The sequence below is a fragment of the Impatiens glandulifera genome, chromosome 2, assembly GCF_907164915.1.
Source record: "Impatiens glandulifera chromosome 2, dImpGla2.1, whole genome shotgun sequence".
Taxonomy (NCBI): domain Eukaryota; kingdom Viridiplantae; phylum Streptophyta; class Magnoliopsida; order Ericales; family Balsaminaceae; genus Impatiens; species Impatiens glandulifera.
Window position 1 is genome coordinate 3807239 of NC_061863.1, and position 72089 is coordinate 3879327.

The window sequence follows — 72089 nt, forward strand, 5'->3', positions numbered from 1 at the left end:
TAAAAATTATTTAAATAAGAAATAAGTTATTAGAATTTTAAATTGATAATGTTTTTTATATTTCAAAAAAGTAATAATAAATTAATTAGTTAATGAATTCCTTAGTTTAATTGTTGAAAAACTTTGATACTGTAAAAACAAATCCAACATCAAACCAGCTATAATTGTTATCCTCATCTAAGAAACATAAAAAATGATTTTAAAATATTTTATTGAATTTTTAAAATAAATATTGTTTGATTATTATATTATATTTTATATTTAAAGCTTTAATTTTATAAAAATATTTTAGTATTTTAATAAATGAATGAAGTGATTATTTAGTTAAAAAAATATGTGATAAATGACCCCAAAAAACTCAAATCAATCTAGCTGAATTTAACTATAAATAGTTAATAAATTTTATAAATACATATTATATTCTAAAATATTATCTCGAATATATTATTGAGAAAAAAAAATATTGATATGTATAGCTCGAACTATAGAAAATGTTATAAATATTATGTGATAATTGCTATTAACTATTAGTTTCATACAAATTTAACAGATATAAAATGACAATAATATTGATCAGAATCCCAATCAAACAAGACCTGCCAAGCCAATATTCTTATTTATTTTTATATTTTTTGCTATGACAATGTTTTTACTTAAATAAAGATAAAAGCTTGTTAATTTAAAAAGCTTGATAAATTTAGCTCAATTTTTGTATGTAATTAATAGAAGATAATTAAATTTTGATTTTCAAGAAAATAGAAGAGAATTAATTTTGTTACCAGCTTCTTTACCATTTTAAGTAAGGTCTTATTTGAAATCATTTCAGTTTGTATTTTTATGAAACTAATTTATTATTATAAAATATAACTCAATAACCTAGCTAGTTAAAGTAACATATTTGACATTTCTAATCTATATAATAATAATAATTCCTTAATTTATTTCAAAATCTATATAACTATTATCAAAGGTTTAAAACTTAAAACAAAAGTTTTAAAACATTCGAAGAAGAAATCATTGTATATAAAATTTTGACATAATAAAATTAATATATTATAATCAGATATAAATTAATTTTTTAAATCTTAACCAATCAAATTTTCACTTAAATAAATATAAATGAATAAAAAAAGTATCTTTTATGATTTTTATATAGTATCGGTTGTTATATTTGTTAGGCAAAATGTCATATTGAATAATTTTTTAAATCTCGCAATTTGGCTTCATTTGGCTCTTTATTATTAAAATTATAACAAAAACGAATTTTTATTTTAATGTTTTCAAATGCCGTTAACTTATTATTTACGTTATATTTATAAAAAAAAAATTAATATAACTAATTTAACAACTAAATTATAGCGAATTCTGGTTTTTGACTATCAAATTTCAAAGAATCCATAATCAGAACTCTTAATTTACTAAAATTCGATAATTAAATTAGTGATGCGATTTTTTTATTAAGAGAGTTGTTGATCAAAACACTCTATTCACTCAAATTTAATAGTTAAATTAATATCATTATTTTTTTTATTAATAAATATTGCGTATACAATAAGGTAACAACGTTTGAAAAGTTTGTTTCGTATAATTTTAAAAATAAGAAGTCCAAATGGTAAAGTTTGATAAAATATTTCGGAATTTCAAATGATTATAAATAAAGAGTCCCAATTTGACAATTCAGACATTTTCTTAGGGGTGTTTTAGGATTCCAATATAATGCGTACAAGATCCGAACTAGTTTACCAACTTGTTATAACATATCAAATAATCAAATTAAAACGATTATAATAAATTTAATGTTATCAAACATATATTTTTATATATAAATTAACAAATAAATAGAGAATAAATTGAATCAAACTAATTCCTACATCTATATTTATCTTTATAGTCAAAGTGAAGATATGGACGGATTCGATTTGATCCTTAAATTCACAACTGGATTTGTTTTTTTATTAATTTTGTTTTCTATAACAATCACAATTCGAATTGGCATTCTCACAAAACCCTTCCACATTTGAAACGATTATCACATGAAAAAGAAAAAAAAAATCTCCAAAAATCCTTATCAAAAGATCACCATATCAACATCATGATCCAAGATAAGAAGAAAATATTTTACAAAAGAATATATATAAATCAAGCTTGAGGATAAGAGATGATTTTTTTCTTTATTAAATTTTCTTTATTGAGTTTATTAGGATCGTAAAATCCTCTATAGGTTTTGTTTAAAAACAAATAAGAATTCGAGTTGGGTCCTTATGAAAAAAATACTATTAAATTTATTAATATATATAATATTGAAAAATTATTAAATTGTATATTTAAAAAGAATAATAGAACAATTTATTAAACTAGAATTCTTAGTTTGTTATTTTTTCATATTTAAATTAACAATAATATTGATAAATGATTTTGACTAAAATTAATATATTCAGATTGAAAATAATTAAGGAATAACGTAACATTAGACACAACTCAAATTATCGACATCGTACATTAAATCAACACAATTTCAAGTAAAATAATCTTATAACGGTATAAAAGAAGATCAAAAGAACATTTACACATTCATTCTCTTAAGCCTTAACCTAAACTCATAGTTTTCATGCAAGTACCCGATCATTTAAGTTATATATTAAAGTATATTAGAATAACTAAACATGAAATTCATCACCTAATTTTGATTAATTTATATTTGACAATTTGATATATTAATTAGAGACTAGTGTCTAGACATATATTAAAATGGGTATTTAGGGAGTAGTAGATTATGCATGCATGTTGGAGACATAATCTTAATCAGCCACGTGAGGAGTCCTGATTAAGTGGTAAAATAATTAATTAAGATCAATTATCATTTCCATTGCCAGCTACAAATATTAAATACTCCTATCTATTTACATAGCCTTTGTTTTTTTTGGCCCACATTTCATATTTAGAAGAATCTAGCCCTTTTCTTAGAGTGAAACTATATATGTATTATTATTATTATTTTCTTAATTTAAGAAGGAATAAGAATTCACCTTAATTTAAAAACTTTAATTGGTTATGATTAGGTCAACTTAAAATTGTTTTTTTTTGGACAAATATTGTTTTATGACAATCATATTATAGGATCTTGTGTTTATTTTTTTATGTGATCTTAATTGATAATATATATGTAAATTCTATATTTTTTTATCAATATTTTGTTGTTTTGTGTTTGTCTTTAATTTTTTATTACTCTTTTGATGGTTTTATGCACAACAACTCCTCCACCAATGAACTTTGATAAGCTTAATTCCAACCAGTATGTAATTCCATTTATTGATGAAACTTTAATTCATTTTTTTTTTTATTTTTTACATTTTTTATTTGAGTAAATGTATTGTTGATTATGTGATTATCGTACAAATCTCAAGTTAATTCACACAATTAGGTCTTGATTTAGTTCAAACTTGATTTTGTAGTATTTCGAATAAATATTTTTTATAATAAATTTAAATTATTTTGGATATTTATGTTAATATTATTTGTATTTATAAAAACATTAATTATAGTTTAATAATTATGATCTCAAATGGCAAGATAGACCACAAAAAGGAAGTGGTTATTAGTTTTCGACTTTCTAGTTTACGGTGTTACATGGTTTTAAATGTTCGATTGATTATCTGGTGAACAATCTGAACAAAAAAAATGAATTTTCAATGATTGTAATAATATAATGTGTATCATTAATATTAATATTATTATTATGTTTATGAGATTCGTTCGTAAAAATCGTTGAAATCTGAGATAAATTAATATTTTTTCTCAAATATCTACAAGTGTTCGATAACGGTTGAGTATCGTGGTGGTTGTATTTTATTCTTTTTGTTTAAACTTTTTTTTATCATTTTTTAATTTATACATAGATTATTTTCAAAAACAAAAAGATAATAAGAATAAAAAACAAAAACAAATGGAGTATATAAATATAACAATACACTTGTTAAGCATTAATGCCCCCTAATAAATTCTCAGCATCAATTCTTCCACTTATGTGTCGAATTCTAAGGATGTGGATAAAATATTGACATTTGTCTAAAAGTGTTATTCAATGTAAAAGTATTTTAATTATAAAAACTCATTAGAAATTAAAAAAATATTATTTACAAATAATTAAATAAATATATAGCTTTTAATGATATTTTTAGGGGCCCGAGGAGTCTGTCTGACTCATAGAATTGAACCTCGTTTCTTTTGTTTTGGATCAGCCGAAATTAATCCCTTCCAAATCTGAGCAAATCCCAATCCATTTATTTATTTATTTATTTTATTAAAATATGTAAATTTATAAATGTTTTTTTTAGAAAGTTAACCATATTCTAGTTCCACTTTAATTTAGTAAAAGTAATTTAATATTTTTAATCTCTTATAAAATCGTCTTAATAATTGAAATATCATAATTTCAATAGAATTTGAAACCTAAAAAATTTGCAAATCTATAAATGTTCTATTTTCTATTTATCATTTGAAATAAATCAAATTACATTTTTAATTTATGAATATTATTTATTATATATATTTTTAACAATCATTTCATACAGATAATAAATTAAAATATCTTTTATTTATTTTAAATATTATTTGATTTTTGAAAAATGTTCAATGTGATATAAATAAATATATAAATAAACAGACGTTTAAGCCGACAAAACCAATAAAAAACAAATGTCTTTTAATAAAAATAACCATTTAAAAACAATAATAAAAATATAAATTAAAATACTTGCCAACACACCTAACACAAAATTTAACGTTACAATGAATTCGAAGATTCTTAATAAAATTAATATGTTCACAGATCGACTAAAATATTTTTTTAATTATATTTTATTATTTTTTAAAATAATTTACTTTAAAATAATGTAAATAACTCAATTATTTAAAAAAAAAATCCAAAATCAAATAAAAACCAACTTAAATATAAAAAATATTAACACTTTTTTTATTTAGTCATTCTTGTCCATTAACTCATTGTTATTATTATTATTTTATTTAGGGTTTTGTCATAATAATTTTTTGATTATTTTTGTTTCGAGATGAACATAATTATTCAAATAACACCCTAATTTTGAACAAATACTTCATTTGTTTGCATTCTTTCATAAAATCCATCATATATGTTAAATTAGTAAATATATTGTTTAAAAATACTTTATATCTTACATCAAACAATCTCTTGCAATCTAAGTATCATTTTTTAAAATAAATGAGTTGATTTTTAAATAAACAAGCATATCAAATAATGGATTATTAAGAAATAATTAACCTTACTTCAAACAGGGTCTAAACAAATTAAGCCAATAATTGTGTCTGTCATTCATTTGTCTTGAGCCCTGTGCCATTGTCAACACCCCTGTGTAACTAGAAATCATTATTTTGTCAAATAAATAAAACAAAAAATTGTCTATCACTTTGATTTAAAATAGGCATGGTTGAACTTATTTATATGAGTTATTGGTTAAAATTATTATAAGAAATTATAATTATGCAATTGTAACTTATTATTAGTTTTTATAGTTATGTTATTGAGTCTAGATTATTCCAAAATCACTTTTAAAGAAAAAAAAACCATTTGATTATGACTATGTGCTCAAATTATAACAATTTATTTGCTGATATAATAATCAAATCAAATGATATATATTCTTTTAAGTTTTCTTCTTGCAACATGTAAAATAATAATGTTAATAATAATCAAAACTTAATATATATACCAATTCCATTGAAACTTAATATGAATGCATAGTTAGAGATGTAACCCAAATAACATAGGTAAAAGTAGCTCTTATATAGAACTACTTAAATTTAAGTAAGTGTTATAACGGTTAAAAATTGAAATAGTATATTAAAATTAACTTAATATCTAACATTATTTCAATTATTATTAATATATACAGACCCAACCTTGAGTTTTGGGTTTCCTCAGCCCCGATAAAAAAAATGTCGATAATTTTATTGTTGTCCTAAGTTTAGTTAAAAAAATTAATAAAAAATTATTTTTTAATTAGATTCGAACTAATAACAAAATAAAATTCGAAGGGCTCATCTCAAACCACTAGGCTACCACACTTTGGGTTTAAAATTACAACAAAGTTAATAAAATATCCTATTGTTTTTTAAATAAATGAGTGGGGAGTAATATCCCAAGAGCTTGTGGGGGAGAACATCAAAACTTGATGAATTACTTTTATTTTTCCTATTTTGTAAGTTTTTTTTTTCACGAATTAAGGTAGAAACTCTATAAAATAATACACTTGGGACGACTAAAATTTATTAATTAATCGATAAATTAATAATTATTAATTTATATATTAATTAATATTTTATTAATTTATATATTAATTAATATTTTATTAATTTATATTAAAATACTTAGTTTACAAACACCTTTTAAGCTTTCACTTAATTATTGTATACAATGCATGTATTGTATATCAAATGAATGACCCAATTTGAAAGAAACCTTCATTCTCTCACATTATTATGCTTCTTGTGTTCAATGTATCACTTTATGGATATTAAAAATATTTTCTATATAAACAAGATCAAAATACTGTAGGTTAACATAAACAAATCATACACACAACATGACTTCCCATATTAAAGGTGTGAAAAAAAACAACAATGACAGACGAGATTCGAAGAGCATTATGCAAGCACACAACAAGGATAATCCAAGTCTCACTCAAAAGCAATTGCAAGAATGGGTTCATAGTAACTATGGTTTGCAGGTGAGTCAAGCGACAATATCGAATACAGTTAAGCGGTCTTTAAAGTATCTCTCACTTGCTCCTGAAAGAAGCAATGTTAAGCGACACAAACCGACAAAAAATCCTAACTTAGAAAATCTCTCTATGAATGCATTCTTCAATATCAAGAACATGTGAATATGACATGTGAACTAATCATCGAGAAGGCGAAAAAGTTCATGAAAGATATGTATCCAGTGGATGCTTCAAACTTTACTTTTTCTATTGGTTGGCTTGGAAAGTTCAAAGTAAGATATGGAATTTAAAATTTTTGGCGTTTCGAAGAGAGTGAATCTGTTGAAATGGAGAGCATGGAGGACAAATTAAAATCCATAAGAGACAAAGTTGATCAGTTTGAAATGAAATACATCTTTAATATGGATGAAACGTGTTTGTTTTTTTATTAACGAAATCAACCCTATATTTTATTTTATATTTTGTACTTTAGTGATGTAATTATTTACATGTTTTGATCTTAAACAAATTTGTTTTTTAAACTTCAACCGGATCATTCCCTTGCAACAATGCAGCTTGAAGGAAAAAACAAGACAAGGAAAGACTAACTGTTGCTATTTGCTGTAATGAGGACGGTTCAGAAAAACTTCCTTTATGGATTATTGGGAAATATGCTAAACCAAGGTGCTTGAAGATTGTAAACTTGAACAGTCTGAACTGTGAGTATCGTGCTAACAAACGAGTTTGGATGACTGGTGTGTTATTTGAAGAATATGTTCGCCAACTTGATAAAAAATATGGTTGGAAGAAAAATTCTCTTGATTGTGGATAATTGCCCTGCTCTTCCAAAAATTATTGAAGGATTACGAAATGTTGAATTATTTTTTTTGCCACCAAACACAACTTAAAAAATTCAACCTTGTGACGCATGGATCATACGAGCTTTTAAGATGCATTATTGTCGTCGATTTTATAAAAGTCTTTTGGAGGGTTGTGAATTAGGGGTTCCAAATCCAGCAAAAATAAATGTGTTAGATGCAATGAATCTTGCAATTTCAGCATGGACTATGGATGTTCGTGTAAATACAATTGCGAACTGCTTTCGTGATTATAAACTTCGATCAACAAATAACGTGACTTTTGAGAACTCAAATGAAGGTGGTGAAAGCACTCAAGAACTCCAGAATTTGATCAAAGAGTTGGGTTATCGCAATGCAATGGATGTCGAAGATGTTCTGACTTACCCAAAAGAAAATGTAGTTGCACAGTTGTTAACTGATGAAGAAATTATTGAAAGCGTTATTGGAATTAATAAAGATGATATCGATGAAGAAGATGATGAAAGTTCTACAATGGAGCACCCTTCGCGAAATGAAGCTATTAAAGCGACAATCACATTGAACAATTTCTTGTTGAGCTATAAGAAAACAACACCAGAAGTTCTTACCATGCTAAGGAAAATTAGTGATGACATTTAAGGGGAAATTGATTTCAACAAAAAAAACAAAAGACAATTGAGTCATTTTTCAAAAAACCTTCATAAATCATTCATGTAATATGTTATATATAAGGAATTATTAATTTATATTTTATATGGGGTCTAAAGAAATTATCAAAAATGTATTATCTTATAATTTTAGCGAATTATTAATTTATCACCCTATCCCCGAGTCGGGACCGGCCAAAAATATTAATTTAGAGAGTTTATTAAATAATCGAGTATTAATTTATCGAGTTTTTATCGTAATATGTATGGAATTCCTTATTTATTATTTTATTTGAAATTGTTCTTTTTGTATATTACTTGAAATTGTTATTTGTATACTTATTATTGTTTGAAATAATTAGACTATTTTAAAATTATATATAAAATGAAAACTTTAATTACAACTATAAATAATTTTTATTATATACTTCAAATTTGAACCCTCTATACTTGAAATTTGTACCCTCTGTATAACTAAATTAAAACTATCGATTTAAAATTTTAAATAACTATTTTTCAAAATTGTTTTAGAGTTTATCTTCATTAATAAATTAATTTTGTCTTCAAATTAAATCACATTAATTCTAATGGTTAATATTTATTATCATTAAAGAGATATCCGTCTTTTTAGTTTAAGTCATGTCTAGTCGGCCGATTCAAAATTTTACGAGTTTTGTATTACGATATCGTATTTTATATTCCGTAATCTCTATCATATTATTAAATTTTAACTATATAACTATCAAACATTTTATTCTCTATATAACTATCAAACATTTTATTCTCCTCTAACATTACTATTTTTTTTATTTAGAGATAAATTTTTTTGATAATTTTGTGATAATTTTGTGAGACAATACAAACATAATATCTAAATATGAATGAGACGAATTAGTAACATCCTCGTTGTTGCCTTAGTATGTAATACCGTTGTAGAACATAGTAAATACGTCGTCATTTAAGAATGAAGTTGAAGAAGTCATCTCAAGAAGAAGATAAAATTTTTGTCCGTGGTAGAATTTAGAAAAAAATAAAATAAAATGGTTTAGAATTAGACAAAAAAATAAATGTATAAAAAATAAATTAAAAAACAAAAAATAAATGTATAGAGATATATTTCAAACTCAGTTAAATGTATAATGTTTATTATACACATTATTACTGTTTATAAACACGAATACATAGTGAATGAATTAAAAAATTTATAAGAGTTTTAATAAATAAATAAATTACCGTGTATAAATAAAATTAATCATATCTAAACTTGATTAATAAATTAAGTCTGACTTTAAGTACATAAGCGGATCTATGTTATGGATTGTGTGGAAACTCGATAATAATAATAATTTTTACTGTAAAAATATGAGCATAATTTTTTTATTTTTTTTTCAATTTAGTTCATTATTACTTTTTCAATTAATAGGAAATTATTCAAAATTTATCGTTTATTAACTCGTTTTATATATGATTTTTATATTATTTTTAAAATTTATGAATATGTCAATACTTAACTATTATGAAAAAAATTAAATTAGAAAATTAAATTAAATTGAAAATAAAATTTAAAGTTGAAGAGATAAATACAAAGGAAGAGACACGTTTTAATGTGATATATTCTCATAAAAATAACTTTTAGCGACGGAAGTGGTCACGGCCATCCATACATACTAATAGGCGGCTATGCTTAAACTTGGTCCACTCATATTCCCCTAAATGGGCCCATTCTAAACTACACTTTTTTTTTCAACATATATATATTTTTAAATATAATAATTATGATTCTTGTAATAATAGGAGTCACATGTTTTCATCAATAATTAAAAGATATCCCATTGATGAAAGTTAGAAATCCTTACAAGATCATGATCAAAACATAACCTAGAAGATATCTTAATCTATAAAAGAACAAAAATAGATCATGAATAATCGAGTACTCTATTTATTAGTATGGCACATATAGCCATTGGTTGGACTCTTTGGAATAATGAAAAGGTAAAAATCACACTAAACTAGTTTTTTGTAGGCAATATTGATTTTTAAGACATCAAAGTGACAAATTCGATTTAATTTTTATTTAAAATGTCTTAAATCAAAGTTAAAGTTATAACTATAAGATGTCAAGCTAGTTTTTATATTAAATAATAAAAAAATAAAATAAAATTATTTGACTCTAGTATTACTCTTGTCCAAAGTGACAAGAGAGGATCTATAACCCAAAAAAATAATGTGATATGACCTTTAATTTTTTTTTTTTGTTTAATTCATTATTTGAATCTTTAAATTTAAAAAAATGACAAATTTTAAGTTAATTCATAATTTTACTTTTATTTTCTATAAGCCCAACTAAAGTTTTTTTCAAGCAACTCAATTCTAATTCTAGAAACATTATGTTCCGTCATGATCATATACGAATTAGTATATAAAATATATAACTTTGTATATTAATTATGATTATACTTTTTAAAAAAATATATAAGACTTTTATTAAAGATGAAGATAGGTAGAGGAAGAACACACTTATTAAGAATTAAGAAACCTAAGAAGATAAAAAAACCCTAGTCCAAAATATATATATTTGGGCCCAAAGATAAGCCCATTTCCATACACAAAAAAGAAAAAATTTGGGGGCATTCCGAGAATCGAACTCGGGACCTCTCGCACCCAAAGCGAGAATCATACCACTAGACCAAATGCCCTTTTTGAGTAATGTTACGAAGACTAATATTGATTTATTAAAAATGAACATAAATTGTCTTTCCATTTCTTGGGTTTGAGCCACGACCGCTAGTGATTGAAAGGAAGACCCCACAAAACTCTCGCATCAATCTCTCCGGTGCCCTCTTTCTCTCTCTCTCTACAATTTCCACCCAAAATGCCAGCTTCTTCGTCAGGTAAAACCCAAAACTAGCTCACTTTATTCTCTCATTCACTCCTTCCCCCCTTTTATTTTTCAATTTTCTGGCTAACTTTCCGCTGAATCTGCAGTAGAACCACGTACCAGATGGAGGAGAAAAAGGAAGAGACAACCCCCAATTGGCCAAAGACCCAAATCCCAACAACAAGATGATGATGATGAAGAAGAAGACGATGAAGAAGATGATGACCTTCAACAACACGAATTCGAACAAGGGCAGCGTCAAAATCATGAAATTTCCAAATCAAGGCTCGATCCGTATAACCCAGGTCGAGATAACGAAGTACACGTTAGGGCCGCAGAAAAGATCTCCGATTTTCCACCGGCTGTTAAGCAGAAACTCAATCGACCCCATTCCTCTGTTTCTTCGATTGTTGCTCTGGAGAAAGCGATTCATAACGGGGAGAGTAAAACCCTTTTCAACGGCGTCGTTTTCGAGAATATTTCACATGGTCAGTTCCAAGCTTTATCCGCCGTTCCCCGTGATTCTCCGTCGCTATTACCACCATCCGGTGATCATGAGAGATTAGACGGCGCTTCTTCTTCTACTACTTCTTCTTCGGCGCCATCTTATGTCATTACACCACCTCCTGTCATGGAAGGTCGAGGAGTAATTAAGCGTTTTGGTGGTAATCGAATACTCGTAGTACCAATGCACGCAGGTTCCTTCCTTTAACACATTAACACTGACCCATTTATCCAATTCTTTCTCTTTTTGATTCATTTCCTAATTTCAACTCTGATGCAGACTGGTTTACTCCTAATTCGGTCCATAGATTGGAGAGACAAGTCTTGCCTCACTTTTTCACCGGAAAGTCAAATGAACATAACCCTGAAAAATACATGGGTTGTCGAAATTTGATTATTTCTAAATACATGGAGAATCCAGAGAAGAGAATCACAGTTTCTGATTGTGAAGGATTTGGGGGAGTTAGTATTGAAATAGAAGATTTAACTAGAATTGTTCGTTTCCTTGATAACTGGGGAATCATTAATTATTGCTCTTCTTCTTCTTCTTCCTCTTCTTCGCCTCTGAATCCCGATTCATGCTTAAAGGAGGATGCTAATGGTGAAGTTCAAGTTCCTTCAGCTGCTTTGAAGTCTATTGATAGCTTAATCATGTTTGATAAACCCAAATGTAGACTTAAGGCTGCAGATGTTTATCCATTGTTGTCATCAAGTATTGCAGAAGAAGAGGACTGTGATTTGGACTGGAGAATACGAGAACGGTTATCCGAGAACAAATGCAGTTACTGTTCTTGCACACCCCACACTGCATTCTATCAGTCCCAAAAGGAGGTAAAGCTTTCTATTTACTATATGTTCTTATCTGATTATGACTGAAATTCTACGTCATTATTAAATGCTTTAATGAGCTTGAATTTTTGTTTATCGATTTATTAAAGTTTGTAGTAATAAGTTGTTGTGAAAGCCACTTCTTTAATGGAAAGGAGACAAGGTCTTGATAGCATAGGAGATTACTGATACGAGAGGAAGGGTTAGAGTTGGTAATAGCAGTTGAAGTTGAGTAGTTATGAGGAAGAGTATAAATAGATAATGAGTTGTTTTGTTTGATATGTTAAATTAGTTGAAGTTCTATTTCCCTCCTAGAGTTGTAAGTGTAATTCTTCTTGATCTCCATAGCAGTTAGGGTTTTTCTTATCAATAACCTCCAATGGTGATGGTTATTTTGATATAAATTTCATAAGAGACACCAAAATACTGACCAACTAAAAATCTAAAATCAAATAATCTTTACGTCTCAAGCTCCATCCATGGAAACAACCCATTTCCTTTGAATCTATCTCAAGCATCTCGGTGCTTCACCTATTTATCCTTTCACTTACTCTCATATTGAAACTAGACTCTACTTTCATTCACATTGATATACGTGGATTGCTAAACTATTACAAGGATGCTACAATTTAACGCATTACTTTAAGAAATTGAATAAATGATAGAATAATTTCCTAGATAGGCATAGATGAGCTTTTGTTGGGAAAACAATCCACCCCAACCATTTGGAGTAAATGTCTAAGGCAAAAAGCATATCAAACTTTCAGTTGTTGACAATTTATCACGAAACAAATAAAATTGAGATACCCTACGTCCAAATGAGACGATCCCCATGGGGTCCTTTGTTGGCTTGTTTTCTTCGGTGTTGTTCACTTTCAAGTTTTGTTTTCATCTTCCTTATGTTTGCTTTCTCAAAGTTTTTTCTCCAATTATCAAAGTATAGATATTTTAATAACCTGATTGACTTGATTCATGAACCTGCAGATATGCTAATTTGCAAATTTCCATTGTTTTGGGGAGCTATTTAATACTCTCGAAAGAGTTGTATGTGTTACCTTTTTATTATTTGTTTTTTTGTGAAAAGGATTTACATACAAACACAAAAATATACATCATAAGTTTCATCTTAAATTCATCCGTTAAACAAGCCTCATCAGCTACAATGCTAACAACATGCGTGGTGGATAACATCTGATCAGGATCCAATCCCCATTATACTTAACAGGTGACTCATTTATTTTTGGGCGTTTTTCTACAGGTAGATGTATTAGTCTGCTTTGATTGCTATAATGATGGAAGGTTTATAGTTGGTCACTCAAGTTTGGACTTTGTGAAGATTGATTCAAGTAAAGGTTTCCATGACTTGGATAGTGAAAGTTGGACTGATCAGGAGACATTGTTACTGCTTGAAGCGATTGAAGTTTACAATGACAACTGGAATGAGATAGCCGATCATGTCGGTACCAAGTCTAAAGCACAATGCATACTACAATTTGTCCGTCTTCCTATGGAGGATGGTCAATTGGAAAATATACAAGTACCAAACAATTCTCAAGTGTCAAATGGTGATGATCCTAGAAGACCAGATCTTTATCCAAATGAGCATTCTGCAGGTGAAGAATTGAAAAACTTTGTATTAACTATGAAAAGGATTTACAACAATTTAATGAGACATTGAACAGCTTCAGTTCTCATTTTCAAAAGCAAGATTATACATCATACATTTTGTGTTTTTTCCGCATGTTCAGGACCATATGTTCCAGAATCCGATCCTGATAGTAGTCTCCCGTTTGCAAATTCAAAGAATCCTGTCATGTCTTTGGTAGGTTCATATATTTTTTTTTTCATTTTCTGAAATTCTGAATGGTTTCAATTTGTACTCACTCCATGAAAACTCGATTCCAAATGTTTAGGTTGCCTTTCTGACATCTGCCGTGGGACCAAGAGTGGCTGCAGCATGTGCTCATACATCTTTGGCTATGCTCACTTCTGATGGCCTTGCTTCATCCGAAAATATTGAACAGGCGCAATCATCCGGACTTGCTAATAGGTAAAATAGTCGCATCAACATTTTTTATATATATCTATAATTGCGGGTCTATTCTGAAATCTGTTTTTGCACTGATGAAGGATGAATCTGGAGAGTTTTTGTAACAATGATGGCAATCTTCATGGAGAAAATGCAAACTCAAGTCAGCGAAATGGTATTTTTTTTATCGCACTTGGGATTGACTGAATCTTATTATTCTAAAGTATACTATGAATATCAAAATTGAAATAGGCGACTCAGGGTTGCACGGTTGTTCATCACGAGGTAAACAATTGAGAAATGCTGCCCAAGCTGGTCTTTCTGCTGCAGCAACAAAAGCCAAATTGTTTGCTGATCATGAAGAAAGGGAAATACAAAGGCTCTCTGCTAATATTATAAATAATCAGGTTTGCATACATGGATCAACTCACTTTCCTTTTGTTAAAGACGCCCATTTGGGATTTTGTAGAGAAGTATGTTTTAAAAAGTGGATTGTGAGATTAAATTAGTAATATTTCAAATTTTGAATCAACATAACATCATTTGATGAAAAATGATTTCTATTTTGGAAGAAACACTTAGCCTCTCAAAAGAATCCTAATCAAACAAGTACTAATTCTTCTTTTATTTATTCATTGTTTTCTCTTCTTGGTGTTGGACCTTATAGCCTTTTAGGACTTCGATTAAATGCAGTTTTGTTTGTAGTTAAAAGTAGTTATGTAATTTCCTATTTACGTAAGCTGAGGCACCGTCATTGATGTGAGTTCATGACGGTCCGATGTTTTGATAGTCTCCTATAGGGTAAAGCCCTTGTCTCACAAAAAAAAGAGTATATATTGAATAACTTAGAGAGACTCAATGAGTTTGTTTCTCATCTCTTTTTTTGGAACACACATTATTGATAATACGGCCACCCTCCTTTCAATTTACTCAATCACCTCCCATGAAAGGCCTTCTCCGCTCTTGTACTTCGAGGTTTGCAATCAAACCTTTGTTAATTGATTTTGAAATTGAAGTAGAGGAAGAAAATGTTGAATATGACGTAGACTTCTCACATATGTGAGGATCAAGCCCCTGATACCACTTGATACAATATCAAATTATAAATACCACTTGATTCTAACACTATTCCCATTTGGAAACACCTGGATACACAAATTCTAGACCTAAAAACATATCTGGATGAGATTATGGTTGGAAACTAAAGTTATTCATAGACAAATTCAGAAAATTTATTGGTTGTTTCTCATCTGAATTTCGGTACATAAACCGAAATTATAAGTGTTTCCATATGAGGCTGTTATCTATTATGATTATGCTAAATTATATTTATGTATATGTACATACTTGCACATCATAGACATCCCTTTATTATTGATCTCATCATTATCGTCTCATTGACTTCATTAAATATATTCAAAAACTCTTTCAAATACATATTAATGAACATGCAATGAATTAAGATGCATTGGAAACACTTTATGGAGTTGGATTTGGGTTTAGATGAGAAAACGTTAACAATTATGAATATATGTTTAATTAAGTTATCTTCAAGAAGATTATCTCATCTAAATCAACATTCGGGTGAGATACTGGAAAAAAAAAAGTATTTCCAAGGAAATTGAAAGACATTTTCTCGTCCAAACCCTGATCTAACTCTAGGAAGTGTTTCCAAATGGGTTTGTAACATCTTGCTTAATTTTCCTATCAATTCATCTTATTTATAGTTGGTAAAAGTTCATGTTAGTCATCTCATCTTCCCTCATGATACACACATATTGCATATGATATTCATGTTATGTTTTCATATTCACATTATTGAACATACAAAGAACTAAGATGCTTTTTTATTCTTGTATTTATAATGTTGTATGTAAATATATCAAGTGCTAAAACAATTTGTCTTTTAACCTAATTTTCTAACCAATATGATACCAAATTGCCGACTAAAACACCACATTTTAAGATTTTGGGAAGCCCCGCCTTATCTTTTAGCTTCACTTCCATTTTTAGCTGCATTGTTTTTTAAGGAGTCTCATTTAAATGTTAAAGTGCAATCTTCTTGTTTTATTTCCTGATACAGTTGAAGAGATTAGAACTGAAGCTGAAACAGTTTGCTGAAATCGAAACTTTATTGATGAAAGAATGCGAACAAGTTGAACGGACAAGACAAAGGCTGGCTGGAGATCGAGCTCGTGTATTATCAGGTCAGTTCGGGCCAACTAGTGGAATGACACCATCTGGTCCAATAAACATGCAGCAAGCTGGTGCAGCTGCAGCAGCAGCCAGTAACATTCGTCAACAACCCACCCAGACACCATTTGTTGTTCCTGGTTATGGAACTAGCCAAGCAATCCATCCTCAATTCATGCCACGCCAGCCTATGTATGGTCTTGGCCCGCGTTTGCCTCTCTCAGCCATTCACCCATCTTCAACTGCATCCGGTTCGATGTTCAACACTTCAGCAAACGCGCAGTCCTCTGGTAATCATCCAAACTCCGGTTTGGGAAGCTAAAAAAGCTTTATAGTAAGTATATTTTCATAACTTGATGTATTCAATTAGATTTTTCCCTTCTACATTGAACAAAAGGTAAGGAGGGAGTTATGATCGTTTCATTTGGAGGAGGAACTGGCAAAAGTTTCTTCGGATTGTATGGATTCTTAGAAATTTACATTTAGATGAGGAAAACATTTCTTGATTACGATTTGGAAAATTTGACTATCTTCTTGATACTCTTTTTAATCATTCTCGAGTTCACTTCTAGCTAGTTCTAGAACCGAATCACCCAATTATGCGTTGATTGGGATCGATGAATTATACCGAGAATCTATTGATTTTTGTACGACGGAGTTTCGATACATACGCCAAAACCGCATGCTGTCAAAAAAAATAAAAAAAAATCTAAAGGTTCTTAACTAAGCATAAAGAAGAATGACCCTTGGATATAAATAAATTGATTTTATATAATCATCTACAAATTTAGTCTCATTGTTTAATCGCATTAATATAATTGATTTAAATTCATTTTCTAAGTTAAATTTGTGTTATATTATATATTATACTTATAATTTTTTTTGTAATTTATTAATTTAATACATTGTAAAATTGATAATTATTATGTGAAAATAATGTATAATTAATTTACTAATTCAAATAAATACTGTATAGTGTTTGGATATATCAAATTAGAATTATAATAAATGGAGAGGCTTGTGGTATTTAATTATAATTATAATCGGAGTTTTTATTTTTATTTTTTAAAACTAGGTTTCTTAAAGAAAAAAAACGAATTTACTATTTAAATAAATTCTTAATTTGTTTTTGAAAAATATCAGTTGAATTGAAAAAATTATTAATAAAACAAACTTACAAAATTTTAAAAAAAATGAGAGAATAAAAACACATAAGCCTAAATAAAGTTTGATGCCTTAATTTGAAAAATTACTTCTTATTTTAATTTAATATTACATTTAATTATTTAAATAATACTGGATTAAATGTTTAGTATATTATAATTAGATTAAACTTTTGAATTATTATTTATTATGAATTTTATAATATAGGCATTTCAATACTCTTTATTGAGAAAAAATAAATTTATCCCAATTTCATTAATGTGTATATTGAGATATATATAATATGTTATTATTAAAATTAAGAGGAAAAAAAATTAATGTAGTCTAATTAGTTAACAAATCTAAATCACATTGACATTTTTTTAAGGAAACTTTCATTTAATTTTATTGAAAATAAAGAGAAAAAATAGTTTTAAAACACTGGAAATAGATGTTATAAAACTAATAATTATCTAAAATAGAATCTTTTAATTATTAAATAAATTAATGTTTTTTTATAATATAAATTTTCAAAAATATAATTTATTATCTTCAAATAATTAGTTTTATTTAAATTTATAAAATAAATAATTTAAAATAAAATATATAATATGCTATTTTCAATTTGTTTATAAAAATATTATTTGATAAAATGCATGTTTTTTTGACTTTTTTTTAAGTAATTGAATTACTACTCTTTAAATTTTATATAAATAAAATAAAATAAATTAATTAATTGAGTGATTTAATAGTTTAAAAGTAATTATTATTTTTTTTATTAAAAAGCATAAATTTGAATTCATAGTACATGTCTAATTTAGGTTTCTCTAGAAAATAAACTCAATTAAAAAGAAGAGAAATTCAATTCTTATTAAACTATATGCATCCAAACAAACATTTATTTTTCAAGAATTTGGATTTCATATTGAAATAATCCAGCCTAGGTTTAGAAAATATTTCACTATCACATAAAACATAAAAAGAGGATTACATAATAATGAAAATTTAACTATGAGTAATCTTTAGAAAATTACTTATTCTTAGTAATATAAAATTGAAAAATAAGAAAAAAAATTAAAATTATGAAATATTAATTATAACTAATGCTAATATTGTAAAAATATAATATTTACTTAATTAAAAAATAAATAACGTTAACATTGATATAATTGTTAATTAAGCTAAGCTTCAAATTTCAAATGAACAAGACCGTTATCCTTAATATTTTAAGTTAATAATTATTTTTAGAAAGATCTCAAAACTAAAACCGTTTTTTTTTTGGGTATTTTATGTTTATTGTTTTTTTAATTAGTGGTACTCAATAGCTGAAATGTACCTTTATTTTTTTTAATTGTTTAATTGACAAAAAAAAAAAAAAATTTAACCACAAATTCAACACATGTAAATTCGTAGTTTATTGTTCTTAATTTATCTAATTTAAAAAACGAACAATAATAATAAAAAAAAAAACACAATTAAAACTCTTTTGATAGATTCTCTTTTAGGCTTTGTTTGAAAATTCTATTTATTTTTAATTGAATGTTTATAGTATTTACATCATTATTTCAATAACAAATAGAGAGAAATCTGAGTTCTATATCCACTACAAAAATATATATTAAGTTGAATTATTTTAATAACAAATAGAAAAAAATCCGAGTGCAATATTCATTAAAAAATATCTTAAACACAGTTAAAATAATACTAACTTCCTAAATTGAAAAAGAAAAATAAGTATATAATCCTAATTCTTGTAAAATAGAATATTTTTAAATGATTTTCAATTTTGGATCTCAAATTGTAATAATCCAGCCTAGGTTTATATAATATATGTCACTTGCTAGCACATAATATTACATAATTATTGTGAAAATTTAATTATATGCAATCTTTCCAAGATAACAAAAAAATCTTATTTAATAAAAAATATAAACTAAGAAACATTCATTAGAATGATAATATGGTAAAAACATAATATTTATTTTAATTAAAAATATATAGAAAGTTAACATTGACTTTTATAACTTAATATATATTGATATTATTAAGATAGTAAAAGATTAATGTTTTTATTTTAAATAATAATTTCTTATCTAAAATAATGGTCCATTCTAAACCATCCAAGCAAATCCTAAATATGATTCTAAGCGTTTTATATAAATAAACCCAATCTTGCTTGTAATTTGATATCTAATATTATAAGAATCCACACATAAATTGCCTATTTTCATAAAACTAACTTCTCGTGTTCTTTCATTCTTATAAACCGAATCAAATCATGACCAGAACTTCTCCTCCTTTGGAGACATCATCCTTCGACGACGATGGTCGCCCCAAAAGAACAGGTATGTACATATAATTTGTCTGTGGATGATTCGAAATAGTTACTTGAAAAGAAAATTAAGTAATGTTTAATTATTTTGATTTAATAATTTGAATGATATTACGTAGGTACCGTCCTAACCACATCTTCCCATATAATAACTGCGGTTATTGGAACTGGAGTGTTGTCTTTAGCATGGGCAACCGCACAATTAGGTTGGATCGCTGGTCCATCTACCCTATTGTTGTTTTCGATTATCACTTATTACACTTCTACCCTTCTCGCCACCGCTTATCGTACCGGAGATCCGAACACCGGAAAAAGAAACTACACTTACCCTAATGCTGTCAGATCCATTCTCGGTGAGGCACATTTCTTTTTGGTTGGTATAAAATTTTATTTTATTTCGATTATTTTTGAATAAATTGTTAACAAATAGATAGTAATTTAAATTTAATGGCTTTATGATCCACAATCCTTGAAACTAATTAACGTCAGAATCTGAAAAATCTAATATATAAATGAGGATTGTTGTTTTTATAATAATAATTAATTAGAATTCCATTTCTATCAATTATTTGACTATAAGAAAATAATTACTCCATTTGAAAATAACGTTTATCCATACCAAATTTAGACACAAAAAAATGTTTCATAAAATAAATAGTTTTACCAAATAATAGTCAAATTTATAATTATACTTTCTCAAATCTATTAAATACTTTTCATAAACATCAAACTTTTCAAAAAAATTAATATATATATATATATATATATATATATATATATATATATATATATATATATATATATATATATATATATATATAATATTCTAATTGGTAAATGAAAAAACTAAAAACAAACATTAATTAAATATCAACTTAATTATTCTTGAGAAGGAAATTGATATATATATATATATATATATATTTGAATTCTTCAAATGATCCCAACCTCCTAATTACCTCATAAATCATAATTCTTTTGAAATAACTCTAAAGCTAATTTTGATTTCTGAATTTTAAGGAATGACTTAAATTATTTTTCAATTTATTTGGTATAGTTTTAGAAAAAAAATATTGAAGTAAAGAGTTACTATTAATGCTATTCCAAAATTGTAATTGTATAATGATGACGATTTTAAACGTAATGGAATTAACAAAAAGAATTGTCACCGATGGATCAAGCAAAACCAATTTTTTTATACAAATTCTGGAACAAAATACACTAATTTTAATATTGAAAGTATTTTTTTTTAAATTATTCGATTTCTCAGGTGGTGTACAAGTAAAATTTTGTGGTTTAATTCAATACATCGAGTTATTTGGTGCTACAATTGGATACACCATAGCTTCTGGCATTAGCATGAGGTTAGCTTTCGTTGTTATTGTATATATCATTTTAAGTAGTCACTTGTTTGTATTAACTTGGATTAAAAATAAAAACAGGGCGATAAAGAAAACTCATTGCTTCCATGATAGTGGAGGAAAAACCGCATGCGATGACACATCAAGCACACCTTACATGCTCATATTTGGGGCAATTCAATTATTCCTTTCTCAAATTCCAGATTTCGATCAAATATCATGGTTATCTATAGTTGCCGCGATTATGTCTTTTACTTATTCCATAATTGGTCTCAGCCTCGGAATTGCCAAAGTTGCAGGTTAGAATGATTGTTTTAGAAGGACATGAACTAATGTCGTAAGGTTATGGGTTGAGTATTTGTTTTAGACTATTTTAAAAAAGAAACAATAATTAGCGGCGGTTATAAAAAGCGTCGCTTTTGATTTAAATAATATGACAATTACCGTCGCTAAAGTGAAATTTGACTTTAATTTCTTTGGTTGCTATGATCAGAGACTGGAGTAATTCGCGGTAATCTTACTGGGATAAGAATTGGAACTGTGACTGAAATGCAGAAGATGTGGAGATGTTTTCAAGCTCTTGGAAATATTGCTTTCGCTTATTCATATGCGTTGATCCTCATTGAAATCCAGGTATAAGTCTTATTTGAAAACTCGATTCTTTATCGATTAAATCAATATGTTGTTTATTTCTTTGACTAACTCGTGGCAATGGATGAATGAATGAAAAATTTCCCCTTTTGAAACAAATAGGACACGATAAAATCTCCACCTTCTGAAGCTAAGACGATGCAAAAAGCCTCGTTAATAAGTGTCTCAGCAACAACTGTCTTCTACATGCTATGCGGATGCTTCGGCTACGCAGCTTTTGGGGACTTAGCGCCAGGAAACCTAATAACCGGAGTTGGAAAGATTGGTTTTCATAACCCTTATTGGCTAATTGATATAGCAAATGTGGCAATTGTTGTCCATTTGGTCGGAGCTTACCAAGTTTATAGTCAGCCTCTCTTTGCATTCATGGAGAAAATCGCAGCCAATAGATTTCCATCCATCACCAAGGAATATAAGGTCCCTATCCCGGGACTAAGGCCTTATAATCTCAATCTCTTTAGGTTGATTTGGAGGACAATTTTCGTGATGATAACGACAATAATCTCTATAGCAATGCCATTTTTCAATGACATTATTGGAATCTTGGGCGCGATTGGTTTTTGGCCATTGACTGTTTATTTTCCTATTGAGATGTTTATTGTGCAAATGAAGATACCCAAGTGGAGTACGAGGTGGGTGTGTCTTCGGATCTTGAGTGGTTGTTGTTTGATAATTTCGTTGGTGGCGGTTGTTGGTTCGGTTGTTGGAGTTGTTCAAGATTACAAGACCTTTAAACCCTTCAAGGGTTAGCTAAAGAGTTCATGGTTCTTTGTTCATTTACATATGGCTTAATTTGAACCTTTATTTTCTAATGAATATTTGCTATTTTATTTGATAATTTGTACTTGCTTGTTAATGAAATGATCAATTTGGATGGAAATAACTTGTATTGAATATTTGTGTTTCTTTATATTTTGTACTTGAATATAGGCTGTTGCTTTAAGATTAACAAACTTGTTACTTCACTCCAATAAGCAAAATTAGGAGTCATTTATAAAATTTCAATTTAGAATGTTTAACTTTGTTAAAATTCTACTTCAAATTGATTACAACTTACAAGTATAAAACGTTTTTAAGAGATTAAATGTTTTATATTCGATTCTATTGAAATCTGAAAGTTTTTAAGAGATTAAATGTTTTATATTCGATTCTATTGAAATCTGAAAGGATGATTATAGAGACATCATGAAAGCTCCCTCAATTCTGAACAAAGAAAAAAAACATTCACTTAAAAAAAATTGTAAAACATTATTCTATACATTATAATCCTCAAATAATATAAGGAGATACATTCTTTTATATATATATATATATATATATATATATATATATATATATATATATATATATATATATATATAACATCAAAATATCTATTATTAAAATGATTACGAGAAATTTAAAAAGTTATATAAGATATTAGATAATCATACAAATATATCAAATGGATTATTCTATTTGCTTGAGTATTTTCTTCACCAAACAATTAATGACCTAAGATTATAATATTATTAATATATAAAATTTTAATATCTCGTAAAATTTTAATATTTTAAAAAAATTTGTGAAGGTGACTCTTTATAAATTCTTACGATTTTAAATTTAAGATCTTAAAATTTTACGAGTTTATAAATTATTTTAATTTTATGATTCTATACTATTTACATAAATAAAATTAATTTATATTTACAAATTTAAAAAACAAAATTTACTTATTCAAATAAAATAAATGAATTGTAATTGATTTTATAACTTATTAGTGTAAAAAGGGTTATTTATTTTTTATTATTTTTTAAATTAATTTTATATTTAATTATATATCTAAATAGTTATATAAATAATATTTATTTCAAAATAAATATTTATAATTTAAGTAAACTATCAATTTTACGAATTTATAAATATTGTAATATTTTAAATAAATTCTCAATTTTATGATTGAGATGGATTTATTAATGAGTTATAGTATATTTAAGTTTTAAAAAAAAACAAATATTACCTACAAATCCACGCAAATATTTAAGTCCAAAAAAAATAAACAAATTTTTACTTTGCCTACAAAGTTTAGCTTTCTATTCTCATTTTTCTTAAATTTGTCTTTACATTTTTTTAAGAGCGAGTGCAATATTATATATACGATACTCATTTAAATAGAGATAAAAAAATTACAAAAACACGAGTGCTCACATCGTTACAAAATAAACTTAAAATTCAACGAGATTAATTAATTAAGATTAATAATTAAAAACATAAAAAAAATGTTCACTAATAAACAAATATATTATAAAATTTAGCGTTAACAAATTGTTTCTAATAATTTTTTCAGAAGAGATCCCCTCTATCATCTATATATATATAAAATAAATGGAGGGTGACATCCACGCTCTCACCACAACTCACATAGTCTTATTATATTTTTTTAAATATTTTATAACCGTTTCTCTCTTATCATAATTATCATTTATTAATTTATCTTTACTAATTAATTTATATTTTATTTTACTAATTTCTCTTTCCTAATTATTATTTTTATTATTTTATCTTAATATAAAAAAACGTTCAATTTAATAAATGAAAAATTAGACATAAATAAGAGAAAAACGTTAAATTTAATAAACAATAAATTAATGGGCATTAAACATAAATAAGAGAAAACCAATACAAATATTTGTAAATTTTTCTTTCTCTCACATATTCCTTTTTTACTTTTCGGTTTCTCACATATTCATTTTATGATTTCGGACGGGCGAGACACTATTATACATTAGATGAGCAATGAGCAATTTTCGATCCGCAGACGCTGAGTGTGGTATGTTTATGAGCTAGGAATGTAAAGGTTCTCATCATACAATCATCTGGTAACTTGCTTACTTTGCTGTAACAATTTACAGAATACTTCGTCAATACATTTACAGAATTCTTGTAATTTACATTGCTTTCCTTAACTCAGTTCTGATGTATATTAAACTAATAAGAAGAAGAGACAAATAGAAAGATGACATTAGATGAGCAATTTTCGATCCGCAGACGCTGAGTGTGGTATGTTTATGAGCTAGGAATGTAAAGGTTCACATCATACAATCATCTGGTAACTTGCTTACTTTGCTGTAACAATTTACAGAATACTTCGTCAATAAATTTACAGAATTCTTGCAATTTACATTGCTTTCCTTAACTCTGTTCTGATGTATATTAAACTAATAAGAAGAAGAAGAGACAAATAGAAAGATGACATTAGATGAGCAATTTTCGATCTGCAGACGCTGAGTGTGGTATGTTTATGAGCTAGGAATGTAAAGGTTCACATCATACAATCATCTGGTAACTTGCTTACTTTGCTGTAACAATTTACAGAATACTTCGTCAATAAATTTACAGAATTCTTGCAATTTACATTGCTTTCCTTAACTCTGTTATGATGTATATTAAGAAGAAGAGACAAATATGAAGAACTACTCTGAATCCTTGCATATTTTGTCATCTGGTTTATGGTAGCTACTCTCGGTCTAAATTTTGGTGTAAAGGAGGTGACACTATTTTTGTCGGAGAGGTTAAATTTAGGTTTTTCTTCTTCCAACGATTTTGTATATTCTTAATGATTGAGTTATGAAAACACATTTTGCAGATGAAGATGATATGGAATGACTCTAATGGACGATCTGGACCAGATGGCCTAAATGAAATTAAAATCTTAATTTTCATCTACACAACATGTAAACATAACTGATCACTTTTTATTACAATTATATAGATTTAAAAGGAAGATTTCAGCACGTCTTAAAAGCATGTGGGTATAGAAGTCTTTGTCTAAACTTGGTGTAAAGGAGGGTGACAACGTTTTTTGTTGAAGAGGTTAAATTTAACTTCTTCCAACGATTTAGTATCTCTTAATGATTGTTATGAACACATTTTGTAGAACACCACTAAATTTACATTAAAAAATTTCATTTTTAACATTAAAAAGAACAAAACTTATAAAATTAATAAAAAAAATTAAAATAGTGTAAGTTCATGTTTATATTTATAAAAGAATATTTAGTTCATATAAGTTCCTTTATTTATGTAATAAATATTATTAAATAAATAAAAAAAATATTGTAAGTTCATGTATATATATTTTCTTTTAATATAAATATATATTTTTTTATTATTAATCTTACATAAATATTCATTTCATTATATATATAACGATGCTTAATAAAATAAATGGAGGGTGCTCACATAGGCTTATTATATTTTTTAAACATTTTATAACTGTTTCTCTCTTATCATAATTACCATTTATTAATTTATCTTACTAATTTCTCTTTCCTAATTATTATTTTTATTATTTTATCTTAATATAAAAAAACATTCAATTTAATAAATGAAAAATTAGACATAAATAAGAGAAAAACGTTAAATTTAATAAACAATAAATTAATAGGCATTAAACATAAATAAGAGAAAACCAATACAAATATTTGTAAATTTTTCTTTCTCTCACATATTCCTTCTTTCACTTTTTGGTTTCTCACCTATTCATTTTATTTATGATTTTGGACGGGCGAGACACTATCATACATTAGATGAGCAATTTTCGATCCGCGGACGCTGAGTGTGGTATGTTTATGAGCTAGGAATGTAAAAGTTCTCATCATACAATTATCTGGTACCTTGCTTACTTTGCTGTAACAATTTACAAAATATTTCGTCAATACATTTACAGAATTCTTGCAATTTACATTGCTTTCCTTGACTCTGTTCTGATGTATATTAAACTAATAATAATAAGAAGAGACAAATAGGAAGAACTACTCTGAATCCTTACACATTTTTTGTCACCTGGTTTATGGTAGCTACTCTTGGTCTAAATTTTGGTGTAAAGGAGGTGACACCGTTTTTGTTGGAGAGGTTAAATTTAGGTTTTTCTTTTTCCAACGATTTTGTATATTCTTAATGATTGAGTTATGAAAACACATTTTGCAGATGAAGATGATATGGAATGACTCTAATGGACGATCTAGACCAGATGGCCTAAATGGAATTAAAATCTTAACTTTCATCTACACAACATTTAACATAACTGATCACTTTTTATTACAATTATATAGATTTAAAAGGAATATTTCAGCACGTCTTAAAAGCATGTGGGTATAGAAGTCTTTGTCTAAACTTGGTGTAAAGGAGGGTGACAACGTTTTTTGTTGAAGATGTTAAATTTAACTTCTTCCAACGATTTAGTATCTCTTAATGATTGTTATGAACACATTTTGTAGAACACCACTAAATTTATATTAAAAATTTTCATTCTTTAACATTAAAAAGAACCAAACTTATAAAATTAATAAAAAAAATTAAAATAGTGTAAGTTCATGTTTATATTTATATAAAAATATTTAGTTCATATAAGTTCCTTTAGTTATGTAATAAATATTCCTAAATAAATAAATAAGAATATTGTAAGTTCATGTATACATATTTTCTTTTAATATAAATATATATTTTATTATTATTAATCTTATATAAATATTTCTTTCATTTAATATATAATGATGCTTAATAAAATAAATGGAGGGTGACATCCACGCTCTACCACACCACACATAGGCTTATTATATTTTTTAAACATTTTATAACCGTTTCTCTCTTATCATAATTACCATTTATTATTTTATCTTTACTAATTAATTTATATTTTATTTTACTAATTTCTCTTTCCTAATTATTATTTTTATTATTTTTATTATTTTATCTTAATATAAAAAACGTTCAATTTAATAAATGAAAAATTAGACATAAATAGGAGAAAAACATTAAATTTAATAAACAATAATGTAATGGACATTAAACATAAATAAGAGAAAACCAATACAAATATTTGTAAATTTTTCTTTCTCTCACATATTCTTTCTTTTATTTTTCGGTTTCTCACCTATTCATTTTATTTATGATTTTGGACGGGCGAAACACTATCATACATTAGATAAGCAATTTTCGATCCGCAGACGCTGAGTGTGGTATGTTTATGAGCTAGGAATGTAAAGGTTCTCATCATACAATCATCTAATAACTTGCTTACTTTGCTGTAACAATTTACAGAATACTTCGTCAATATATTTACAGAATTCTTGCAATTTACATTGCTTTCCTTAACTCTGTTCTGATGTATATTAAACTAATAATAATAAGAAGAGACAAATAGGAAGAACTACTCTGAATCCTTACACATTTTTGGTCATCTGGTTTATGGTAGCTACTCTCGGTCTAAATTTTGGTGTAAAGGAGGTGACACCGTTTTTGTTGAAGAGGTTAAATTTAGGTTTTTCTTCTTCCAACGATCTGTATATTCTTAATGATTGAGTTATGAAAACACATTTTGCAGATGGAGATTATATGGAATGACTCTAATGGACGATCTGGACCAGATGGCCTAAATGAAATTAAAATCTTAACTTTCATCTACACAACATTTAACACAACTGATCACTTTTTATTACAATTATATAGATTTAAAAGGAAGATTGCAGCACGTCTTAGAATCATGTGGGTATAGAAGTTTTTGTCTAAACTTAGTGCAAAGGAGGGTGACACCGTTTTTTTGTTGAAGAGGTTAAATTTAACTTCTTACAACGATTTAGTATCTCTTAATGATTGTTATGAACACATTTTGTAGAACACCACTAAATTTACATTAAAAATTTTCATTCTTTAACATTAAAAAGAACAAAACTTATAAAATTAATAAAAAAAAAATTAAAATAATGTAAGTTCATGTTCATATTTATTTAATTCATATAAGTTCCTTTATTTATGTAATAAATATTCTTAAATAAATAAATAAAAATATTGTAAGTTCATGTATATATATTTTCTTTTAATATAAATATATATTATTTTATTATTAATTTTATATAAATATTTTTTTCATTAATTAATTATATATATATATATATATAAATATATATATATATATATAAATATATATAAATATATATATATATATAAATATATTGAATTAAATATCATATAAAAACTTTATTTATATTTTTTTCCGTACAACGTAGGATATTTTACTAGTTATAATAACAACGTAGAGGTGTGAAGTGAACGATTTTCATACAAAATAATTAAGATATGGACTCACTCAATCCAACCTAGTAAAATTTGTCTCTATTCATTTGACAATTATTTGTATGCAAATATTGTCTCTATTCATTTGACAATTTTTTTTATGCAAATATATATATATATATATATATATATGTCAATTGCAATGAACCAATGCAGCCATGGCAGAAACAGAGGTCTTCTTTTCTATGTCATATTTCTTCTATATCTCAACCTTCTTCTTCCTCCTGTTAGAAGGAAAACTCCAAGCCATTCCACATTTCTCCGATACGGTTGAACGCAGCGTTTGCGGCAACGATTCGACGGCGTCAATAGCTGATCACGTCAAGCTGTTGATTAAAGACGACACAGTTAGTTCTTCAGCAATATCCTTTTCCAATGTACTATATATAGATGATAGATGATCGATGTTTAGATTAATCGTCACAAATTTTCTCTACAGGTGTTGATAGACAACGGAATTCTCCAGCTTATATTCACGAAGCCTGGAGGGAGATTGATCGGCCTTCAATATAATGGAATTGATAATTTGTTAGAGCTTCACAATCCTAGTGATTTGAATGGAGGGTTAGAACTTAGTTAAATATGAATATCTCATCATTTTGTATTTTTAACATTGATTATAAGAAGACTGCGCCAAGTGTTTGATAAAATGCCTGCTTCAATATTGTGCAGGTTTTGGGATCTTAATTGGAGTGAACCCAATAATTCCCGCATCAGTGGTCAATTTGATGGGCATGTCTTTATCTATTTCTTGTTTTTAATTGATTCCATCTCTATTGTGTATTGATTATTGACCATGAATTGATCATTGATCCTCTGCAGACTTAACGCAACTAGCTTTGAAGTTATAGTTGAAACAAACGATCAGGTTGAATTATCATTCCTTAGAACATGGGACATCTCACAGAAAGGCAGGATTTCCCCATTGAATGTAGATAAGAGGTTTTTAATTTCTTATAACTTTCAAATCCAGTTCTTGATCTGTTCTTAAATAACAAGGACAATGATGATCCGTTAATGTCTTAACTAGGTTTGTGATGCTTCGTGGTTGCTCAGGCTTTTATTCTTATGCAATCTATGAACATTCAAAGGATATGCCTGCTTTCAATCTTTTCACAACTAGGATTGCCTTTATGCTCAGTATTGACAAGTAAAATAACAAGCTTCTTCTCCATCACTTGACTAATTTGAAATAGTCATTAATATTGACATATTTGAACACTGTTTTTTAGGTTTCATTACATGGCAATGGCAGATAACAGACAAAGATTTATGCCGAGTCCTTATGATCGGTTGCCCGGGAGAGGTCAACCACTAGCCTACAAAGAAGCAGTCAAGCTCGTAAATCCACTTGAAGAAGAATTCAAAGGAGAAGTATATAATTCATCCTATTCCAATATACTAAACACAGCTTATTATTACATTTATTGTGTTTCTTTGATCATGAACTATCTATGGGGTGTTAGATTTCTTAATATCTTTACGGTAAAAATCTATAATGAGTTGCTTAATTTCTGTGAAGATCTGATGATTAAGTCTTTTAACCTTTTATCCATAGTCAGTGAGTGTTATTAGAGAATAAAACCTCTACATTTTAGCATGATAAGATGTATATAATAAGTATAATATCTATATAGGTTGATGACTTAGTCCTAATATGCTTATTTTCTAGTTTGACCATAGTAAATGAGGTGTGTGTCTTTACACAAATATATCACATAATTATTATAGATGTCTACTTAAGTCGCTTAAGTTTATATCGTAATAAATCATTTTAATTGAGCTTAATCTTTGTTACGTTAACAAATAATATATGTACCTAAATGTTAAAATTCAAACACCAGGTTGATGACAAGTACCTTTATTCAACTGAGAATAAAGACAATCACGTTCATGGATGGATTTGTCAGGACCCAGCTGTGGGATTCTGGCAAATCACTCCCAGCAATGAGTTTAGAACTGGCGGGCCATTCAAGCAGGACCTTACATCCCATGTCAATCCAACAACTCTTGCTGTACGTTTTAATGTATATACTGAGTCTTGAATCAATTTTACTTTCAACATTGATATGAATTTCTTGTGCAAACAGATATTTGTCACTCCACATTATGCTGGAAAAGATCTTGCTGTAAAACTCAAAGAAGGAGAGGAATGGAAGAAAGTGTTTGGTCCAGTCTTCATCTATCTTAATTCTGCAAAAACTGGAGCCGAAGCATTCTCCCTTTGGGACGACGCTAAAATACAGGTTTTATCATAGATTGCATTCAATCTTATATGGTTAATATACTTTATGATAGTGTTTGATGATACAACTTGTCACTTAATTTAAATATAAGTTCATTCGATAATTGTTATCTAAATCACTTAATTCGGTATGTTGTGCTAGACTTAACTCAATAATATAATAGGAACTTACAAAAGAGAACTTTAACCCTAGCAAGTTAATCAAATTACATTGTTATAAGGTAAAATAATTATTTACTACGAACAAGTTGCGATCCATACAGAATGCACAGTGGTGTTGATTATGGTAGAAAAACAAGAGATTAGAGTTTGGGTTGCCTGATCCCTTTTGATCTCTAGCCTCACATTCTTGAGCTCGTTTGTACATGTTTTTTTCATTGATTCTTGTTGAGTTTTGTTTTGTGTTATTAATTTTTAACGAATTGTTTTTTGCTGGGCTGCTTTCACCACATTTATGTGTCCCTCGCGCGTAAATGTTTGTTTAATGAAATTGATGTATTTTTTCAAAAAAAATAGTCATTTATTTTCCGACATTAGTTCAACAGTGTTTCAAATCAACTTACATGTCAATTTCTTAATATTCAAATATTTTCATTTAGTTTATATTCAACGTTTATTTTTAGACACTTACATTCAGAATATAATTTCCAGTTTTATCAGCCTTTTATTGTATTCAGATGAACTCTCAAATCAAGAGTTGGCCATACACATTTCCAGCTTCAAAAGATTTTCTACAATCTGACAAAAGAGGCAAAGTCATTGGTAGATTACTTGTTGAAGACAGGTAAAACTGTAATTTGTAATTCTTTTAAGATTTTTTTCTCATTATGAGGTAACTCTTACGAAATTTAAAGTATATTAGTTATTTGAGCGATGCAAACATCGTTGCGAATGGCGCTTATGTTGGGTTGGCCACACCAGGAGACGTCGGTTCATGGCAAAGAGAATGCAAAGTATGTTTTAATTTAATCTCCATTTGATCAAAATAATTAAATGCAATTAATATATCTTCGTATGACAGGGCTACCAGTTTTGGACTAGAGCAAATGAAGATGGTTCTTTTGTCATTGAGAATGTACGAGAAGGAAACTATAATCTCTACGCATCAATCCCCGGTTTCATCGGTGACTATAGACACGATAGTGATATAAACATAACTGGAGGTTGTGATTTTGACTAACTTAATTTATTGATAACATAATTATGTTCTTGTAAATCTTTAGTGATCTTTCTTTAAGCAGGCGATGCTATCGAGTTGGGTGATCTTATCTATCATTCTCCAAGAGACGGTCCCACATTATGGGAGATTGGCATTCCTGATCGTTCAGCTGCTGAATTCTACATTCCCGACCCCAATCCTCTATACGTAAACAAGCTTTACTTAAATCATTCAGACAGGTATGGTCAATCCCTTTTATTTTGTTGATAAAATATTTAAATCCAACACTTTTTGCCTTCGATTGTTATATGCATGCAGATTCAGGCAATACGGGTTGTGGGAACGATACGCCGAATTATACCCCGATAATGATTTAATATACACAGTAGGTGTCAATGATTACAAGAAAGATTGGTTCTTTGCTCAAGTAACCAGGTATAGTTTTCAATTTCAGAGATTGCAAGATATAGTGCCTTTCATTTCTAGAGTAAATGAGATTTCCATCAGGATCCAGATGAGATCAAGTTTGTAAACCATTTGAAAACACTTTCTGGAGCTAGATCTGGATCTGGTCAGGATTTAGACAATAAAATTACAACAAATTTATGAATATAAGTCTAACTAATTTGTGTCAAAACATTATCTCATCTAAATCATCAACGCTCGAATGATTTTTTTGAAAAAGAAAAGTTTCCAAGAAATATTGTTTACGTTTTCTTGTCTAAATTCAGCTCCAGCTCTAGCTCCAAATGGGCAGTCAAACACAAATTCAAAATTTTATTATTGGTTTATCGTATGGATCCGGATTCAGATTTGAGAAACTGAAAGTGTTTCCAAAAGGGACAGACAAAAGTTCATTTGAAGTTGTCTCTCTTATGCATAGAAAAATTAGCGAAAAATCATACAATGGAACTACATGGCAAATCCGGTTCAAACTCGAAAATGTGCATCGAACCGACAACTATACATTGCGGTTGGCATTAGCATCTGCCCACGTGGCGGAGTTAGAGGTAAGTTTATTTTGTTTAAGCGCAATTAGTTAAAATTCCCCACAATGTCTTATATCTCGAGGAATCACAATATTTTCAAAGGTTCGGATTAATGGCAAAGAGGAAGAGTCGAGTTTGCTTTCAACGGGAGTGATTGGGGGAGACAATGCTATTGCACGACATGGAATCCACGGGATATATTGGTTGTTCAATGTGAGCATTCCACCTATAATGTTGATGAAGGGACAAAACACAATTTTCTTGGCACAAGTAGGAGGGGGGAGTCCTTTTAAAGGGTTAATGTATGATTACATTCGCCTTGAAGGACCTCCATCTCAGTTTGTCTAAATTTTATAGGATCCTTTTTCAAACACCTTGTAACAAATCTCATTATAAAAATATGTGATTTATGATTAAAAGGAAATCCTATAAATATATCTTTTATTCTACCAAAACTTTTACTTTTTAGATTTGGTCTATCTTTTCGTTTAGTTTATTACTACAATTTTATAACTAAAAGTAGTTAATTCAATCCTATCAGATTATGAGTAGATTTCTTTCCTAATTCATTTTCAGAATAAATGTCATCTTCATTCAGTATTATGATTCTTATATCATATTAAAATTTTTAGTTGAATAAGCATTGTCTCTATATAAGATTTACATGATTGTGTGAATATCTAAGACAACCAGCCATGGCAGAAACAAAAGTCTTATATATCTTTTTCTTCTCCGCGTTCTTCCTCATAGTAGATAACCTTTGTTTTGCCGAAGCAGTTGGAGGTAGCAGTTGCAGCAAGAACTCGGCAGGGGCTGATGTGAAACTGTCGATTCAAAATGATAGAGTAATTTGTTCGACGATCATTTGCATGCTTAATTTATTTTATGTTGTATTAAGTGTGATTATGCATAATTTTTTTCATTATGGTAGGTTGTCGTAGACAATGACATTGTTGAGCTTACTTTTACGAAGCCGGGAGGAGGATTGATCGGGCTTCGGTATAATGGAATCGATAATTTGTTGGAGGTTCATGCTCCTAGTGATTTGAATGGAGGGTAACTTATAATAATATGAATCTTGTTCTTTCTTTTGTTTTTTATTAGATTAAAGGATGATTATTTTTTTTTAGGTTTTGGGACCTTAATTGGAGTGAATCCAATGACACTGGCATAAGTGGCAAATTTGATAGGCATGATCTTTTTCTATTTTTGTACCTATTAATTGATTCAATCGATCTCAAATGATCATCGTCATGATTCCATGTATGCAGGCTAAATGCAACTAGATTTGAGGTTATAGTTGAATCAAAAGATCAAGTGGAATTGTCATTTAAGAGAATATGGAACATTTCACAGCAAGGCCAGATTGTCCCATTAAATGTAGATAAGAGGTATTAATTTGCACATTTGATGATTTCATAAAAATCAAACTTAATGTGTTTTTAGTGAAAATCAAATTCGTAACATTTGGTATTTTAAGCACGACTTTTAGCTGTTGTCACTTGAACTATTCTAATGGTTAACTTCCCAATCAAATAATTCTTCTTGTTAATGAAATGATTTACAATGTGAATCTAGTTAGAAAATGGCTTGTGACGATTTTTCTCTTCTTTGATCATGGTGAAAATTTTATTGAAAAAAATGCGATAGTATCTTATGCGTCACACCACATTTCTCTAGTACCAACTAATTTGTTTATTTAAAAGAGCGAAATTACGAAATTCGTAAAGGAACACTAGACTGGCTTATTCAAGTCAATCATGAATTAGTCAAATGAAATAAAACTACAAAGAAGTGTATAAATCATTGCTCCAAGTTAGCATTTGCAAATGATCTTTAGGTCAACTTTAAACTGAATTTTTGCAAAAGAATTGTTTATTAGTTGTTCGTGTCTAAATGGGTCGGATTTGATCTAAAGCTTAGGTGTGGTTTGTTTAAATTTCAGATATTCAACAATGTTAATATAAACTAACAATTGTTCAATGGATCATGTCTCCTAGGTTTGTGTTACTTCGAGGTTGCTCAGGTTTCTATTCATATGCCATCTATGAACACTTAAAGGAGATGCCTGGTTTCATCCTCTTCACAACTAGAATTGCATTCTTGCTCAATTCTGAAAAGTAATTAAACAAGATTATCCATCCCTTTACTAAATAGTAAATATTAAGGGTCATTAAATTAAATTGACATATTTAATGTTTTTATTAGGTTTCATTACATGTCGGTGGCGGATAACATTCAGAGATTCATGCCTAGTCGTATTGATCGGTTGCCCAATAGAGGCCAAGAACTAGAATATAAAGAAGCAGTTCGATTAGTAAATCCGGTTGAAAAAGAATTCAAAGGAGAAGTAAGTATTTACTATATTATTTTAAAGTTAAAAACATGTATTATTAAGATTTGTTACAAAATACAACTTTCGTGAATGTAACATACATAACAACCCTAATTTTGAAGTATTCACAAAAAAATCAGACTAATGAAAATATGAAATATTTTAATCATTCCAAAAATTTTGCATTTTTTCTAGGTCGATGACAAATACTTCTACACATTAGATGACAAAGACAACCGAGTTCATGGATGGATTTGTCAAGAACCGGCTGTGGGATTCTGGCAAATCACTCCGAGCAATGAGTTTAGAACTGGAGGGCCTTTTAAGCACGATTTGACATCCCATGTCGGTCCAACAACTCTCGCGGTAAGAAACCACATCTCTTTTCTTTTTTACTATGTTAAACGCATTATTCAAATAATACAAACAATGTCTATAACACGTCTTATATGAATTTCTTTGAACAAACAGATATTCTCTACTCCCCATTATGCTGGAACAGATCTTGGAGTAAAAATCGAAAAAGGAGAGGAATGGAAGAAAGTATTTGGACCGGTTTTCATTTATCTTAATAAAGCAAAATCCGGAGCTCAAGCATTCTCCCTTTGGGACGACGCGAAAATACAGGTTTATTTTTCTTTTCGAAATGGCGAAACCATTAATCTATAACATGTCATTTATTGTATTCAGATGAAAACTGAAGTCCAAAGCTGGCCATACACATTTCCAGCTTCAATTGATTATCCAAAATCTAATAAAAGAGGCAAAGTCAGCGGAAGATTACTAGTTCAAGACAGGTAGAATTTCATATTCAAACTATTTAAGATAAAATTTTCATTACAAGATTATTATTTCATTGATTTAAATTCGATTAGGTTCGTGAAGGACACAAACATCACTGCGAAAGGAGGTTATGTCGGGTTGACCGCACCAGGAGATGTTGGTTCATGGCAAAGAGAATTCAAAGTATTATGGTTTAACAAAATCAATTAATTAATTAATCTCATTTTATAAAAAAAAATCATTAGTATTTCTACATGTGACAGGGCTATCAATTTTGGACAAATGTAAATGACGACGGTTCTTTCGTGATTGAAAATGTACGAGAAGGAATCTATAATTTGTTTGCGACAGTCCCCGGGTTCATCGGGGACTATAAACGCGATATTTCAGTAAACATAATCGCAGGTTGTTACTTTTTATTATGTTTCCATGCCCTAATTGTCCGTTTTAGATTCAAAATTGATGCAATTTTTGCGTAAATTGTTGATTTACACATAAAAAAAATTGTTTCTCAAAAACTGTTTACCTTAATCAGGTGGCAATGTAGTGGTTGGTGATGTTGTTTATCAACCTCCACGTAACGGTCCAACATTGTGGGAGATTGGTTTTCCGGATCGTTCTGCAGCCGAATTCTACATTCCTGACCCCAATCCTCTGTATAAAACCAAAACTTCCTTAAACAACTCTGACAGGTAAGTTGAATGTTCTTTCTTTTTTCGAAAACACGTTCAAATTCACATTTTGTACACTTTTGTCGAATGCAGATTCAGGCAATATGGGTTGTGGGAAAGATACACCGAATTGTACCCAATTAACGATTTAGTTTACAAAGTTGGTGTGAGCAATTACAAGAAAGATTGGTTCTTTGCTCAAGTAACCCGGTATATTTTTTTCCTTTCTCCAATAAATGCAACTTTTGCGTATGCTTTTGAAAGTTGATTTGAAAATATCTAATGTGTATAGCAAAACTAGCGCGAATGTATACATTGGAACTACATGGCAAATTCAGTTTAAACTCGGGAATGTGATTCAAACCGGAAACTATACATTAAGATTGGCGCTTGCATCAGTTCACATGGCAAAGTTAGATGTTCGGATTAATAATATAGATGAAGTTTCGCCATTGTTTTCGACGGGACCAATTGGTGACGACAATGCGATTGCTAGACATGGAATTCATGGGCTATATTGGTTGTTCAATGTGAACATTCCACATAGAATGTTGATCAATGGAGAAAACATAATATATTTGACACAATCAAAAGGTAGAAGTCCTTTTAAAGGTATAATGTATGATTACATTCGTTTAGAAGCACCAAAACTTTAAATTTTTGTTAGTTAACTTTTAATAATATTAATATGAGATAGGTAATAAAAATAAAGTTGTAATGCAATATAATTCTGGTTATATTAAAAACTAAATTTATGCAACAAATCTAGTTAAATAACATTTTTTGAAGTGTTAATAACTCTTTTAATATAAAATAACAAGTTTTGTGTTCATATTCCATTTTTAATAATTGTGTATTTTTTATACTTAATTGTATTATTTTTTAACCAAAAACTTTGCATTTTTATCTTCTTTCAAATTTGATAAATACAATTTACAAACCAACATTTATTTATATAGAATTCAACAAACAAAAAAATCACTTTACTTTTTCAATCACTAATTTTTTAACATTAATGTAATCAACAATAAGATTATCTTTCATCAAATTTTGATTAAGTTTGAAATGCTATCTTTATTTTATACTTTCATCAGAATTCACCTTAGAGGTTGTTTGATATTGGGATTTTAAGACTTTTTATTGACTCTTTTTTAAATTTGTTATTTGATAAAAAGGTGAATTATTTTTGATTTTTTAGGATAAATTATTAAAATAAATTTTTCATTAAAATTAAAATTTAATAAAAGTAAATATATATTTAATTAATGAATGAAATAGTTTTATAGTTAGAATTAAAATGATATATATATATATATACAATTATTTTTTTTAATCTAAAAAGTAAATTGAGAACAACTCAAATAAAAATAATCTTCCTTAAAAGTGAGCTTTTTCATTAAATTTAATATTGTGAACTGCTATGAACTAAATTATGAACAAAAAAAAATTAATCACAAATTTATAAAAACATAACAAAATAATTAATAGAGAGACAATATCCTGACTAATGGAATATCAATCATTCAATTTTTATTTTATTATCCAATTACGCAATTAAATATGGAGAATATGTAATTTTGCACAACATTGTGAAATTACAAATTTGCCATCCATATATAAATTAAACCTAGGCGGCTATATTCTCCATTCGCTAATACCGTTCTCCATTTTTAAGTTATGATTTACAAATAAATTTGAGAGAATTGATTAATTTTGTAGGTAACTCATGGATTTGGTTTTAATTTATGATGGGTTTTTACATTTTATTACATTGATTTATTAGAATTGTTAAATTGCAATTTAACTAGGAGACCTAGTTTTGTTCGGGCGAGCTTTTTACAGCTTTACTCTTAAATATTAATACTAAACATAATCAACGAGCACAAATACCGAAGTATAACAGTCCTTTCCAAATCCTTACAAAGTATTGAAGAGAGTCGGTCGGGTGACTTATCGGTTGTCTCTTCCAGACCGGTTGAAGATACATCCAACATTCCACGTGAAAGTCGGGAAGATGCCACATGGGTACGTATTACTAACCCATGACACGGAGAAAGCCGAGAAGGTTAGCCTAGCGGAGGCATCCGACCGAGTGACATCTTCCCGGCTTTCTCTGTGACATTGGACTAGGAAGTCCGTGCGCCTGTTCTAGACAATGTGACCGGTTGTCATGTGATCTAGAATCTGGGGCACCTTCTTCTCGGTCTCATATTGCACCACGGGTGTTGCTCGCCTAGCCTGAACCCATGTGCCATCGGCCATATACTCGTAGAACTTCTTCAAAAAGCTCACGTGGAATGTTGAATGGATCTTCATCCGGTCTGAAAGAGACAACCGATAAACCACTCGACCGACCCTCTTCAACACTTGGAAAAGACTGTCATACTTCGGTATTAGCGCTCGCTGTCAATTCTTAGCGCTAATCCACTTCCAAATTTGTGGAGTCAGCTTTAACAAGACTTAATCTACGACCTGGAACTCCACTTCTTATCTGCCCGCATCAGCATACTTCTTCATACGCTTTTAAACTTTCTCCATGCTCTCCCGTGCCAAATCCAACATCTCTTGCTTGAGTTTGGCGAAGCGATAGGAAACAGGACAATCACCCCCACCATTCTTTAAAGCCACTGTGTGCGGGGTATTGGGCTCAATACTATCTCAAACACACTCTGGCCCAGACAAGTGAGCAGCTAAACCAAATTTTTTTATTAAATTTAAATAACTGTCTTAACATAATTCATGATCTTTAATACTAGGCATTTAAATTAAATAAAAATAAATTCTAAAAAGGTAAATTAAATTTTATACACTTTTCTTAGCCAAATGAAAACAACCCATTATGGGTCTATGTCAAATTGTCAATCATCAAAGTCACTCTCTTGCTCAAGGATTGATAGTTCCAAACAGAACAAATCCAAATAAATATTCTTATAAAAAGTCAAGACAGTAAATGAAAATACTAAAATAGATTTGAGTCAGATCACAAAGAATTCATCAAATTCAAAAAATCAGACAGGGATAACTGTGATTTATATGTATCATCATCCTCTATACCTCAAACATAAATCATTTTCTGAAATTTAAGAGAATTAATATCACCAAACATATATTAGTATTTACACATTTTTTAAAATTAAATTCAAACAAACAAATTTTGAAACATACAAGTTTAATGGATTTTCATCAAATTCATTTAAGAAATCCCAACTAGGTTCATATTAATATAAATACAAGTATTTGACCAAAAAAATAAAATCTTTAAAACAGGGTAAGAGTCAGATCACAAAGAATTCAGCAAATTCATAAATCAGACAGGGATAACTGTGATTTTTATGCCTCATCATCCTCAAACCCTAAAACATAAACTTTTGAAATGAAAAATAAAAAATAATCAGCCTCAGACCGTCCTAGTTCAAAACATATCAACATTGCAGCAATTAAGCGTCTCAGTTGAAATTAAACTAATCATCATTGGCGAAATGTTTTATTTGAAAACAAAGGAAATATGATAAAGGATGCATCAGATCTTCCTATACAAGTAGAAATCATAATACCCAAATGAATCTTGATATAAGATTATTAGGGTATACTCAACTTGATAATTGATCATCATTTGAAAACAATTGATCGAATAAAAAAATGATAATAAATAAAGAAACCTGAAGAAAATTTGATAGCCGCAGATATGAACAATAGAAAACCCTAGAAGACGATATGAATTTACACTTGCTTGAGCGAGGGGATATATAGGGTTCAGAGAGCTTAATGGGCCGTAAGTGAAAACCTTTTATATTTGAAATTAATGATGCCCAAATAGTTAATAGTGAATATGGTCTCTATAAGCCCAATTATGGATTTTTTATTATTATTTATATACAAAATAAAAATAGATAAATAACGCTAACAAAAAAAAGTTATATTAGTAAATTAATTACATTAATTTATTTATTAGAATATATAATATATTTTTTAAAATTTACAAATATAAATTCATTTTTTCTATAAAAATAAATAAATCATAAATTTTAAATCTAATTGTAAATTTATAAAATTTTAAAATTAACCTTAAAATTTTAATTGTTTGACTAAAGTCTATTCAAACATCTAATTACTCTTTAGATTACAAATTTTACTATTCCAAAACTATTGTACCATTGACCATATTTTTTTAAATAAAACCTAGGCTATATTTATTATCGCTTGATCAATCATGTAAGCAGCACTGAAAGAATCATATGTAAATTTTATTGTTTTTATGTAAACTTTTTTTTTAATTTATAATAATAAATTTTTAATATTTTATAAGGTTATAAAAATTTAGATTTCATATAGTTGTACATACAAATAAAAGAAGTGAGTTTATACTTATAAATTAAAAAAATGTTATATTTATAATTACAGATTTCATACTTTTTGTAAATATATTTTTTATAATGTTATTTACTACTCATTATATTTTAATTATATATATATATATATATTTTAAATGATAATGTATAAAAATAAAAATATTATATATATATAATAATAATAATAACATATAACTAATAACTTTTTTATAAGAGAATTTTAAAGTATCAAATAAATCATTTTCAAATATACGAATTTACACTCACAATTTAAAGATTTATTAACACTTCTTATTTATAAATATAAAATAAAATGAATAAAAGTATTTTCAAAAATAAAAATATCATTAATAAATTTATTAATATATACCTAATTAAATTATATTTCAAAACATATTTCCTTATCAATATTTAATATCTCATTTGAACTCTTTATAAAAAAAAAGAAATCTTAATAATATATAATTTTTTAAATATATACTATTTAATTTAAATATATTTTAGAATATTATATAATATCTTAATAATATATATATATATATTTAACTAAATAATATTTTGTTTTGCCCAACATCATGAAATTACAAATTTGCCATCCATATATAAATAAAACCTAGGCTATATTCTCCATCTTCGCGCAGCCGTTAACCCCTCTTTCGCTCCTTGAAAGCTCGCGACCAGGCCGGCCGCCGGAATCCTCCTTAGTCAGTCGGAAAGTTCATCGGAAACCCCCCGTCTCTCTGTCTATTCATAGACTCATCGCTTGATCAATCATGGAAGCACTGAAGGAATCAGATGGTAACTTTATTGTTTATATACACCCATCGAAAGCCAATAAAATAACTCAAGCCATTATTCGTCAGATTAGCTCTTTGTTATTCCAGTAAGTTCTTTCAATTCTCTTACAATCTTCTTCCTTATTGTCTTCATGAAGAACTGAAAATTTGTCCTTCTCAGGTATAATCAAGTTTTTGATGGTGTTCTATTGGGTTATGATGTTATTGAAACTGAAAATCAAGTTGCAAATATCCTTCCTGGAATTCATCCTTTCTTTGGTGTTCGTCTAAGAACAAAATTGTTACTTTTTAAACCTATGCCCAACATGCTTTTAGGTTCGTTTTTATACTATATGGAACTAAACATTTGTAAATAGTTGTTTTGTTCAGTTTAATGATGGTATTTTGTTGTTTTTTTACAGAGGGGAAGGTTTTGAAAATTAGTCCACAGTCCATTCATATTGTTGTTCTTGGATTTGTATCAGCTGTTATAGCAGAGGAGGATATTCCTGAAAACTTCAAATACAGAGTTGTAAGTATTTATTTTTTAATTGAATTTCGAGAAGCTAGCACGCTCCCACTTCAACTTAGGGGGAATTGAATTGAGATATTATTAGTTGTAAGTAGTATTATTCATTGACATCAAAAGCTGGTTTTGATTCTTGAACTTGAGTGGGGATTTTATTGCTTTTTGCTAAATCTGTTAAGTTCATAAATCATTCCTATACAATAACCACAGCTCGATATTCTCAATCATTGGCTTAAATATAATTCACTTTATAACAAAAACTAGCAACAAATTGTAGTTTTGAGCCATTTTGTATGTTGAGAAAAAAAACGAGCCTTTGTATTCAACTTCATGAAGTAGAATGAGCTTATTTCCCAAACTTTATTGTTCATTTATTTAGCAATCTTGGTATTACTATCTCACAGAAGAAGCATGGCAAGGAATTATTTGTAAGCAAATCTGACAAGCTTCATAGGATCAAAGCTGGGACTTTTGTAAGATTTAATGTTAAAAGGTAACTAACCGCGTTGCCCTCTATCTATTTCCATTATTAATTTAAGTCATTCTACACCTAGTTCTATTTCTCATGATATAAGTGTTTCCAAATGGGGCCTTGGGTCTGACTACATGTTTCTTAGGTCTAGTTGTGAAATCATCAAAATTACAGATATTCTAATAATTTTCCATTTGAGGACAACTGCAAGAAACCTAATTATGTACATCTTATCATGTAGTTTCGACAAAGAGATACTCCACATTGCCGGTTCTTTGATTTCAGAAAACACAGGAAATATTCGTTGGTTGAATAAGAATTCAGGAGAGCTTTCACACTCAAATAGGTTGGTTAACCTATCTATGGGATTACATGTCTTTCTAGTTTATACATATATTATATTTCTTTGTTGTTATATAATTTTCAGAAAGAGGAAGGAAGAAAAATGGGAAACTGTAGAGGAGGAAAGTAGTGTACCTACATTCGATGCCCCAACTAATTCTAGTACAGAACGTCGGCATAAGAAATCAAAGAATAGGTAAGGAGAAGATGTCAATTCAAAACATCGGGTAAGCTGTTTTTTATTATAGATTATGTGAATTTTGTTGGATGGGGTCTGAAATCAATTAGGTTTAATTTGTAAACCAAGATCCAGTGGATTTCTAATTTTGTAAGATGGAAGATCTTTTGATCATTTAAGATTGATTTTTTTGGTAGTCTAGTTTCATTCGCACATTGTCTTGTTTGGAAGAGACGAATTGGAAGTTGTATCTGTTGTCTTAAAAATTGTTGAGTTTTATAAAATCGTATCGATATTGGTAGAGATTGTGGCTTGTTTTGAGATTATTATGTTAAACCATCAATGTCATATGGGCAGACGGGATTTGATCCCTTCCCTAATGATTGATTTGGTGGTTGCTTACAAATTGTTAGATTGGAATATATGTCATAATAATTCAGATGGTTGTAAATGATTAGGGTTGCCTAAATCATATATGAAAATGCAAATTGTATGATTGATTATAATTTATTTTGAAATTGGAAATCTTGTTTAGCATGTTCTAAGGAATAAACTTTGCTTTTAAAAATTAAAATTTCAAAGGATGGTAAATGATCAGTGTTGTCTATATCATAAGTTGAAATGGAACATTCATTTGAATGGTGTGTTTGGAATTATTATTATTACCTTTCTTTTTATTTTGGAGGAAGTTATTATGTCCCCGACTCACTTCATTTTAGAGCATTGTTTTAAGTTGGAATCGAATTGGTGATATTTAAATTTGTAGGCATACAAACTTTTTTGATAAGTTAAGCTACCTTAATCGGTTGTATATGATATGATCTCGTCTATTTTATAGTTGGCTTAAAACTATTTTCAAAAGAGAATTGGTCAATCAATTTCTTGTAATCAATTCATCTGCTGATCATGTGAAAGTTCATAAATGCATCATGTTCTTTCATTGCATTATTTTATTTAACTAACATATTTGTAACCTTAATAACAAGCTAAAACAACTTAACTCTACTCAAAATCTTGTTTACATCTAAATGTTGACTAATAAACATATCAATTCTCTAGATCTTATAGAAGTAGAAAAGTTTTTAGATTTACCGTAAAAAATTTAAATCTGAAAAAAAATGATTCTTTTTATTGTATTTTTGAATTTTAGTAAGTTAGTCCAATTTTGAAAAATTATAAATTTTCATTTAATTTAAGATTTTTTTTAATATTATTGAAAATTTAACTAAATTTTCTAAGTGATAATAATTTGTTTAAGAGATCGTCACAAAAATTAGTTTTAAAATTCTCTTTTAACAAGTTATATATTATCATGCAATTTAAAAGTCAATATGATTAAATGAGAAGGAGTATTTAAGAGGTTATTTGATCTTTAACTATTTGAATAATTTTTTAATTGTTTGAAAAAGAAAACCGTAATTTAAGTTATTAATTAGTTGAATAATATGATAAAAAAAAATCATTTTAATTAATAATTTAAATAATTCAAGATCAAAAAAAGTAACAAAGTCTAAATATTCGTACAGATTCAAGTCCTTTACACCAACTCATTATTAGGTATAAAATAAGTATAATTTAAATATTGGGTAAATATTATTATTATTATATTTGGTGTATGATTGTCTTAGTTGCTTGCACCTTTCTCTATTTATTTTTTAATAATCACATTAAAGATTCCGACTAAACCTCCCTAGTTTTCGCCTACCTATCAGGCTTCTAATATATATTAAATAAAATAAAAGATAGGTAAAATATTTCTAAATTTATGATTGAGTTCATCCGTTTTTTAATTGTCACCTTGTCTACATTTTAAAAATAAATTTTAGGTATATGTATTACTTAATAACACCAATCTAAGATACTAAAGTTCACGGGTTTATCCCCTCTTCTAATTTAGCGGCAACAAGAGATGAATATCCCCGGGCCTCCATGAGATTCTGGGTTCGAGCCTGTCATGCGGGAAATTCTGCGTCTGATTAAATGGTTAAGTGTGTTTGCGGGCTATGTGCTTAACCTGCGGGATTAGTCGTACTCCATCACGGGTTCAATTCTTACTTAAAACGTCTTAAGTCGAAGTAAATGTCATTATTATGTAGGTCATGTTAGTATTCTACATTAAAAAAAAATTAGATGTGTATTTTGGTGTATAAACGACTGAATCGAATCGCTTACATTGTTACACCTCAATTTATAGTAAATTAGCGACAATGACAAAGATTATTTTAACAACATTTTGAGCAATTGAAAAAGATAAGTGAAAAATCAAAGAAAATTACACAAATCTTACTAATTTCATAAAGGTTTTCCCAAACAACACCTTATAAGTGATATCATCTTCCCATGTGTAGGATTTATATTTTATAAGGACAAATCAATACAAAATTAGTATATTATTATGACTAAACCTCCCAGGTTTTAAGGGTTACTATTGTGCTTCTTTTATTTTTATTTTTATTTTCTCTAAACCAACAAACTAATTAAGCATTGACTTGTAATAATGTATGAATTAATTATATGTTGATAATGCTAGTTAAGTTGGTGTCCAAAACCAATCATTCTCAATCATTTTAATGTTTAATTTAGCCCTCTGAAAATGTATAAAATTGTCCAATTTTATTTTAAAAAAAAAATATAATCCTTTCTACAATAAAACACAGGTAATTATTTTTAATGAGTTTTGCTTAAAAGAAGAACAAACAAAATTTAAATTTAAATGTCAATAGTATGATTATATAGGGTATATTAATATACTCCAAAAAAATAAATTCTAGTTTAAATATATATAATTTATGAGTATCCAACTTAAGTGAGTTATGACTTTCCAAGTCATGTTAATTAAAAAAAAAAAAGTATCCAGCTATTTCTCATTTGTTATATCACAAATGTTGAACATCCAATTAAATTATAAGGATACTTATTTAATTAGTTAGATTCATTTTTTTTTCTAATAAGTTTGATTAATTAATTAATTTATTTTATTTCATATTTATTGAGATAAATATTTGTTTTGCTTAACTAATATAATCCTTTTATTTTAGTTTTATAATGATATGACTATAAACCCTTTAATATATATATATATTATAAGGACACCTATTAATAAAGATTTAGGGTCAGTTAATTTCTAAGCATCATATTACTAATACTTTTTTTAAAACATGCCAATTACTTTATATATAACCAAACAAAACATCAGTAAATTTTTACTTTTATTTTAAATGGGTGAAAAAACTAACACAATTTTCCACTATAATAAATATAATGATCCGACTTTAATTTAATATATTTTTAGTAAAATTCAAATATGACACATTTTATCTTTAAACAAAATTCTTTACGTTCTAACTCATTTAAAAAGAAAATTAAAAAATAACCAAAGTTTTAAAATTATTGGTTCACAATTGAGACAAACAAATTTATTAAAAAATAACTATTACTTAACAGGGTCAAGTTTAGTTTATTTTGTTTTTCACACATAATTTTCATTTTAAAGTCTTTTAAGTAAATTTTAATCATTTAAACCATTCTTATCAAGTTTACTATCTTAGTATATTGTTTTCAGTTACAAATATAAATTAATTTAATTTAGATCTATACAATTGTATAACTAATTCATATACACGTATAAATTATTACAAATTTATCTAGATATATATACTATTAATTTAGGTTATTATTTAGTTTATATCTATTTTCTCTTCTCTATTCTCTCTACTATTTATATTTTATTAAAATAAATTTATAATATATATATATATATATATTTTAAATAGTATATAAGTAAATAAATTTTTATAATTTATATGTTTAAATGAACTCAATAATATATATATATATATATAAAAATAATAGAGATTCATTCTCAAACTTAAAATAAATTGATGATCATATTATAATAACTAACTCATATTTAATTTGTTTATTCAGATAAAATAATATTATTTTCTTTCATTTCATAAAATTGTTATGAATTTATGGTTAGTGTTAAAGAGTAAAATGGTTGATCTGGAATAAAAATGTATCTTAAAAACAAAATTATGATATATGTGTGACACTAATTTACTAATTAAAATATTTTTATACTTAACTCTCAATTAATTAGATCAGAATTAGTTGTTTATATATATATATATATATATATATATATATATATATATATATATATATATATATATATATAATTCTATAAAATAAAACTGATTATAATCAAATGGACCTAATTTGAAATTCTTTTTGGAGATCAAACTTTCATAAAAAACGTTATTACATATATTTAAGAAGTATTTTATTTTACATATTTTATATGAATATTAATTTAGAAAATATAATATAATTTAATTCTATTTTTGTTAATAAATATTTTGTTTGCATTACATATCTAAGAGACTTAGATAGGATTGTAAGTAGGGGTGACCGGATTTTATTGATTTTTTAAATAAATTTAAATTTAGTTTTACGGTTTTATTTTATCAAAATCCAACTTCCGAAACTAATTTGAGGATGTATAGAATATATAATTTTTAGATATTAAAATTTTATGTATTTAATAATTAATATGACATGTTCTGATTTTAAATAATTATTCAAAATCATTTTAAATAATAACTAAAAAACACTTCTATTAACCATTTTAAATAATATTATTTATTAAACAAAACACTGTCAAAGTGATTTATAATGAAAATTTGTACATGGTTTTAACAATTATATTTAGAATACAAATCATATTTGTTCATTTATTTATATCTTTGATTAATCATAATTATTTTTTTTAGAATTCTTATTTTATTTTATTTTGATAATATTAAGATTCAATTCATGAGCAAAGGAGACAAGAAGTCACGTTTAATTTAGATTATAAGTTTGACAATAAACATTTGTATAATAATCTGGTATAGTAAAAAAATTATAATTTAACACATTTTATATTTAAAGCACAAATTTCTCTCTATTTATTTGCTTTTAATTGAATAAGCTGAAGCAAATAAAAATAAACTAAGTATAAATTAAATATCAAATATAGAATAAGTTGAACGAATAATAATCTAAGTATAGACAAAATAAAATTTATCTTAAATGAATAATATATTATATTAAATGTAAGTATTAATTAAGACTCGTTTGGTATAGTTTATTTGATTATTTAAAAAAATATTGGATAAAAAACTTAGAAGGTATTTTTTTAAGACAGGCTAAGATCGTAATTATATTCAAAACCAAGGTTAGTTCTATAACCATCCCATCATAAAACCAACTCATTTCATTTCAGAGCCAAAGCAAAACAAATTTTCTCAATTCTCTCTCTATAACCGTCGCCGGAAAATAAAAATGTCAGTGAGCATCAAAATCCGGCACATTGTCCGGCTCCGTCAGATGCTATTAAGATGGAGAAGAAAGGCCGCCGCATCATCGGCGCGTAGTCGTCTCCCTTCCGACGTCCCTTCCGGCCATGTAGCTCTTCGCGTAGGATGTACAGATCGCAGATTCGTGATTCCGGCGACTTACCTTAACCATCCGATCTTCAGAAAACTTCTGATTCAAGCAGAAGAAGAATACGGATTCAAAAATTCAGGTCCGTTATCGATCCCCTGCGATGAACTATTGTTCGAGGAAATTCTTAGACAAGTAGCAGGTCAGTCTGAATCGGTGAAATCTGTTCGATGTAATGTTGGAATGAGGAGTAAAGTTGATTTGTGGCCGGAATCTTGTCCGTTGCTTGATAATGGAGTTAATTATAAATCGTATTGATTTTGATTTTGGTTGAATTGGAGAAGATGATTCGGTGAGTTGAATACGAGTTTGTATAGTTGTTATTGTTGTTGTAGCAATTTGTTTAGTTTTTAAAGGATTTGTAAGAAGGCAATCAACTGAGTTCATCCCGAGTTTCGGATCGGAGATGGAATATGGTCAATGGTGGAATGGAAGATGGAGATATTATTATTATTATTATTATTATTATTATTCATTACAAGACATTTTTATTCTTGAATTGCATGCATGATTTTATCAAGTTTTATTCATTAGATCATTTGTGGAAAATTAATTTTTTTTTAGTAATTTTTGGTCATTATATATATTTATTGGATTTGAATCTTTAACTATTATTATATCATACAATAATCATATTTTTAAAATTAATATAAAAAACAAAATAAATAAATAAATAAAACTCAATTATTAGTTCAGGTTAGAGTTGGGCAATGTGTATGATAAATACGAACCGACACGATCCAACACAATATTTGTACAGAATGACACGATACAATATTATCTCACTCGGATTTTGGGTTGACACGATACAAGCACGAGACAACGATCAAAACACAATTATGAGTTTATACAATCGTAATACATTTACGAGTCGACACGGACACATCACGAGTATAGACACGACACAAATATAAGCACGACACGAGCACGTGTATACACACACGAAACGACATAAACACAATTAGTCACATGACTTAGCTACTCACATTAATATTTTCTAAGCCTATTACATTTTTATACAAATAATAAATTATTTAATTTTATAAATATAATAATTATAATTAAAATTAAACATACTAAAATATAATAAAAAATATTAATTTAAATAATATAAATTGAAATAAATTATATGAATAGAAATGAGAGTATATTGATAATTCTTTCATATTACTTTTATTAATTATTTAATTATTGTTAATACATTAAATAATAAATATATGATAATAATTTCAATTTTAATAATATAATAATATATATTTATAATTAGATTAATTTCTACCAATTTCTCACTTTCTTTCCCATTTTCTTACTCAAACTACTCACCTTTACGTTAACATTATAAAATTATCACGTCTATAGCCACCAAAAATTATAATTAGAGAAAAGTATTTGACTATTCCAATTAATGTCGCCACCAGCATCAGACCTTGGCTTCTTTTGCCGCTTCTTCTCTTAAGAAAATTATGGTTTTCCTCAAACAGCTCTTCCGCCGTTAAACTTTTGGAGTTACGGTGCTCATGTAGGTAAGGATTGCAATCTCAAATAGTTTAAAACAAGAAGCTTAATATAATTTGTTTGTGTCTTTGTTTAAATAATTGACATTCAATGTTAAAATTTACATTTACACATTTTACATATTAAATAACTTTTTAAATAAATTTAATACATTTAACTTATTAAATTAATTTAAATTTTCTAAATTAATAATTTAATAATTTAATAATTTAACTTTGATAATATGACAATATTTTATAAGTTTTACTAACAATATAATTTAATATATATAAATAAATAAATAATTAACATGAGTGTCAAGACACGATTGTGTTGACACGATAACAAAATCTAGTCGGAATAACATGAAACACGAATTTAAACACGAGTTAGTACGACACGAATAAATTCGTGGACACGAATAACACGGCACGAAAAAATCTGTAAATCATAATATTTTGAGTGGGTCAAGACACGATACAACACAAATAAGATTTAGACGAGACACAACACGACACGATTAAGAGTCTAAAACGACTTGTCCGAGTCGAATACAAACGTTTATGTACGATGCCCAACTCTAGTCCACCATAGCATTTGCGACATGAGGAGAATTCTCCACGATCAGCCTCTCCAACTCTATTATCCCATTCCTATCCACTTCTATTAGATGATTTGACCGGGCTTGTTTCTTTCTCGATGGTTCCCTGACCTGCTCCACATAGTCATACATCTAATACATTACCCTTTTCTTCTTTCCATCCTCATATGCTTCAACCGGATTTCTTTCCTCAACTTTCTCCAAGATTTCATTCCTAACTTATAGACGAGGCCGGATTTCACCCTGTGATGCGTTACACAAGCTATTTTTATATTCGAAATTAGAAATGAGACTTCATTCTTTCATTTCTTTTAGTATTAGCTTCTTCGCCAATATTTTCATGTACAAATGCTTCTTCTTGGTATTGTATAATTCTCTAATAGCGGGGATAGCTACAAGTAACACAACAATAATTTAATTTAATATATATAAATAAATAAATAATTAAATGAGTGTGTCAAGACACGATGACAAAATTTAGTCGGAATAACACGAAACACGAATTTAAACACGAGTTAGCACGACACGAATAAACTCGTAAAAATAAATAACACGACACGAAAAAGTCTTTGAATCATAATATTTTGAGTGGGTCAAGACACGATATGACACGGATAAGATTGAGACACGACACAACACGGTACGATTAGAGTCTAAAACGACTTGCCCGAGTCGAATACGAACGTTTATGAACGATGCCTAGCTTTACACCAGCATCAGACCTTGGTTCATGTTCTTGGCTTCTTTTGCCGCTTCTTCTCTTAAGAAAATTATGGTTTTACTCAAACAGCTCTTCCGCCGTTAAACCCTTGGAGTTGCGGTGCTCATTGCAATCTCTCTTCACAAACTGCATGCATGCCACAAATAGTTTAAAACAATAAGCTTAATATAATTTGTTTGTTTGTGTACCTACTCTAAACCAAAATGTATCCCATGTCATTATGTTAATCGGTCCGAAAAGCGCCCTAGGAGTACACTCTCCGCAATCAGCAGCAAGATGCCAAATTGTGTTTCTAAACCGATCAACTTCCACCCACAATATATCCCAATTGATATGAGGACTCTTATTCAAGTATTCATATAGATATATATATATTATTAATCTCTACCACCATGTGCAACACATTTCTTCCATCCTCGTCCACCATAGAGCTGGGCAATGGATTAGCTAAATACGAACCGACACGATATTTATACGGAACGACACGATACGATATAATCTCACTCGGATCTTGGGTTGACACAATACAAGCACGAGACGACACAATCACGACACAATTATGAGTTTATATGATCGAAAAACGGTTACAAGTCGACACAGACACGACACGAGTATAGACACGGTACAAGTATAGACACGACACGAGCACGAGTATATACACACGAAAAGACATAAACACAATTAGTTAAATGATCTAAGCTACCCACATTAACATTCTCTAAACATATTACATTTTTATTCTATTAATAAATTATTTAATTTCATAAATATAATATTTATAATTAAAATTAAACACACTAAAATATAATATTAAAATAAAAAATAAATATATGAATAAAAATAAAAATGTGAGTCTATTAATAATTCTATTCGATATTATTTTATTAATTATTTTTTAATTTTTTTAATTATTTATAATTTCAATTATTATTAATACATTAAATAATAAATATATAATAATTTTAATTTTAATTTTAATAATATAATAATATATATTTATAAATTTTACTCACTTTTCCTAGTTTCTCTCCCGTTTTCCTTCTCAAACTACCCACTTTTACATTAACATTATCAAATGGCCACGTCTCTCTAAATATATTTACATTTTCATTAAATTAATAAATTATTTAATTTTATAAATGTAATATATAAAATTAAATATAACAAAATATTAAAACAAAATATAAATATTAAATGAATTATATGAATAGAAATTTGAGTCTCATAATAATTATCTCACGAATTATTTTTATTAATTTACATATAATTTTTAAATTTTAAATTATTTTTAAAATTTAATTAATATTAAAACATTAAAATAAAATATATGATAATAATTTAACTTTGATAATATAATAATATTTTATAAGTTTTACTAACAATATAATTTAATATATATAAATAAATAAATAATTAACATGAGTGTCAAGACACAATTGTGTTGACACGATAACAAAATCTAGTCGGAATAACATGAAACACGAATTTAAACACGAGAAAGTATGACACGAATAAACTCGTGGACACGAATAACACGACACGAAAAAATCTGTAAATAATAATATTTTGAGTGAGTCAAGACACGTTACAACACACATAAGATTTAGACACGACACAACACGACACGATTAAGAGTCTAAAACGACTTATCCGAGTCGAATACAAACGTTTATGTACGATGCCCAACTCTAGTACACCATAGCATTTGCGACATGAGGAGAATTCTACACGATCAGCCTCACCAACACTATTATCCCATTCCTAGCCACTTCTATTAGATGATTTGACCGGGCTTGTTTCTTTCTCGATGGTTCCCTGACCTGCTCCACATAGTCATACATTTGATACATTACCCTCTTCTTCTTTCCATCCTCATATGCTTCAACCGGATTTCTTTCCTCACTTTCTCCAAGATTTCATTCATAACTTATAGACGAGGCCGGATTTCACCCTGTGTTGCGTTACACAAGCTATTTTTATATTCGAAATTAAAAATGAGGCTTCATTCTTTCATCTCTTCTAGTATTAGCTTCTTCGCCAACATTTTCATGTACAAATGCTTCTTCTTGGTATTGTATAATTCTCTAATAGGGGGATAGCTACAAGTAACACAACAATAATTTAATTTAATATATATAAATAAATAAATAATTAAATGAGTGTATCAAGACACGATGACAAAATTTAATCGGAATAACACGAAACACGAATTTAAACACGAGTTAGCACGACACGAATAAACTCGTAAAAACGAATAACACGACACGAAAAAGTTTTTGAATCATAATATTTTGAGTGGGTCAAGACACGATATGACACGGATAAGATTGAGACACGACACAACACGGTACGATTAAGAGTCTAAAACGACTTGCCCGAGTCGAATACGAACGTTTATGCACGATGCCTAACTCTACACCAGCATCAGACCTTGGTTCATTTCCTTGGCTTCTTTTGCCGCTTCTTCTCTTAAGAAAATTATGGTTTTACTCAAACAACTCTTCCGCCGTTAAACCCTTGGAGTTGCGGTGCTCATTGCAATCTCTCTTCACAAACTGCACGCATGCCACAAATAGTTTAAAACAATAAGCTTAATATAATTTGTTTGTTTGTTTGTGTACCTACTCTAAACCAAAATGTATCATATGTCACTATGTTAATCGGTCCGAAAAGCGCCCTAGGAGTACCCTCTCCGCAATCAGCAGCAAGATGCCAAATTATGTATCCAAACCGATCAACTGCCACCCACAATATATCCCAATTGATATGAGGACTCTTATTCAAGTATTCATATAGATATATATATATATATATATTCTTAATCTCCACCACCATGTGTAACACATTTCTTCCATCCTCGTCCACCATAGAGCTGGGCAATGAATTAGCTAAATACGAACCGACACAATATTTATACGGAACGACACGATACGATATAATCTCACTCGGATCTTGGGTTGACACAATACAAGCACGAGACGACACGGTCACGACACGATTATGTGTTTATATGATCGAAAAACGGTTACGAGTCGACATAGACACGACACGCGTATAGACACGGTACAAGTATAGACACGACACGAGCACGAGTATATACACACGAAACGACATAAACACAATTAGTTAAATGATCTAAGCTACCCACATTAACATTCTCTAAACATATTACATTTTTATTCTATTAATAAATTATTTAATTTCATAAATGTAATATTTATAATTAAAATTAAACACACTAAAATATAATATTAAAATAAAATATTAACTTAAATAATATAAATTAAAATAAAAAATAAAGTATATGAATAAAAATGTGAGTCTATTAATAATTTTATTCGATATTATTTTATTAATTATTTTTTAATTTTTTTAATTATTTATAATTTCAATTATTATTAATACATTAAATAATAAATATATGATAATAATTTTAATTTTAATTTTAATAATATAATAATATATATTTATAAATTTTATACATTTTCCCCACTTTCTCTCTCATTTTCTTTCTCAAACTATCCACTTTTACATTAACATTATCAAATGGTCACGTCTCTCTAAATATATTTACATTTTCATTAAATTTATAAATTATTTAATTTTATAAATGTAATATATAAAATTAAATATAATATAATAAAATATTAAAATAAAATATAAATATTAAATGAATTATATGAATAGAAATTTGAGTCTCATAATAATTATCTCACGAATTATTTTTATTAATTTACATATAATTTTTAAATTTTAATTATTATTAAAACATTAAAATAAAATATATGATAATAATTTAACTTTGATAATATAATAATATTTTATAAGTTTTACTAACAGTATAATTTAATATATATAAATAAATAAATAATTAACACAGTGTCAAGACACAATTGTGTTGACACGATAACAAAATCTAGTCGGAATAACATGAAACACGAATTTAAACACGAGTTAGTACGACACGAATAAACTCGTGGACACGAATAATACGACACGAAAAAATCTGTAAATCATACTATTTTGAGTGGGTCAAGACACGATACAATACACATAAGATTTAGACACGACACAACACGAAACGATTAAGAGTCTAAAATAACTTGTCCGAGTCGAATACAAACGTTTATGTATGATGCCCAACTCTAGTCCACCATAGCATTTGCGACATGAGGAGAATTCTCCACGATCAGCCTCACCAACTCTATTATCCCATTCTTAGCCACTTCTGTTAGATGATTTGACCGGGCTTGTTTCTTTCTCGATAGTTCCCTGACCTGCTCGACATAGTCATACATCTGATACATTACCCTCTTCTTCTTTCCATCCTCATATGCTTCAACCGGATTTCTTTCCTCAACTTGCTCCAAGAATTCATTCATAACTTATAGACGATGCCGGATTTCACCCTGTGATGCGTTACACAAGCTATTTTTATATTCGAAATTAGAAATGAGGCTCCATTCTTTCATTTCTTTTAGTATTAGCTTCTTCGCCAATATTTTCGTGTACAAACGCTTCTTCTTGATATTGTATAATTCTCTAATAGCGGGAATAGCTACAAGTAACACAACAATAATATAATTTAATATATATAAATAAATAAATAATTAAATGAGTGTGTCAAGACATGATAATAAAATTTAGTCGGAATAACACAAAACACGAATTTAAACACGAGTTAGCACGACATGAATAAACTCGTAAAAACGAATAACACGACACGAAAAAGTCTTTGAATCATAATATTTTGAGTGGGTCAAGACACGATATGACACGGATAAGATTGAGACACGACACGACACGGTACGATTAAGAGTCTAAAACGACTTGCCCGAGTCGAATACGAACGTTTATGCACGATGCCTAACTCTACACCAGCATCAGACCTTGGTTCATTTCCTTGGCTTCTTTTGCCGCTTCTTCTCTTAAGAAAATTATGGTTTTACTCAAACAACTCTTCCGCCGTTAAACCCTTGGAGTTGCGGTGCTCATTGCAATCTCTCTTCACAAACTGCACGCATGCCACAAATAGTTTAAAACAATAAGCTTAATATAATTTGTTTGTTTGTTTGTGTACCTACTCTAAACCAAAATGTATCATATGTCACTATGTTAATCGGTCCGAAAAGCGCCCTAGGAGTACCCTCTCCGCAATCAGCAGCAAGATGCCAAATTATGTATCCAAACCGATCAACTGCCACCCACAATATATCCCAATTGATATGAGGACTCTTATTCAAGTATTCATATAGATATATATATATATATATTCTTAATCTCCACCACCATGTGTAACACATTTCTTCCATCCTCGTCCACCATAGAGCTGGGCAATGAATTAGCTAAATACGAACCGACACAATATTTATACGGAACGACACGATACGATATAATCTCACTCGGATCTTGGGTTGACACAATACAAGCACGAGACGACACGGTCACGACACGATTATGTGTTTATATGATCGAAAAACGGTTACGAGTCGACATAGACACGACACGCGTATAGACACGGTACAAGTATAGACACGACACGAGCACGAGTATATACACACGAAACGACATAAACACAATTAGTTAAATGATCTAAGCTACCCACATTAACATTCTCTAAACATATTACATTTTTATTCTATTAATAAATTATTTAATTTCATAAATGTAATATTTATAATTAAAATTAAACACACTAAAATATAATATTAAAATAAAATATTAACTTAAATAATATAAATTAAAATAAAAAATAAAGTATATGAATAAAAATGTGAGTCTATTAATAATTTTATTCGATATTATTTTATTAATTATTTTTTAATTTTTTTAATTATTTATAATTTCAATTATTATTAATACATTAAATAATAAATATATGATAATAATTTTAATTTTAATTTTAATAATATAATAATATATATTTATAAATTTTATACATTTTCCCCACTTTCTCTCTCATTTTCTTTCTCAAACTATCCACTTTTACATTAACATTATCAAATGGTCACGTCTCTCTAAATATATTTACATTTTCATTAAATTTATAAATTATTTAATTTTATAAATGTAATATATAAAATTAAATATAATATAATAAAATATTAAAATAAAATATAAATATTAAATGAATTATATGAATAGAAATTTGAGTCTCATAATAATTATCTCACGAATTATTTTTATTAATTTACATATAATTTTTAAATTTTAATTATTATTAAAACATTAAAATAAAATATATGATAATAATTTAACTTTGATAATATAATAATATTTTATAAGTTTTACTAACAATATAATTTAATATATATAAATAAATAAATAATTAACACAGTGTCAAAACACAATTGTGTTGACACGATAACAAAATCTAGTCGGAATAACATGAAACACGAATTTAAACACGAGTTAGTACGACACGAATAAACTCGTGGACACGAATAATACGACACGAAAAAATCTGTAAATCATACTATTTTGAGTGGGTCAAGACACGATACAATACACATAAGATTTAGACACGACACAACACGAAACGATTAAGAGTCTAAAATAACTTGTCCGAGTCGAATACAAACGTTTATGTATGATGCCCAACTCTAGTCCACCATAGCATTTGCGACATGAGGAGAATTCTCCACGATCAGCCTCACCAACTCTATTATCCCATTCTTAGCCACTTCTGTTAGATGATTTGACCGGGCTTGTTTCTTTCTCGATAGTTCCCTGACCTGCTCGACATAGTCATACATCTGATACATTACCCTCTTCTTCTTTCCATCCTCATATGCTTCAATCGGATTTCTTTCCTCAACTTGCTCCAAGAATTCATTCATAACTTATAGACGATGCCGGATTTCAGCCTGTGATGCGTTACACAAGCTATTTTTATATTCGAAATTAGAAATGAGGCTCCATTCTTTCATTTCTTTTAGTATTAGCTTCTTCGCCAATATTTTCGTGTACAAACGCTTCTTCTTGATATTGTATAATTCTCTAATAGCGGGAATAGCTACAAGTAACACAACAATAATATAATTTAATATATATAAATAAATAAATAATTAAATGAGTGTGTCAAGACATGATAATAAAATTTAGTCGGAATAACACAAAACACGAATTTAAACACGAGTTAGCACGACATGAATAAACTCGTAAAAACGAATAACACGACACGAAAAAGTCTTTGAATCATAATATTTTGAGTGGGTCAAGACACGATATGACACGGATAAGATTGAGACACGACACGACGCGATTAAGAGTCTAACACGACTTGCCCGAGTCGAATACGAACGTTTATGCACGATGCCTAACTCTACACCAGCATCAGACCTTGGTTCATGTCCTTGGCTTCTTTTGCCACTTCTTCTCTTAAGAAAATTATGGTTTTACTCAAACAACTCTTTCGCCGTTAAACCCTTGGAGTTGCGGTGCTCATTGCAATCTCTCTTCACAAACTGCACGCATGCCACAAATAGTTTAAAACAATAAGCTTAATATAATTTGTTTGTTTGTTTGTGTACCTACTCTAAACCAAAATGTATCATATGTCATTATGTTAATCGGTCCGAAAAGCGCCCTAGGAGTACCCTCTCCGCAATCAGCAGCAAGATGCCAAATTATGTATCCAAACCGATCAACTGCCACCCACAATATATCCCAATTGATATGAGGACTCTTATTCAAGTATTCATATAGATATATATATTCTTAATCTCCACCACCATGTGCAACACATTTCTTCCATCCTCGTCCACCATAGAGCTGGGCAATGGATTAGCTAAATACGAACCGACACAATATTTATACGGAACGACACGATACGATATAATCTCACTCGGATCTTGGGTTGACACAATACAAGCACGAGACGACACGGTCACGACACGATTATGTGTTTATATGATCGAAAAACGGTTACGAGTCGACACAGACACGACACGCGTATAGACACGGTACAAGTATAGACACGACACGAGCACAAGTATATACACACGAAACGACATAAACACAATTAGTTAAATGATCTAAGCTACCCACATTAACATTCTCTAAACATATTACATTTTTATTCTATTAATAAATTATTTAATTTCATAAATATAATATTTATAATTAAAATTAAACACACTAAAATATAATATTAAAATAAAAAATAAATATATGAATAAAAAAAAATGTGAGTCTATTAATAATTCTATTCGATATTATTTTATTAATTATTTTTTAATTTTTTTAATTATTTATAATTTCAATTATTATTAATACATTAAATAATAAATATATGATAATAATTTTAATTTTAATTTTAATAATATAATAATATATATTTATAAATTTTACTCACTTTTCCCAGTTTCTCTCCCATTTTCCTTCTCAAACTACCCACTTTTACATTAACATTATCAAATGGCCACGTCTCTCTAAATATATTTACATTTTCATTAAATTTATAAATTATTTAATTTTATAAATGTAATATATAAAATTAAATATAATAAAATATTAAAACAAAATATAAATATTAAATGAATTATATGAATAGAAATTTGAGTCTCATAATAATTATCTCACGAATTATTTTTATTAATTTACATATAATTTTTAAATTTTAAATTATTTAAAAATTTTAATTAATATTAAAACATTAAAATAAAATATATGATAATAATTTAACTTTGATAATATAATAATATTTTATAAGTTTTCCTAACAATATAATTTAATATATATAAATAAATAAATAAGTAACATGAGTGTCAAGACACAATTGTGTTGACACGATAACAAAATCTAGTCGGAATAACATGAAACACGAATTTAAACACGAGAAAGTATGACACGAATAAACTCGTGGACACGAATAACACGACACGAAAAAATCCGTAAATAATAATATTTTGAGTGAGTCAAGACACGTTACAAAACACATAAGATTTAGACACGACACAACACGACACGATTAAGAGTCTAAAACGACTTGTCCGAGTCGAATACAAACGTTTATGTACGATGCCCAACTCTAGTACACCATAGCATTTGCGACATGAGGAGAATTCTACACGATCAGCCTCACCAACACTATTATCCCATTCCTAGCCACTTCTATTAGATGATTTGACCGGGCTTGTTTCTTTCTCGATGGTTCCCTGACCTGCTCCACATAGTCATACATTTGATACATTACCCTCTTCTTCTTTCCATCCTCATATGCTTCAACCGGATTTCTTTCCTCACTTTCTCCAAGATTTCATTCATAACTTATAGACGAGGCCGGATTTCACCCTGTGTTGCGTTACACAAGCTATTTTTATATTCGAAATTAGAAATGAGGCTTCATTCTTTCATTTCTTCTAGTATTAGCTTCTTCGCCAACATTTTCATGTACAAATGCTTCTTCTTGGTATTGTATAATTCTCTAATAGGGGGATAGCTACAAGTAACACAACAATAATTTAATTTAATATATATAAATAAATAAATAATTAAATGAGTGTATCAAGACACGATGACAAAATTTAATCGGAATAACACGAAACACGAATTTAAACACGAGTTAGCACGACACGAATAAACTCGTAAAAACGAATAACACGACACGAAAAAGTTTTTGAATCATAATATTTTGAGTGGGTCAAGACACGATATGACACGGATAAGATTGAGACACGACACAACACGGTACGATTAAGAGTCTAAAACGACTTGCCCGAGTCGAATACGAACGTTTATGCACGATGCCTAACTCTACACCAGCATCAGACCTTGGTTCATTTCCTTGGCTTCTTTTGCCGCTTCTTCTCTTAAGAAAATTATGGTTTTACTCAAACAACTCTTCCGCCGTTAAACCCTTGGAGTTGCGGTGCTCATTGCAATCTCTCTTCACAAACTGCACGCATGCCACAAATAGTTTAAAACAATAAGCTTAATATAATTTGTTTGTTTGTTTGTGTACCTACTCTAAACCAAAATGTATCATATGTCACTATGTTAATCGGTCCGAAAAGCGCCCTAGGAGTACCCTCTCCGCAATCAGCAGCAAGATGCCAAATTATGTATCCAAACCGATCAACTGCCACCCACAATATATCCCAATTGATATGAGGACTCTTATTCAAGTATTCATATAGATATATATATATATATATTCTTAATCTCCACCACCATGTGTAACACATTTCTTCCATCCTCGTCCACCATAGAGCTGGGCAATGAATTAGCTAAATACGAACCGACACAATATTTATACGGAACGACACGATACGATATAATCTTACTCGGATCTTGGGTTGACACAATACAAGCACAAGACGACACGGTCACGACACGATTATGTGTTTATATGATCGAAAAACGGTTACGAGTCGACATAGACACGACACGCGTATAGACACGGTACAAGTATAGACACGACACGAGCACGAGTATATACACACGAAACGACATAAACACAATTAGTTAAATGATCTAAGCTACCCACATTAACATTCTCTAAACATATTACATTTTTATTCTATTAATAAATTATTTAATTTCATAAATGTAATATTTATAATTAAAATTAAACACACTAAAATATAATATTAAAATAAAATATTAACTTAAATAATATAAATTAAAATAAAAAATAAAGTATATGAATAAAAATGTGAGTCTATTAATAATTTTATTCGATATTATTTTATTAATTATTTTTTAATTTTTTTAATTATTTATAATTTCAATTATTATTAATACATTAAATAATAAATATATGATAATAATTTTAATTTTAATTTTAATAATATAATAATATATATTTATAAATTTTATACATTTTCCCCACTTTCTCTCTCATTTTCTTTCTCAAACTATCCACTTTACATTAACATTATCAAATGGTCACGTCTCTCTAAATATATTTACATTTTCATTAAATTTATAAATTATTTAATTTTATAAATGTAATATATAAAATTAAATATAATATAATAAAATATTAAAATAAAATATAAATATTAAATGAATTATATGAATAGAAATTTGAGTCTCATAATAATTATCTCACGAATTATTTTTATTAATTTACATATAATTTTTAAATTTTAATTATTATTAAAACATTAAAATAAAATATATGATAATAATTTAACTTTGATAATATAATAATATTTTATAAGTTTTACTAACAATATAATTTAATATATATAAATAAATAAATAATTAACACAGTGTCAAGACACAATTGTGTTGACACGATAACAATATCTAGTCGGAATAACATGAAACACGAATTTAAACACGAGTTAGTACGACACGAATAAACTCGTGGACACGAATAATACGACACGAAAAATCTGTAAATCATACTATTTTGAGTGGGTCAAGACACGATACAATACACATAAGATTTAGACACGACACAACACGAAACGATTAAGAGTCTAAAATAACTTGTCCGAGTCGAATACAAACGTTTATGTATGATGCCCAACTCTAGTCCACCATAGCATTTGCGACATGAGGAGAATTCTCCACGATCAGCCTCACCAACTCTATTATCCCATTCTTAGCCACTTCTGTTAGATGATTTGACCGGGCTTGTTTCTTTCTCGATAGTTCCCTGACCTGCTCGACATAGTCATACATCTGATACATTACCCTCTTCTTCTTTCCATCCTCATATGCTTCAACCGGATTTCTTTCCTCAACTTGCTCCAAGAATTCATTCATAACTTATAGACGATGCCGGATTTCACCCTGTGATGCGTTACACAAGCTATTTTTATATTCGAAATTAGAAATGAGGCTCCATTCTTTCATTTCTTTTAGTATTAGCTTCTTCGCCAATATTTTCGTGTACAAACGCTTCTTCTTGATATTGTATAATTCTCTAATAGCGGGAATAGCTACAAGTAACACAACAATAATATAATTTAATATATATAAATAAATAAATAATTAAATGAGTGTGTCAAGACATGATAATAAAATTTAGTCGGAATAACACAAAACACGAATTTAAACACGAGTTAGCACGACATGAATAAACTCGTAAAAACGAATAACACGACACGAAAAAGTCTTTGAATCATAATATTTTGAGTGGGTCAAGACACGATATGACACGGATAAGATTGAGACACGACACGACGCGATTAAGAGTCTAACACGACTTGCCCGAGTCGAATACGAACGTTTATGCACGATGCCTAACTCTACACCAGCATCAGACCTTGGTTCATGTCCTTGGCTTCTTTTGCCACTTCTTCTCTTAAGAAAATTATGGTTTTACTCAAACAACTCTTCCGCCGTTAAACCCTTGGAGTTGCGGTGCTCATTGCAATCTCTCTTCACAAACTGCACGCATGCCACAAATAGTTTAAAACAATAAGCTTAATATAATTTGTTTGTTTGTTTGTGTACCTACTCTAAACCAAAATGTATCATATGTCACTATGTTAATCGGTCCGAAAAGCGCCCTAGGAGTACCCTCTCCGCAATCAGCAGCAAGATGCCAAATTATGTATCCAAACCGATCAACTGCCACCCACAATATATCCCAATTGATATGAGGACTCTTATTCAAGTATTCATATAGATATATATATTCTTAATCTCCACCACCATGTGCAACACATTTCTTCCATCCTCGTCCACCATAGAGCTGGGCAATGGATTAGCTAAATACGAACCGACACAATATTTATACGGAACGACACGATACGATATAATCTCACTCGGATCTTGGGTTGACACAATACAAGCACGAGACGACACGGTCACGACACGATTATGTGTTTATATGATCGAAAAACGGTTACGAGTCGCACAGACACGACACGCGTATAGACACGGTACAAGTATAGACACGACACGAGCACAAGTATATACACACGAAACGACATAAACACAATTAGTTAAATGATCTAAGCTACCCACATTAACATTCTCTAAACATATTACATTTTTATTCTATTAATAAATTATTTAATTTCATAAATGTAATATTTATAATTAAAATTAAACACACTAAAATATAATATTAAAATAAAATATTAACTTAAATAATATAAATTAAAATAAAAAATAAAGTATATGAATAAAATGTGAGTCTATTAATAATTTTATTCGATATTATTTTATTAATTATTTTTTAATTTTTTTAATTATTTATAATTTCAATTATTATTAATACATTAAATAATAAATATATGATAATAATTTTAATTTTAATTTTAATAATATAATAATATATATTTATAAATTTTATACATTTTCCCCACTTTCTCTCTCATTTTCTTTCTCAAACTATCCACTTTTACATTAACATTATCAAATGGTCACGTCTCTCTAAATATATTTACATTTTCATTAAATTTATAAATTATTTAATTTTATAAATGTAATATATAAAATTAAATATAATATAATAAAATATTAAAATAAAATATAAATATTAAATGAATTATATGAATAGAAATTTGAGTCTCATAATAATTATCTCACGAATTATTTTTATTAATTTACATATAATTTTTAAATTTTAATTATTATTAAAACATTAAAATAAAATATATGATAATAATTTAACTTTGATAATATAATAATATTTTATAAGTTTTACTAACAATATAATTTAATATATATAAATAAATAAATAATTAACACAGTGTCAAGACACAATTGTGTTGACACGATAACAAAATCTAGTCGGAATAACATGAAACACGAATTTAAACACGAGTTAGTACGACACGAATAAACTCGTGGACACGAATAATACGACACGAAAAAATCTGTAAATCATACTATTTTGAGTGGGTCAAGACACGATACAATACACATAAGATTTAGACACGACACAACACGAAACGATTAAGAGTCTAAAATAACTTGTCCGAGTCGAATACAAACGTTTATGTATGATGCCCAACTCTAGTCCACCATAGCATTTGCGACATGAGGAGAATTCTCCACGATCAGCCTCACCAACTCTATTATCCCATTCTTAGCCACTTCTGTTAGATGATTTGACCGGGCTTGTTTCTTTCTCGATAGTTCCCTGACCTGCTCGACATAGTCATACATCTGATACATTACCCTCTTCTTCTTTCCATCCTCATATGCTTCAACCGGATTTCTTTCCTCAACTTGCTCCAAGAATTCATTCATAACTTATAGACGATGCCGGATTTCACCCTGTGATGCGTTACACAAGCTATTTTTATATTCGAAATTAGAAATGAGGCTCCATTCTTTCATTTCTTTTAGTATTAGCTTCTTCGCCAATATTTTCGTGTACAAACGCTTCTTCTTGATATTGTATAATTCTCTAATAGCGGGAATAGCTACAAGTAACACAACAATAATATAATTTAATATATATAAATAAATAAATAATTAAATGAGTGTGTCAAGACATGATAATAAAATTTAGTCGGAATAACACAAAACACGAATTTAAACACGAGTTAGCACGACATGAATAAACTCGTAAAAACGAATAACACGACACGAAAAAGTCTTTGAATCATAATATTTTGAGTGGGTCAAGACACGATATGACACGGATAAGATTGAGACACGACACGACGCGATTAAGAGTCTAACACGACTTGCCCGAGTCGAATACGAACGTTTATGCACGATGCCTAACTCTACACCAGCATCAGACCTTGGTTCATGTCCTTGGCTTCTTTTGCCACTTCTTCTCTTAAGAAAATTATGGTTTTACTCAAACAACTCTTCCGCCGTTAAACCCTTGGAGTTGCGGTGCTCATTGCAATCTCTCTTCACAAACTGCACGCATGCCACAAATAGTTTAAAACAATAAGCTTAATATAATTTGTTTGTTTGTTTGTGTACCTACTCTAAACCAAAATGTATCATATGTCACTATGTTAATCGGTCCGAAAAGCGCCCTAGGAGTACCCTCTCCGCAATCAGCAGCAAGATGCCAAATTATGTATCCAAACCGATCAACTGCCACCCACAATATATCCCAATTGATATGAGGACTCTTATTCAAGTATTCATATAGATATATATATTCTTAATCTCCACCACCATGTGCAACACATTTCTTCCATCCTCGTCCACCATAGAGCTGGGCAATGGATTAGCTAAATACGAACCGACACAATATTTATACGGAACGACACGATACGATATAATCTCACTCGGATCTTGGGTTGACACAATACAAGCACGAGACGACACGGTCACGACACGATTATGTGTTTATATGATCGAAAAAACGGTTACGAGTCGACACAGACACGACACGCGTATAGACACGGTACAAGTATAGACACGACACGAGCACAAGTATATACACACGAAACGACATAAACACAATTAGTTAAATGATCTAAGCTACCCACATTAACATTCTCTAAACATATTACATTTTTATTCTATTAATAAATTATTTAATTTCATAAATATAATATTTATAATTAAAATTAAACACACTAAAATATAATATTAAAATAAAAAATAAATATATGAATAAAAAAAAATGTGAGTCTATTAATAATTCTATTCGATATTATTTTATTAATTATTTTTTAATTTTTTTAATTATTTATAATTTCAATTATTATTAATACATTAAATAATAAATATATGATAATAATTTTAATTTTAATTTTAATAATATAATAATATATATTTATAAATTTTACTCACTTTTCCCAGTTTCTCTCCCATTTTCCTTCTCAAACTACCCACTTTTACATTAACATTATCAAATGGCCACGTCTCTCTAAATATATTTACATTTTCATTAAATTTATAAATTATTTAATTTTATAAATGTAATATATAAAATTAAATATAATAAAATATTAAAACAAAATATAAATATTAAATGAATTATATGAATAGAAATTTGAGTCTCATAATAATTATCTCACGAATTATTTTTATTAATTTACATATAATTTTTAAATTTTAAATTATTTTTAAATTTTAATTAATATTAAAACATTAAAATAAAATATATGATAATAATTTAACTTTGATAATATAATAATATTTTATAAGTTTTCCTAACAATATAATTTAATATATATAAATAAATAAATAAGTAACATGAGTGTCAAGACACAATTGTGTTGACACGATAACAAAATCTAGTCGGAATAACATTAAACACGAATTTAAACACGAGAAAGTATGACACGAATAAACTCGTGGACACGAATAACACGACACGAAAAAATCCGTAAATAATAATATTTTGAGTGAGTCAAGACACGTTACAAAACACATAAGATTTAGACACGACACAACACGACACGATTAAGAGTCTAAAACGACTTGTCCGAGTCGAATACAAACGTTTATGTACGATGCCCAACTCTAGTACACCATAGCATTTGCGACATGAGGAGAATTCTACACGATCAGCCTCACCAACACTATTATCCCATTCCTAGCCACTTCTATTAGATGATTTGACCGGGCTTGTTTCTTTCTCGATGGTTCCCTGACCTGCTCCACATAGTCATACATTTGATACATTACCCTCTTCTTCTTTCCATCCTCATATGCTTCAACCGGATTTCTTTCCTCACTTTCTCCAAGATTTCATTCATAACTTATAGACGAGGCCGGATTTCACCCTGTGTTGCGTTACACAAGCTATTTTTATATTCGAAATTAGAAATGAGGCTTCATTCTTTCATTTCTTCTAGTATTAGCTTCTTCGCCAACATTTTCATGTACAAATGCTTCTTCTTGGTATTGTATAATTCTCTAATAGGGGGATAGCTACAAGTAACACAACAATAATTTAATTTAATATATATAAATAAATAAATAATTAAATGAGTGTATCAAGACACGATGACAAAATTTAATCGGAATAACACGAAACACGAATTTAAACACGAGTTAGCACGACACGAATAAACTCGTAAAAACGAATAACACGACACGAAAAAGTTTTTGAATCATAATATTTTGAGTGGGTCAAGACACGATATGACACGGATAAGATTGAGACACGACACAACACGGTACGATTAAGAGTCTAAAACGACTTGCCCGAGTCGAATACGAACGTTTATGCACGATGCCTAGCTTTACACCAGCATCAGACCTTGGTTCATGTCCTTGGCTTCTTTTGTCGCTTCTTCTCTTAAGAAAATTATGGTTTTACTCAAACAGCTCTTCCGCCGTTAAACCCTTGGAGTTGCGGTGCTCATTGCAATCTCTCTTCACAAACTGCATGCATGCCACAAATAGTTTAAAACAATAAGCTTAATATAATTTGTTTGTTTGTGTACCTACTCTAAACCAAAATGTATCCCATGTCATTATATTAATCGGTCCGAAAAGCGCCCTAGGAGTACCCTCTCCGCAATCAGCAGCAAGATGCCAAATTGTGTTTCCAAACCGATCAACTGCCACCCACAATATATCCCAATTGATATGAGGACTCTTATTCAAGTATTCATATAGATATATATATTCTTAATCTCCACCACCATGTGCAACACATTTCTTCCATCCTCGTCCACCATAGAGCTGGGCAATGGATTAGCTAAATACGAACCGACACGATATTTATACGGAACGACACGATACGATATAATCTCACTCGGATCTTGGGTTGACACAATACAAGCACGAGACAACACAGTCACGACACGATTATGAGTTTATATGATCGAAAAACGGTTACAAGTCGACACAGACACAACACGAGTATAGACACGGTACAAGTATAGACACGACACGAGCACGAGTATACACACGAAACGACATAAACACAATTAGTTAAATGACATAAGCTACCCACGTTAACATTCTCTAAACATATTACATTTTTATTCTATTAATAAATTATTTAATTTCATAAATGTAATATTTATAATTAAAATTAAACACACTAAAATATGATATTGAAATAAAATATTAACTTAAATAATATAAATTAAAATAAAAAATAAAGTATATGAATAAAAGTGTGAGTCTATTAATAATTCTATTCGATATTATTTTATTAATTATTTTTTAATTTTTTTAATTATTTATAATTTCAATTATTATTAATACATTAACTATTAAATATATGATAATAATTTTAATTTTAATTTTAATAATATAATAATATATATTTATAAATTTTACTCACTTTTCTTACTTTCTCTCCCATTTTCCTTCTCAAACTACCCACTTTTACATATAATTATCAAATGACCACGTCTCTCTAAATATATTTAAATTTTCATTAAATTTATAAATTATTTAATTTTATAAATGTAATATATAAAATTAAAATTAAATATAATAAAATAAAATATTAAAATAAAATATAAATATTAAATGAATTATATGAATAGAAATTTGAGTCTCATAATAATTATCTCACGAATTATTTTTATTAATTTACATATAATTTTTAATTTTTAAATTATTTTAAAATTTTAATTAATATTAAAACATTAAAATAAAATATATGATAATAATTTAACTTTAATAATATAATAATATTTTATAAGTTTTACTAACAATATAATTTAATATATATAAATAAATAAATAATTAATTAACACGAGTGTCAAGACACAATTGTGTTGACACGATAACAAAATCTAGTCGGAATAACATGAAACACGAATTTAAACACGAGTTAGTACGACACGAATAAACTCGTGGACACGAATAACACGACACGAAAAAATCTATAAATCATAATATTTTGAGTGGGTCAAGACAAAATACAATACACATAAGATTTAGACACGACACAACACGAAACGATTAAGAGTCTAAAATGACTTGTCCGAGTCGAATACAAACGTTTATGTATGATGCCCAACTCTAGTCCACCATAGCATTTGCGACTTGAGGAGAATTCTCCACGATCAGCCTCACCAACTCTATTATCCCATTCCTAGCCACTTCTATTAGATGATTTGACCGGGCTTGTTTCTTTCTCGATAGTTCCCTGACCTGCTCCACATAGTCATACATCTGATACATTACCCTCTTCTTCTTTCCATCCTCATATGCTTCAACCGGATTTCTTTCCTCAACTTGCTCCAAGATTTCATTCATAACTTATAGACGATGCCGGATTTCACCCTGTGATGCGTTACACAAGCTATTTTTATATTCGAAATTAGAAATGAGGCTCCATTCTTTCATTTCTTTTAGTATTAGCTTCTTCGCCAATATTTTCGTGTACAAACGCTTCTTCTTGGTATTGTATAATTCTCTAATAGCGGGAATAGCTACAAGTAACACAACAATAATATAATTTAATATATATAAATAAATAAATAATTAAATGAGTGTGTCAAGACACGATAATAAAATTTAGTCGGAATAACACAAAACACGAATTTAAACACGAGTTAGCACGACATGAATAAACTCGTAAAAACGAATAACACGACACGAAAAAGTCTTTGAATCATAATATTTTGAGTGGGTCAAATCACGATATGACACGGATAAGATTGAGACACGACACAACGCGATTAAGAGTCTAACACGACTTGCCCGAGTCGAATACGAACGTTTATGCACGATGCCTAACTCTACACCAGCATCAGACCTTGGTTCATTTCCTTGGCTTCTTTTGCCGCTTCTTCTCTTAAGAAAATTATGGTTTTACTCAAACAACTCTTCCGCCGTTAAACCCTTGGAGTTGCGGTGCTCATTGCAATCTCTCTTCACAAACTGCGCGCATGCCA

The 72089-nt window shown here is 28.4% G+C and overlaps 6 protein-coding genes, 5 non-coding genes and 1 pseudogene across 13 annotated transcripts; 7 read left to right on the forward strand and 5 right to left on the reverse strand.

Annotated features, from left to right (window-relative positions):
• Window positions 1–6530: 6530 nt before the first annotated feature.
• LOC124928102 lies at window positions 6531–8212 on the forward strand (annotated as a pseudogene).
• A 2632-nt stretch (window positions 8213–10844) lies between these two features.
• TRNAP-UGG lies at window positions 10845–10916 on the reverse strand. The gene has a single exon. It is a non-coding gene; the product is annotated as a tRNA-Pro (tRNA).
• Window positions 10917–10980: 64 nt separating this feature from the next.
• Window positions 10981–17189, forward strand: LOC124925788 (SWI/SNF complex subunit SWI3C-like). Of its 3 annotated transcripts, none has more exons than XM_047465887.1 (9): window positions 10981–11111; window positions 11206–11796; window positions 11883–12433; window positions 13689–14043; window positions 14179–14252; window positions 14344–14480; window positions 14561–14634; window positions 14712–14866; window positions 16543–17189. In XM_047465887.1, exons 1-9 carry the CDS (start codon window positions 11093–11095, stop codon window positions 16972–16974), a joined length of 2388 nt encoding a protein of 795 aa, XP_047321843.1. In that variant the 5' UTR covers window positions 10981–11092; the 3' UTR covers window positions 16975–17189. The 3 variants fall into 3 exon arrangements, with proteins under 3 accessions (XP_047321843.1, XP_047321845.1, XP_047321844.1); XM_047465889.1 differs by having other exon boundaries at window positions 14721–14866; XM_047465888.1 differs by having other exon boundaries at window positions 10991–11111; window positions 11209–11796.
• A 2884-nt stretch (window positions 17190–20073) lies between these two features.
• Window positions 20074–22890, forward strand: LOC124924168 (amino acid permease 3-like). The gene is made up of 6 exons (XM_047464243.1): window positions 20074–20140; window positions 20247–20480; window positions 21398–21491; window positions 21570–21787; window positions 21982–22121; window positions 22242–22890. The coding sequence occupies exons 1-6, from the start codon at window positions 20074–20076 to the stop codon at window positions 22887–22889; spliced, it is 1401 nt and encodes a 466-aa protein (XP_047320199.1). The 3' UTR covers window position 22890.
• Window positions 22891–29419: 6529 nt separating this feature from the next.
• Window positions 29420–34063, forward strand: LOC124927422 (probable rhamnogalacturonate lyase B). The gene is made up of 15 exons (XM_047467826.1): window positions 29420–29599; window positions 29692–29816; window positions 29925–29984; window positions 30075–30194; window positions 30283–30402; window positions 30485–30626; window positions 31097–31267; window positions 31343–31498; window positions 32175–32281; window positions 32360–32450; window positions 32519–32660; window positions 32739–32895; window positions 32975–33091; window positions 33540–33666; window positions 33748–34063. Exons 1-15 carry the CDS (start codon window positions 29438–29440, stop codon window positions 33991–33993), a joined length of 2043 nt encoding a protein of 680 aa, XP_047323782.1. The 5' UTR covers window positions 29420–29437; the 3' UTR covers window positions 33994–34063.
• Window positions 34064–34340: 277 nt separating this feature from the next.
• Window positions 34341–38090, forward strand: LOC124924169 (probable rhamnogalacturonate lyase B). The gene is made up of 14 exons (XM_047464244.1): window positions 34341–34490; window positions 34577–34701; window positions 34776–34835; window positions 34917–35036; window positions 35646–35765; window positions 35854–35995; window positions 36176–36346; window positions 36452–36607; window positions 36671–36777; window positions 36856–36946; window positions 37027–37168; window positions 37299–37455; window positions 37528–37644; window positions 37727–38090. Exons 1-14 carry the CDS (start codon window positions 34341–34343, stop codon window positions 38088–38090), a joined length of 2022 nt encoding a protein of 673 aa, XP_047320200.1.
• A 2312-nt stretch (window positions 38091–40402) lies between these two features.
• LOC124928247 lies at window positions 40403–40487 on the reverse strand. The gene has a single exon (XR_007098468.1). It is a non-coding gene; the product is annotated as a small nucleolar RNA R38 (small nucleolar RNA).
• Window positions 40488–40702: 215 nt separating this feature from the next.
• LOC124928357 lies at window positions 40703–40786 on the reverse strand. The gene has a single exon (XR_007098556.1). It is a non-coding gene; the product is annotated as a small nucleolar RNA R38 (small nucleolar RNA).
• Window positions 40787–40828: 42 nt separating this feature from the next.
• LOC124928283 lies at window positions 40829–40910 on the reverse strand. The gene has a single exon (XR_007098501.1). It is a non-coding gene; the product is annotated as a small nucleolar RNA snoR20a (small nucleolar RNA).
• A 41-nt stretch (window positions 40911–40951) lies between these two features.
• On the reverse strand, window positions 40952–41025 carry LOC124928275. The gene has a single exon (XR_007098493.1). It is a non-coding gene; the product is annotated as a small nucleolar RNA snoR64a (small nucleolar RNA).
• A 1405-nt stretch (window positions 41026–42430) lies between these two features.
• LOC124927243 lies at window positions 42431–44383 on the forward strand. The gene is made up of 6 exons (XM_047467629.1): window positions 42431–42666; window positions 42741–42895; window positions 42982–43091; window positions 43493–43581; window positions 43802–43906; window positions 43988–44383. Exons 1-6 carry the CDS (start codon window positions 42557–42559, stop codon window positions 44100–44102), a joined length of 684 nt encoding a protein of 227 aa, XP_047323585.1. The 5' UTR covers window positions 42431–42556; the 3' UTR covers window positions 44103–44383.
• Window positions 44384–49380: 4997 nt separating this feature from the next.
• Window positions 49381–49933, forward strand: LOC124928160 (indole-3-acetic acid-induced protein ARG7-like). Its single transcript, XM_047468686.1, has one exon. It carries the CDS (start codon window positions 49409–49411, stop codon window positions 49826–49828), a length of 420 nt encoding a protein of 139 aa, XP_047324642.1. The 5' UTR covers window positions 49381–49408; the 3' UTR covers window positions 49829–49933.
• Window positions 49934–72089: the final 22156 nt, after the last annotated feature.

What these genes read in the sequence shown, in the direction of transcription:
- LOC124925788 (XM_047465887.1), top strand. An exon ending in CGTAGTACCAATGCACGCAG is followed by an intron (nt 11,797 to 11,882) that starts GTTCCTTCCTTT and finishes ACTCTGATGCAG; the next exon opens with ACTGGTTTACTCCTAATTCG. An exon ending in TCTATCAGTCCCAAAAGGAG is followed by an intron (nt 12,434 to 13,688) that starts GTAAAGCTTTCT and finishes GTTTTTCTACAG; the next exon opens with GTAGATGTATTAGTCTGCTT.
- LOC124924168 (XM_047464243.1), top strand. Translation starts at nt 20,074, where the DNA reads ATGACCAGAACTTCTCCTCCTTTGGAGACATCATCCTTCGACGACGAT. An exon ending in TGCTGTCAGATCCATTCTCG is followed by an intron (nt 20,481 to 21,397) that starts GTGAGGCACATT and finishes TCGATTTCTCAG; the next exon opens with GTGGTGTACAAGTAAAATTT. An exon ending in TGATCCTCATTGAAATCCAG is followed by an intron (nt 22,122 to 22,241) that starts GTATAAGTCTTA and finishes TGAAACAAATAG; the next exon opens with GACACGATAAAATCTCCACC.
- LOC124927422 (XM_047467826.1), top strand. Translation starts at nt 29,438, where the DNA reads ATGTCATATTTCTTCTATATCTCAACCTTCTTCTTCCTCCTGTTAGAA. An exon ending in TTTATGCTCAGTATTGACAA is followed by an intron (nt 30,403 to 30,484) that starts GTAAAATAACAA and finishes ACTGTTTTTTAG; the next exon opens with GTTTCATTACATGGCAATGG. An exon ending in TCAATCCAACAACTCTTGCT is followed by an intron (nt 31,268 to 31,342) that starts GTACGTTTTAAT and finishes TTGTGCAAACAG; the next exon opens with ATATTTGTCACTCCACATTA.
- LOC124924169 (XM_047464244.1), top strand. Translation starts at nt 34,341, where the DNA reads ATGGCAGAAACAAAAGTCTTATATATCTTTTTCTTCTCCGCGTTCTTC. An exon ending in TTCTTGCTCAATTCTGAAAA is followed by an intron (nt 35,766 to 35,853) that starts GTAATTAAACAA and finishes TGTTTTTATTAG; the next exon opens with GTTTCATTACATGTCGGTGG. An exon ending in TCCTTAAACAACTCTGACAG is followed by an intron (nt 37,456 to 37,527) that starts GTAAGTTGAATG and finishes TGTCGAATGCAG; the next exon opens with ATTCAGGCAATATGGGTTGT.
- LOC124927243 (XM_047467629.1), top strand. Translation starts at nt 42,557, where the DNA reads ATGGAAGCACTGAAGGAATCAGATGGTAACTTTATTGTTTATATACAC. An exon ending in ATTAGCTCTTTGTTATTCCA is followed by an intron (nt 42,667 to 42,740) that starts GTAAGTTCTTTC and finishes TGTCCTTCTCAG; the next exon opens with GTATAATCAAGTTTTTGATG. An exon ending in TATGCCCAACATGCTTTTAG is followed by an intron (nt 42,896 to 42,981) that starts GTTCGTTTTTAT and finishes GTTTTTTTACAG; the next exon opens with AGGGGAAGGTTTTGAAAATT.
- LOC124928160 (XM_047468686.1), top strand. Translation starts at nt 49,409, where the DNA reads ATGTCAGTGAGCATCAAAATCCGGCACATTGTCCGGCTCCGTCAGATG.